Genomic DNA, 72,089 nt, shown 5'->3' on the forward strand with positions numbered 1-72,089 from the left:
GCCTGCCTAAAATAATAAGATACAAAATGGAAATACATAAATGCAATTGATAATTGTTCCGTTCATGTAAGTGCTTGGCCTCCAGAACGGATTGGTATTCTGGAAGGAAATAAACATAGTGTAGATATCTTGTGCACGAATAACCATGAAAACAGCAACAAAAAAAAACTCTTTTGTAATGCGTATATGTAAAAGGGTGAACTTGCTAGAAGTTGGGCTCTTTAACAAAATCGATCAAGTGCATGACCTTGAGCCGGTGATGACCGCTTTTTACAACTAGGTGCGTAACCAAGGGTGCATCAGAGTAATCCACAAAACGGAAACGAATATACGGTTAAGAAGCAAAAAATTGTGTTGAGTATGCGGATCAAGTACAGTTGTGTCAAATACTCTTTTTACGTTATTATTAAACCGAGAAAAAAAGTATATATATAAGCTATTGACATAACATGTCTTTTTTATAACGCTAGTGTTAAGTTCCAGGGTTTTGTATGGGCCACTAATAATAATTGGTTTAACGTTAACATAGCTACGATAGTCATATCGTCAGTTCAATGTTATGATTACTTAACAGTTCTTTTATACGTTGTGTTTAAAATTAGGTATGTGGAATCAACGCGGCTAAGATAGTATCCTTACAGTAACGTACTGTACCATATCTTCACGGTTATTGATTCTTCAATGTCAGAAATTTAAAAAAAAATGATGAGAACTTTAATAAGTACTTGACCATAGTAATTGTATCAAGCTACTAAACATATCTTCGACCGAAAACTTTTAGAATTAGTTCATATGGTATATATGTATAGCCAGTATAGTTAATTAACCAGAAAAAGAAATTATAAAACTCGCCTGGGTTGCTTTTTGAATTCGTTGTATTTGCCAGTGTAAGTTGTACGAGTTTGAATAAAATCCTCAGCCATCGTTTCGGAATACCTAGCTTATGTGTCCAGTATTTAAAAAAAATATTTAACATAACACTTATATATCAAAGGTAAAAGTTCTGGGGAGTTGTATGTGAGGCGGAATGAAGAAAACAAAATATTTTTAAGTAGATGCAGGGTCTGATTAGCTACGTGGTTAGATTTATCCTGCAGTCGAAACTGTCAACATCCTTGACTGACTAATCGGATGTGCCCAGCGAACCGTTTTAGTCATTTGTAAAGATTTATCATCTTTATATTTTGATTCCGTAATGGATTTGTCAGTTAAACGATCTAACAACACGTATGGTGGTTCATGATCTAGATAAGCCGGCTTTAGCCTATCAATACTTACTGTGTCGATGTTTCCATGTTTTTCTATCACGAAATATTTAGATTTTCTTGAGACGACTTTGAAAGGACCTTCAAATGGAGGGCTGAGTGGTGCTTTTATTTTGTCACATCTTATCCATACGTGCGTGCAATTGCTTAGGTCTTTAGGTATATATACGGCGCGCGATTGTTCACGAGTATTAATCGGCTTAAGTTTAGACATGTGATCTCGTAGTTGATCTACATAATTTTCTATATTAAGTTTTTGACTGTTAGTATTAGGGTTAATAAATTCACCTGGTAGTCTCAGAGTTGTTCCGAAAACCAGTTCCGCAGCTGAACACTGTGCGTCAGTTTTGACAGATGTTCGTATTCCCAACATAACTAACGGTAGGAATTCTGTCCACTGATTGGGGTTTGAGTGAGATATAAGAGCGGTTTTTAGCTGACGGTGAAAACGTTCTACCATCCCATTAGCCTGAGGATGATATGCAGTGCAGCGTATCCTATTGGAGCCTAGAAGTTTAGCCAAGTTATTAAATAGTTCGGATTCGAATTGCGCTCCTCTATCCGTCGTTATTGTTATAGGTGTACCAAAAATGGTTACCCAGTTCTGCATGAAAACTTTGGCTACTGTTTCCGCTGTGATGTCCGCTATCGGGATGGCTATAGGGAATCTGGTAAATCGATCTATGCATGTAAAAAGATAATTAAAACCGTTTGAACGTGGTAAAGGACCCACCAAGTCGATATGCACATGGGCAAAACGTGCATCTGGTTGCGAGAAAACACCTATGGGTGAATTTGTGTGACGATTTATCTTTGATTGTTGACATGCTGAACACTCTCTAACCCATTTGTGTACATTCTTCTGTAAATTCGGCCATATATATCTGGCATTGATTAGTTTTGTTGAAGCTTTTGCGCCAGGATGAGACAAAGAATGAAAGTTATTATATATCAACTTTCGCATACTTTTGGGAACGAAAGGTCGCGGCATTGCCTTGGTCGTGTCACAGTAGATTAGAATACCATCGACAGGTGATGGGAACTGTTTTAAATTAAGACTTGAATTGTTTGTTTTAAGCAGGTTTTGTAATTCTAAATCCTGCTCCTGTTCGTTTCTCAACGTCTCGAAGTTTACTGTAGACTGCTGTAGCACGTTTATTTCTAGCCTAGATAAAGCATCTGCCGCCTGATTGTCCTGACCTTCGACATGTCGGATATCGCTTGTGAACTGTGATATATAGTCAAGGTGTCGGACTTCTCGAGGTGAGTATTTATCAGCTCTCGCTTTTAGTGCATTCGTTAGTGGTTTGTGATCCGTAAAGACCATAAATTCCCTGCCTTCTAACATGTGTCGGAAGTGTTTAATGGTTAGGTAGATTGCAAGAAGTTCTCGCCCGAAGGTAGAATACCTTGTCTCTGCTGGAGCGAGTCTTTTTGAGAAGAAAGCAATTGGTTTCCAGGCGTTTTTAACCAGTTGGTTAAGGGTACCGCCTACTGCTTTATCAGAAGCATCCACCATCAAAGCAAGTGGGGAAAGAGAATTCGGATACATCAACGTAGTTGCTTGAGCTAGTTTATCTTTAAGCTGTTTAATAGCTTCGACAGCGTCAGAAGACAGTTTGAATTCTTTTGGTTTTCCTTTTAGTGAATCTGTCAAAGGTTGCATTAATTGTGCACAACCTGGTATGAATCTGCGATAAAAGTTAATTAGACCTAGAAAACTTCTCAGTTGTGTTAGAGAACTAGGTATGGGATATTGTTTAATGGTGTCTACTTCTTTTTTGATCGGTTTAATCCCTTCTGGGCTTATTGTGTGACCGAGAAATTCTAAAGTTTGAACACCGAAAACACACTTACTTTGATGTATGTTTATTTCATGTTCATCCAGTCTTTTTAACACTGTTTTTACATGCTGTTCGTGTGATTGCAAATCGGGGCTGGCAATTAACAAGTCGTCTATATACCCCTGCGCAAATGGCATATCTCGAAGTAGATTGTCTATGAATCTTTGAAATGTCTGTGCCGCATTTCTCAGGCCGAATGGCATGCGTACAAACTCGAATAAGCCAAAGGGTGTTGTAATAGCTGTCTTGGGGATATCTTCATCAGCCACTGGGATATTGTGATATGCCCTGACTAAGTCAATTTTAGTGAATATGTTCATACCGTGTAAACCGTTTGTGAAATCTTGGATATGCGGTATTGGGTACCTATCTGGTACGGTTTGACGGTTGAGGGCTCTGTAATCCCCGCACGGTCGCCAGTCACCTTCATTTTTCTTTGGGACCATATGCAAAGGGGATGCCCATTGACTATCAGAGGGACGGATAATACCCAGTTGTAGCATATAATCAAACTCGGCCCTAGCGATTTTGAGCTTATCTGGTGCTAGTCTCCTGGGTTTTGCAAAAACCGGTGCACCTTCGGTTTTGATAGTGTGACTTACTTTTAGTTTGTCTTTAGAAGGCTGTGGGTTTGGTTTAGTTAAGTTTGGAAATTCCGCGAGTATATCTTGGAATTTCGCTGTTGTTACTGGAGGAGTTTGAATCAAGTTAAGAGAGCTGATGTGACTTTCTTTGCCTTTTGTGTAATACGAAGTTTCTTTTAGTGTTAATCGCCGTTTCTTGGTGTCAACTAGAAATTCGTATCTCTCTAGAAAGTCCATCCCCAGTATTGCCAGATCTAAGTCGGCTACCGTGAAAACCCAAGGGAATTGCCTCCTGAACCCCAAATCTAGGGTTAAGTTTTTCTGCCCAAATGTCGCAATTTTAGTTTTATTTGCAGCTTGAAGTGTAATTGATGATGTTTCTCGACTAATCTCAGTTTTATTTTGAGGGATGATGCTAAGAGCAGCGCCAGTATCCACCAAGAAATTCAAGCCAGAGTTTCTGTCTCTAACATAAAACAAGCGACTGTTTAGGCGCCCCTCCTCAGTCGTCGCGACCTGGGGAGGGGTTACTCGTTTCCCGCTGTCTTAGAATTATGCTTAGGCCAGGCGCATGGTTGCATGCACTTGGTTGAGTTGACACCAAACTTCCAGTGGTACCAACAAAACTGCCCGGGTTGTCTGGACATTTGTGACCTGTTTTGTGACTTGGATCGTGGTCGTTGTGGTGACCTGCTCCTGTTTCTATGACCCATTTGCATTCTGGTGACAGCCTCAGTGAGACTCTTAACACTCGCAATGAGTCCTTCTATGACGGGGTCTTTTGCTGATTCTACTTTTTGTGTGTGATTTATTGTGCCTGGTCCAGTTGGAGGACCTCTCTCCATTATTCTATCGGCTATACGCGCTAAATGAGATAATGAGGTTTCAGGATCTTGTGCATCCAAACAGTGTTGGACGTAGCATGGGAGAGCTTGTATCCATCCTTGTTTTAGGACTGCTTCACCCACCGTGTTATCACCCATTAACACTTGGAGGTGACGCAAAAACTGTGACGGCGACCGATCACCTAGTGTTTCACCTTGAAAAAGTCTTTGGATTCTTTGACTATCTGATAATGATAAACGGTTTATTATCTCTCGTCTTAAGATGGTGTATGGTTGTGGTAATGGTGGATCTAAAATCAAGTCACGGACTTCTTTGGCAACTGAAGGAGGAAGGATAGAACACAAGTCTCTATAGCGAATCCCTTCAGATTTGATATTGTGTCTTGTGAAATAATGCTCTAGTTGAGCAAACCACAACTCAGGATCACTACGATCAAATTCTGGAAGTCGGGATTTCGTAGTTATAACAGTGTCTATCACCACTGGTGACAAATCCTCCAGATTATGGGTTTCTATTGAGTCTGACATGAGGTATGTGACAAATATAGCAATAAAGTTAGCACGAAAAATGGTTACTACAACACGAATAACTTAAGATAATACGGAATAAACTAGTTATATACTCAACTTAGTTTACGGATAATCCGGTCTACTTTTACGATTAAGTAAAAAAAAAAAAAAGATTAATAACAGAAATGAGGTTAAATTGTGTTCAAAAAGGGCTCACCACTTTCGTGCCTATAGGTAACCCTCGTGCTATTGATAGAAGAAACCAGAGAAGTAGTGAATAGGTCTTTATTTCGATCTTCGCGCAGTCACAGTGGAGCGTGGGATTATCTGTTCAGACAAACAAAGGCTCTCAACATTCCATATAAGATAGTAGGGAATATAACGCTTACAAAAGGTAAGGAAGTGAATGAATACTTGAACAATACTGTTTTAGCATATGCTTGGTTGTTTGGGGTCAACTCTTAACCAACCAACCTGAGCTGTTACAACCTCACTTGCTATGTTGGGGGAAAAACGTTTACTATGAGAGTCTAACATAGTCTATGTAGTGGCAGTGTTGATTTTCAACACACCACTAGTTCCGACAAATGATCCATTTACACTAATGTTTTTGAAGGTTCTCCTCTATCTCACTGCAAGCCGTTCAATTGAATATCCGTCTTCTGACCGTTGACAGTTTTTCGTCAAACATATCAGAAGACTGATGATCTTGAGCAGCATATAACCAGTATTCATATTTCGTATACCATATGATCACTTGAGACCTGTCATTCCGAGTCTGTTGCCGGTAGTTTCTGTTAGATGTGTGCACGCTTCGTGAAGTCACTCTCTAGATTTGTTACACTGCATCACATACGTTATGGTTTGATGGCATCCAGGTCCCCTATATTTGTTCTTCGTGATTATGCTGAAATACGACTTGTCGGTTGAGCTTAAATTAAGGCTATTACCATGGAAAAAATGTAATACATTCAGAAAGGATATCAAGGATAAAAAGATAACTAGTGTAAACGCTTTAAATAGGACGAAAGTAGATTAATAACTTGAAATATCGTAAACGCTATTTAGCTAGCTGGAGCGAAGCGTCAGTCAGCTGTTAATCTGGGCGAAATTGTAAGAGAGAAAAAGCTACCAGATGTTAGACTCAAGATAGATTCTTTGAGGCGAAGATGGCGCTTTTATGACTTTAAGACAACAAAAGTTTGAGAAATACAAAAACACGGTGAGATAACATTTCCTGTCCTTTGAAGTATGGAAAATTGCCGTTGTAGTAAGCTATGTTTTGCCGCCTTCTAAAGTTTGCTGAGTAGCTATTACGCATGAAAGGCGCGAATTCTTATTTTATTTGTTCCTGGTAAGAATATAAACCAAGTCTAATAGGTCCAGTACTAATAAATATCAATCAGTTGGCCGGAATATGGTGTCCTCAGACAAGTTCAAGCTTTAATTACAGTTAAATACGTCATGTTCACTTTTTCAGGCCATTTTTGATACTTTCATTGTTGATTCCCGCTACTTTTCGCAAGTAGACTTAGGTATGAAAATATTGAGCAATACAATCCTGGTTAAATACTCCAAATAGAATTGGGTTAGATATGTGCAGAATATATGATGTTTGATTGATAAACTGTTGCTAAGTTTACTGGCTTTTGAATTGTTACCTCCGTTACTACGACGATATACAATTCACTCAGATCTCTTATTCATAAAAGGTTTGTCGGCAAAAGCATCCATGCACCTCAAAGGCGTTAGCAACAAAAGATAAGAGAGTTCGTTTAGTACAAGTTTTTAGTAGATTATATAAATGAAGAGTTGAGGATTTAGGGGAAATTAGTAGTTAAACATGAGGCTTCTATCAGGTAGACAACTGAAGCTTTCGATGTGGTTGATGATGAGTAGTAGGTTTATATAATCATGATCCGCCTAAATCCAACGCAATTAATCCACATCAAAAATAATTCCAAGGCAAACCAAATGTATTTGCCCAACAACAGCAACGAATTAAATAAACAGCCCAAAAACAATGTTATATTTAGACAAATAAAAATATGTAGTACTATATAGAACGACTTAAATTACATCTGAAAACTGTATTTGGAAATTCGAGGCACACAGAAGCAATCACGACTTATTATCTACATATTGTAGACCATCAACGTTGATGATCTATGTCGAATGATTGGAGGCCTACTCGAGTTAGACGGGAACGGTGTAACGAACAATCTAACCTCGAAGTCACACACCGCGACCAGCACCTTATGTGGATCGCCCCATCGACGTATCAAGGGACCATGGGTGCTCTGAAGACTGTATAACACAAGGGATGTCATAACAGGAATACATTGGTTAAAGTAGATACAAGCGAAGTAGAACCACTGCCGCATGGGCCAGTCCATGGCGCATAATTAACTGATGCACGTTGATTGTCCTTGACCTTGACGAGGGGTCGATGATCTGATAGATATAGTGACCCAACTGTCGGATGATTTGGCTAGGGTCCAGTGACATTTCACTGACCCTACAATACCATAAACTGTGATTGTATAGACAACTTCATCAGAAACCCTGGATACTAAATCTAGAATGTCCTGAAGGGTCCAAAAAATGTACCACATTGATTTACTGACGATTCATCTGCTTGTTAATTCTATATATTTAATTCCTATTGGAGGACATCAGTGATCTGTGGCCACTAGACAAAAAAGCAACAGCTTTTTTTGTTTCGTTCACACTACAATTTATTGAATAGTTTTCGGCTCATCGCAGCTAAATTGTTTACTTTTTGCTTAAAATCGTAACGAATAAATACACACAAAATTATAAGTCACCAGCCTATTATTCCTCAAGAAAACGGATTTCCCGCACTGTTGATGAGATTTGGAAATCTGACGCATGGATGGAAAGACATTTATTAACAAGAACTGTAATCACTTTAGAAGAACACTGACAGAATTAAGGTGTGAATAAAATGTCAGTATCGTAAGTTATAAATATGGTTATTCTTACTGAAAGTCTGTAAAGTGGAAAGTACACCAGGAAATCAGTGGTTTGTTGGAAATGTCACTTACTTTAAATACCGTGACTAATCATAAAAACTTTTTCACGTACGTACACTTTGTCTCAATGCAACAGATTCAGGTTGAAAAATTATTGTATAGCAAACACTGTCAGAAAATCATTAATACATTATACATAAATGAGAAGCGTTTACATAATATTTACTTGTCAGTGTGAACTGTAAATACCATACAATGAATTCTAAAAGGGTAAATTACAAACCCTTGTAATGAGCTTGTACATCTATATGTTTGTTACTAACGTGTTACATCATTAAAGTAGACATATCGTAGTGTTCACAAAATTTGTACTGCAAACCTATAGAAAAGAAATATGCTTTTATTTACAAATAATACCCATATTTCGCTCCGGTGCTTTTGGTTTCTAATCACACGATCTTTGAGGTTGAGTGCATAATTACTGTGAAGATTTGCTCTCAACACGTAACACAAAGAGCTCAACGTTGGTGAACGTGGGAACGATTGGTCGGCATAGCATGGCTTGGTCATGCGGGAGTGGCCACACGACCTTAAGCTTATGTTATCAACTATATTACTCTCTCCCCACCTTAAATATGTTCTTCACAAATGCTAGGAGTCATATTACCGATTCCCGCTGTAGGACGAGTCAGTGTGAACAGTGATGCGACTTGTAGATTAAGTAGTCACGTCATGACAAATCTACGATTTCGGGATCAGGGTTCATCATAGTCGCACCCAAGGTAAATGTACTAATACCGAAATAGTTCATAATTCTATGTGCTCACTCTAATTACGAATAAGTAAAGCGATATATAAGGCGTTTGCTATTACTTGTGACTTCGTTTGCAGAAATGTCATACGAAACCAAATCGTACATTTTAAGTTCAATGCTTATCTTGTTTGAGTTTCAGCTATGTGGGAATCGATGATAACCGGTGAATTTTAGCGAGTTACTTGTTACACATTACCTCCTAGCCCTCTTATTTAATCCAACCGAGTTCATCTGACCTCGCGAAAGACGCAAACACCATTTAAATTTAAGGATAAAATGTATGGAACGTGTGTGACTTAAGCTTTTGGAAATGTGATGAGTCCCTATCATGGTCAGGTAGCTGCTGAGGATATCCTCATTTTTACGAATTTGTCGCCGTATTCAAGATACTGTTTCAATGTTTTTTTCGATCAAGTTATTATGTGTCAGATAATTATCGAAAATTGTGCAGACAGTAGGATTGTATTGGTGTTAAAACAAGTATGTATAGTCTTACGAAGGTGAGATTCCTCTTTTTTAGTGCGAGACGACAAAGAGTTTATGTGCTATATGTAGAAGAGCAAGCTCCGCATAAACTGAACTTACGAGATGTCTGAAATTGAATTTTGCAAAAACTTCTACTCAACTCCATAACCGTAATCTCCATCCTCAAAACCAAAAGTTTCCCACTTTCAAGATCATAACTGCCCAACCGATAACCGGGGTGATGCCACTGACCTTCGGGTAAAACAATATTTTCAAACATTTCAACCATCTCATATTAAGTACATCGGAGAGAGCTTCACCTGCAACTCATTAGGACTCTCAGAAGTTAATCTGAGCGCTGAATTGACGTTTCGGAAACTGAAGCATCTAAACAGAGACACATTTCCTAGTTCGAGTATTGTTTATACTGCTGTACTGAGAGGAGCGGCTTCAGTCTTAGCAAGATCTCTCACATTCTCTAAGCACAGGGACGGTGCCAGAAAGTTGAAGGCCGATAAACATTACAAGAATTTTCCCAGAGAGTCAAGTCCGCGAAAGTCTAGGCTACTGACCGGTACCACTTCCCTCAATACTCTCAAAATTTTAAGAGTCTATGATACGTGCAGGTATATGTGACCACTTACTATCCATAAACTCCAACTCGCTTTTATGATTACATTTACATAGGTTCCTACCTTGATACATCGATAATCCACTGCTACTAGATAAGGAGCTCCTTAAGTGACAGCTTCTTCTATTCCGTCCAGATTCATTTGACTTATTCGAACAACATGATTGGACATTGAGTGCTGCAGCGAATCTTTAACGTGTACGTTATGTGATTAAGTCCTTACATAGTACATTAACCTTAAAAATAGTACCGATTGCGGTTAATTGAGTCGAATCTGCTAGTACAACATATCCTCTCTGCACCCATATATTACCGTCTGTCTGCAACTTTGTAAGCATGAAATATATTCTTCCTAATTTTATTCGTATTCGCCTTATATTGTTAATTTATTGCTAACGACAATTAGTTACCTTGTGTGTGAATTTCGTCGACATATTCTATTACGTCAGCGTGATCAGGTCAACTTGGGGCTAAAAAGAGGAAATACATGCAAGTCGAACACAAAAACATTAGTAAAATTAACAAGGTAACGAATAATAGTGGGACATATAAAGAATATTCTTTATGATTAGTTCATGATTTTCCATGAGTATGAACATCTCCATGTAGGCGTATAAAAGCTAGTTCCTGTTAAAATCCCCAGAACGCCATGGTACGGCCAATGATGGGAAGAGTCAGCTCTTCCTCTATAAAAGCTTTCAAATGGCCACGCGTATACAGCTTCCTCCAAGGAAGTTCTCACTGCCCTCTCGTGGCGGGGTGTTTTTTTCACGAAATTGAGAGGACGAAATGCGAATGTCCGGTGCTCTAACCGGGTTAGCGGATGCGGAGGGTCCACCTAGGGGAGTTGGAAAACCCTGATTACAAACCAATGGTGCACATATGCTCAAGCATCCTGAAAGAACAAATGGCGAATGAACCTGTTGTTGGTCACCGGCTACCATGGGACTGCATCTCCTCACGATGCTCCACTGCCTTGTGGACTAAAACTTTTAGGTAGAAGACTCCAGATGTGGCTCCGTAAGAAAACCACCTGCTTCGGTCTAAGCACCCGAACAGTATCACAGCTCACACACAAATCAAGTGACTTGTGTAGCGCATGTGTATTCGGTGCCCCTTCATACCAATATTTATGTGTTCAAATAACTACAGTTAGACCCAATCTTATAGTCTTAGAAATGATTGCGAAACTTCGTTAAATTACGACAAATCGGCCTCGTGTTCTACCAAAGTAATGAGAGGAAATTGTCAGATTTTTATCAGTCAGCCCTGTCACATATGTAATTGTGTATGAGCTAGAACTTAGTACATCAATATACGACTTCCCGTTTCACGAAATGCCAATTAGCTTCAGTGTTGATGTTACAAATCCCCTTTATCTCTGTTTTTCCTCTTCTGAAATCACACAAACGGTCATCCATAAGTCAATAACTAAAAACAACATTTAGCTATTACAAACCATACAAATGGACGCAAATTCCTTTGATGTAAGCTAGATGCAATATCAATTGTCTCAATAAACTTCGTAATCGTTTCAAATTCTGGTGCGAAACTCTGCGTCATGAGCAAATATTTAGAATAACAGGTGGTCATTATCTCGCAGTTCTACATAACCGTCAGTGTCACATACTATATTGACATGACTAAGAATCGATCAAAATGGCGTAAGTGTATACACTGTCTTCCCTTAAACTATGAGATTAACATTGCTTCATATCTTTCTTCCTGTACCATATCCCTATATACTATCATTCTTTTATATATTACCATAATTAAATTACCTACTATGAATTCGGTGTTCATCTTGTTGTGCTAATGAGGTATGGCAACTTGGACCGATGCATATATGTGCCTAGTCCTACGTTGTAGCTGACTGACTGACAGTCCTGTTCATCATATGCCAACCAACATCCTATTTTCCATGCATTCATTTTCAGATAATATTAAACTGACGAAAATGTAACCACTAATTTCACCGCCAACTCACAACGCTGAGAAACTAAAAGTGTAGAAAACAATGCAGATTCGAATAATAAGATAAGGACGATCGCAACTTTAAGCATAGTACAAGTAACCCAAGCTTTAAAATTCAAATCGTGTGCATTTAAGTACTTAGAACAGTACTATAAGTTCATGACCAGTAACTGTCCCCTTTTATTCTGTCTATATCCATTGAGTCTTATCCTGTTCATGAGGTCATTCATAGGAACAGTTAGTGACAAATCCCCCTGCAGTCAAAAGTATTCGGCATACGAGACACAACAAGTACGAAGCAGGCAATCGTAAGTAATGATGACCATCATAAACAACTCACAAACACACGCTTACATAAGATTGCCATAGAAACAATTATCATCATTTACTTGCCCACCAGTACCACAAGGAAAAGGTAAAATTAGGTTCTGTTTGGGACAAGTCAACCCAAAAGATCTTTGAGACGAGATTAACAAAAGGAGTGGTAAGCTTCAACTTAAAGACTTAACAAATCTAAGGTCCTTGCATCATACTTCATTTAAGCTGCTAAGTACGTCATTATTGTTTATATCGTGAAATGTACTTCTGTATTTATATCAGCCCTTCTACTAATTGGAATGTCCAGGGATTTCTTATCACAGTATTTAGTAGCTAGGCAAATACAATCCAAATGATCTCAAACAACTAGATCAGAATGCGTTTCCTAATGCTATTTGTCTGTTGGAACTTAAGTAGGTCTAACTGTAGATATTTGTCTCAGACCACCGATATATCAATATTCATTTTAGTGACGAATTCAAATTGAATGTATGGTTCTGAGAAGATTTTGTCTTGTGGGTTGTACAGACCCATGTAGTGAAGCTGTTCGAGTAAAGGATGCATCAGGACATTGGAAAACGTTTTACGTGCGCTATAAGTTAGATACCGGGTATGTTTATAAGGTTTTCTAATAATGGAAGTTTTTAGTGGATTTAGCCGAATAGATCTTATTTTTGACAAAGGGTCTAAAAGATCATTCGCTTTAAAACGTATCCTATGTCATTCAAAGGATGATGAAAGTAAGGCTTTAAAGGAAGCTAATTTCCAATCGAATCTCCCTGATCATCCCAACTTGCTTCCCTGTATCGCGAGTGGCCTACAACATGTCTCTAGACGTGAACAAGGAGCTATTTCAGAAGTTCTTTTGGTGTTATCTTATAGCAAGGTATGTCTTAATATATGTCAGATGAAATATTACAGCGAGGTACATTGCAACGTGAAATTGACCATAGATCTGCACGTAATGATATGTTCCCCTTGTACCTCATAAAGACCATGATGATTGGTATTTGCGATGGCCTTATTGCTCTTCTTTCTCTTGATATTCCAATGTCTCATCGGTAAAACAATTATAATTTGAGAAATATTTCTCTATAGAGATATAAAGCCTGGGAATGTTCTTTTGTTTGAAGAAATGAGACCAGTTTTAATGGATTTTGGCTCTGTTACTCCATCCATTCTTCCTATTGAGAACATTAGAGACGCAGAAAAATGGAAGGTAACATTTTGTTGCTAGATCTTGTCCTTCAAGGAGTTTGCTGAGGAAAACTGTTCACTAACTTATCGGGCTCCAGAGTTGTTTAATCCAATAACTCACGAAAACATAACCGAGAAAGCTGATGTTTGGGCAAGCACTTTCTTACGGTTTTTATGCATGAATACTTATTTCAGTCCCTAGGATGTTTGTTGTATGCTTTGATTTTCTTCAAATCCCCAATGGATTTCGTTCATGCTCGGGGTGACAGCGTTGCTCTTGCTGCTTGTTCAGCTAATATACATTTCCCAATAGACTCGTGTTCAAAGTAAGTGTTTTTTAAAGACATATTTTATAGTTATCAAATTAATATCGTAATTTTGCGATGGCTAATCACCTTTTGATCTGATTTTAGGATTCAAAATTATAAGAGTAAAGATATAAAAAAAATCATACTTATGCCCATAATTTTCCATCTTAGGAAGTCTCCTGCGAATTACCTCCCGTCATCTAACATCAAAATGGTTTACATGCGATGTCAAGTTGCTTAATCTAATGCCCACGCTAAAAGCTGATCGATGGAGTTCAATCAGCACTAGAAAACAGACTAACATAATATTTGTCTCTACTCAGTGATCACTCAATAGGAATTAAGACCTCTAGTTTAATCCTAGGTCATCAGCAATCTCTTTGTTCTTAGACCAGGTTTCTCAAGGTAACTCAATGCAATTTTAACGTTGTTACTATTGTGTAGCATTCCATAAAACATTTTTTTCCTCTCCTTCATTTAATTTTTCAGTGTTCCACCAGAATTGATAAAGTTAATGGAAGCAATGCTGTCCGCTAATCCTCAAGATCGTCCTTCACTTACTCAAATTGTGGAGTCCTTCAAAAACGTACCTGAAGAAATCATGTATTGTAATAATCAAAGTGCAATAACTTATTCGTTGTAATTTCGACTCAGCTTGACTAAATCCCACATGAAATCTATCCGTAAAACATTTACTCTTTTACTCTTCTTTTATACTATTTACAAAATACTGAGAAGTCTTTCTAAACTTTTTACCTTCACTTTTATTCTCTGTACTTTTTAATATTCCACATAATATTGCATAGAATTGCAGGACGGTTTTGGTTTTTCGTTCGAAAATGAAATATAACTAAATATTTCACAAATACATTCTGTATTTTACGTGCTATCGATGCAGTTATTTGCCAATATGAAATCTTTATTCAAGGCAGAGAAGTCGATTACACTGAAAATAGTTTTCAACAGAATCGAAGTTGTTAGTTTATTCTGAAAACATCAGAGGAACCCGTTTGAGTAACATATGATCTAAATATTAGTATCTATTTGGTGCCTAAATAGTACTCAAGAACAGAGAACCTGAGGCAACCGTAAAGGCTTTAAACCCCAACCCCGATGTACTGACTTGATTTTTACCCTTCTAAATGGTTTACAACGGAGCGGTTGCTTAGTATTTAGAGAGTTCGAATTTTAGCCACTACATTGCAGGCTTAAATCATACTTCACCTACTTTGGGGCGACCGATTGGGATCACTAGCCTTCAGTGGTAACGTGATTCAAAGAAAATAAGTTAATAAAACAAAGCACTTCTCTCGAAGTCAAAACCTAAAAGCTTCTTGATGAAATACCAATGGTTACTTTAAAAAGAAATCAATCTTTCATGCAGTTAGTTCCCTTTATGAATTTAAATAAAGACAGAACAAATATTGATGCAGAATAATATGAATTCATTATATTTCGTGGTTTCTCATCAGCTGCTTACAACCAAATATGCATTAGAGTTTTAGCATTGGGGTAATAAATAGAATGGAACGACTGACATAAGTGAATGTAAAGGATTGGAATAACAAAAGTCATCGATGATAACTATATATATATATATATATATGGGCAAGGAAAGGTCAGAGGTTATTAGGTATTAGAATAAAGGGTGGCGTAATAGTTGAGTGGAGTTCAGAGACAGATAAAATCAAAAATGTGATTATTTTAGAGGTAGTTGAAAACAATTAGGGTTACGTAATAATTGAATAATTTTTAGAGGTAGTTGAAAACAACTAGGGTAGGTTACGTAATAATTGAATAAAATTTGGATAGTTCATATAATTAGGAGAGACAAATGAGCGGAAATGTGTGAGAGAAAGGGTGGTTTAAGAATTGGGTAAGGGGAGGGGAATATAATAAAAACTGAATATTAACCAAAATTGAACTAATAACAACAAAACTGAAACAAACAAAAAAAAGGATTACCAGGGTAGTAATAAGTTTATCACTGTCTCTTTTTGAATACATAGATCCGGTTTGAGTTTTTTTATCGCGATCGCTTCAGCAAACCGGAGAGCAGTTGTACTTCTTTGTTTACTAATGATTTTAAAGGCATGAGAAATGTCAATGCTGTGCCCGGTGTCGAGTAAATGCCGAGCTATCGCACTGTTGAGAGCCTTGCAGCCTCAGTTTCTTGGGAACATGCTCAGAAATGCGGACATGCACTCTTCTCTCGGTTCTTCCAATGTATGTGCTTCGGCACGTACATGTAAATTGGTAAAATCGACAAGTCCTCTTTTCTCAGTAGCTCCAACTGTGAAGAACATTTACTCGATGACTATTTGTCGATCCAAATCTTACGCACATTTCATCTGACGTATGGACTTCAAGTAGTATTTTTTAAGACTGGGGATTATTATTTGCTTCCAGGATACACGCACTTTTGAAAATAACGCCCTTTTCATTCAAATGTTTAATAATCGATGCCTTTCCAGGAAACTCATGTGGGCAGTTGTGTTTGATAAAGACCCTGACAAAAAATGAAGTCTTCTCAACACTTATAGTAATATTATTCCAGACACGCGTTTCATTCCCTCGAAATCCAAAATGTTGCTAAAGACTGGTCTGCAAAAACGCGTAGACTAACCGTAGGGCGTAGTTCAGCACATTGACCAACTCATTTGCCTTTGAAGTCTCATAAGCTTTGAGGAATGTTTGGGGGTCTCAAAGAGCTTGCTCGATCTTTGCTGACTCTTGAGGTGGGTGAGATGCCCATTTGTTGATGAAGGAGTAAGCAAACTCTGCTCAGTTTATTTTTTTACTCTATAGATTTGCAAGCATTAGATCAAAACTATCTCCAACAGATTGCTGCACTATGGTAGAAAAACCGAATGGACAGTGCTGTGGCTAGATGTAGAGCGATAAGCAATGTTAACAAACAGGTTCTTGTGATTGAGATTTTATCGACCAAGGTGGATAAAACATGTATTATGCATTCTCGAGCACAGATGGATTCACTTCCCCAAAGTCTTAGACCTCAATATCATTTGTGCTGTTTAATTTCTCCATTTCACCCATTCTCTTCAAACCATGTGCTTTAATGGTCAGCACTTCTCACTATCATTGATACTATTATTATTTTGACATTTGTGAAATTGATCTCACCGCTCCGATATAGTGTGATAACTTGATGTAACGTATATTTGTGTCATGCCCAATGTCAATGTTCGTTTAAAAGCTTTCTGAAACATTTTATTTGGAATCTATTTATTTATTTAAACACAAACATTGGTACAAGGAGGCTCCAAATATATGTGCGTCACACTTCGTCATTCGATTTGTGTGAGAGCTGGAATACTGCCCGGGTGCCCAAACCGAAGCAGGATACTGTATAGTGTAGTCGAGGTGTTAAGATTTATAGGTTAACTAAGCTTATTGCAACTCAATTCGTAGGATTAATAAATGTTCATCCTCTCAAAAACAGTTTGATGAATCCTGAGATTAATGACCATCAATTCTTATCTTCCCTTAGTTCTTATTAGTTCATCTTAGTTGTAATATCACAAATAAAACCAATGTAAACTAAAATGCAAGTTTGAATCCGCGTAAATTGCTACAGCGAAGAACCGATCAGTGAACAAAGTCGAGACGATAAATACCACATTATGAATAGTATAAGAAGCGAGGTGAAGTTTAATCTCGGACTGTTCAGTTAAATAGATTGTGTCTGCGAAATTCCGTTGCAACCGCTTCATAAAAGGTATTTTGTCTTCAATAACAGAATTCTGGGGCATTTCGAACTTACCTGCTCGATGGATTGTTATGTAGTGACTAGGTCTTAGACTCCGCAATCTATTGAATGATGTGGCGGAAAGGGCTACCTACTACTAAATAATAATTTCATTACACACAGGAAAAACAGCCACTTACTACTGTTTCATTGCAAGCAGCAATATGAATCACTATTTCATAAGACGGCCAACCATTGGTAGGTATGTTATAGTAGATGTTTTAGAATACAGTTTATGTGATTTGACAAATTCCAACATCTGTCTACGTGAATATTTCGTTACGATTAAACTAAAAATGGCACGATTACTTGGATAAATAAAGTAACTAGGGTATTTAACTCATGAACTGTTCATTGTCTAATTTTGTCCACCGTTTATGGCCCAAACATTACATCTACAATTGTTAAAATGCTTTAGAATATGTACGCTACCAGCTGTCATTAAACAACTTAAGAGGTATAAATGTCTAGATTTCTCATATATATATGTATATATATATATATATGTATAATGACTTCTGACAAATTTTTTTACGAAAGAAAACATTTTTGAAATGTTCATTGTACAAAAATATACTGATTGAATATAACAAAAATAAAAATTTAGCACTAATATAAAAAATAATCATATTATAAACAGGAAACGAAAAAAAAATAATATAGTTAAGTATGAAACAGAAAAAAGAAAAAACTCAAACTGACAAAAAAATACATGCATCCTCATTGGTCGTTTTTCAACAATATGCTCAGGTTCATGAATACTGCTGCTACTAAATACTACTACTAATAATAGTAAACAGAATTCAATTTGCATAGATCAATTGTATACTTTCAAGGTATATGTATATGTTAATAATAATAAATGGTTATATGAAAGACAGTTTTAATTTTACACAGAAAATTAGTTACGTATTTCGAAAAAAAATGTGTTTTTTTAGAAAAATAATTACTAAACTATAAGGGAAAATTATATTGTCTTCTATTTATATCGTTTAATTAATCTTAAATGTATATAAGCTACACATAAGGCTAAAATTGCAATCACAAATATACCTAATTCATTTAACCAAATTGCCCATTTTGATCGATATTCAATTCCTTGTGATTCTAAATATTGTACACCGCTAATGCTGCACAATCAAGTAAGTAAAAATACATTTAAAAAAAGTGAGAATAGGAATAAGAATTCTAATTAAACAAAAACATACCTATACTCTACTTTGTTCTCATTTGGTGTGGATACAGTTCTGAACTTTGGTCATAATTGGTGAAAATACTTGCTGTAATGAATGTGGTCGGAATCGGGTTTGGTTCATTCCTCCCAACGATGACGAGAACGAGAAGGATGAAGTACAACGATGACAGTTCCCAAGACACAGACAATTCTAGTGCTGAAAATACTATTCCTTCAGTTTCTAAGGTGAATTCACCTATTTCTTTAAATCTTGCCTTTGATAATGTTCTACTTAACCCCAAAGACAGCTGTTCTGTAAGAGACAACTATGTAGAGACTAGGTATAGCATGGAAGACGAAGTAGTTTCTAGGGAAAAGGAAGTAGAAAAGATTGAGTTGGAGATTAGAGAACTTCAACTACGCAAACGATTGTTAGAGTTAACTCCGAACTCTTTAAGCCAAGTGAGAAAAGCGAGAGAGACTAACGAGTTATTGGGGTCTCGATCTGGGGACGTATCCCCAGCAGCCTCGTTAAGGCGCCAGTATACCAATGCACATTTGAGCGAAGAGGTGCAACTCAAAGCACAAGTGGATAGTATCAAGTCACTATTTATGACAGCCAGTTTACCGAAGATAGAGGTCATGAAATTTGATGGAAGTCCTTTGAAATTTTGGACGTTCATAAAAGGATTCAAGGCTAACATAGCCGACAGAGTAGATGATGATACTCAGAGATTAATGTACCTGATACGTTATTGTGAAGGCACAGCTAAGGATGCTATAGAACACTGCGTTTTATTACCAGAAGAAGAAGGTTATACTAAAGCAATTAACATTCTACACAAACAGTTCGGCAGACCACATGACATCGTAGAAGCGTTCTTAACAGAATTGTTAAATGGAACACCACTAAATGAAGACGATGTAACGGGACTACAGAAACTAACGAGACTCATGACCAACTGTAAGATAGCTTTGTCACAGATGGGAAGAAATACCGATCTGAATTGTTCGACCAATATAAAACGAATAGTGAAACGACTACCACGAGGTATACAGTTTAAATGGGCGGAAGCCGCAGACGATATTTTAAGAAGGGGGCTAGAACCCAATTTTGATGATTTGTTGCAATTCTTAGAAAAGAAAGTGTCAATCGCCACGAACACTTACGGACAGTTAGCAAGTGAGAGCTACAAAGCTCAAACGACATCGAACAACCGGTCTGCTTCTATTAGAGCTAAGATCCATACATCGTCGAGTAAAGGAAAAGTTCATTGTGTAATTTGGTCTGATACCCACGAAGTCGTATCTTGCCCACAACTGCTAGCAGTAAATCACAACGAAAGGTTAGAATTACTGAAGATTGAGTTGGAGTCAATCTTTTCTACTTCCTTTTCCCTAGAAACTACTTCGTCTTCCATGCTATACCTAGTCTCTACATAGTTGTCTCTTACAGAACAGCTGTCTTTGGGGTTAAGTAGAACATTATCAAAGGCAAGATTTAAAGAAATAGGTGAATTCACCTTAGAAACTGAAGGAATAGTATTTTCAGCACTAGAATTGTCTGTGTCTTGGGAACTGTCATCGTTGTACTTCATCCTTCTCGTTCTCGTCATCGTTGGGAGGAATGAACCAAACCCGATTCCGACCACATTCATTACAGCAAGTATTTTCACCAATTATGACCAAAGTTCAGAACTGTATCCACACCTAATGAGACGAAAGTTGAGAACTGACTGTTTTGATAGTTTCCAGTTCGATTTGAGAAACACTACATTTCAGGTGAATAGGTCGATGGATCTCGAAACAGTTTACACCTTTTATATTGAGGTGATCAGTGTGTATAATTAAATTTTTGTACTGTACAATCTACAGTTGATTTCCTATCTTTGAGGAAATACCTGTAAGTATAAAACCTGGATCGATATTTTACTAAAAGCCGTCCCTTATAAACAACCATTATTCAGGATAACTATCATAAAGAAACTAGCTAACGTTAAAATATCATCGCTAACCATTTAGTCTGTTTCGTCTAGTGATTATGATAATATACTTGAGACTATTTTGAAAATAGGTTAGCGACTCGTTCTTACAAGTAGTGATCTCGCCAACCACCTATGAAGAAATTCTCATGGACCACTTCTACTTGAGCTTTATGGGGATAATAATGTCAGGAAAGACCATGAAAGCTTCAGGATCAAATCATTCAGTTTACAGAATGGAATTGCGCCAAGATTGTAAACCTTCTTTACAAACTCGTGTTTTGATAGTCTGAGATCAACAGTTTAAAGTAATGAAGTGTAGTACATATATAAAAATGTATACTCGAATGTATTTAGTAATTTACGTTTACTTACGGAAGCAAGTACACAAAGAAAGATCGAAAGAGGGGAGTCTACGGGGTTTTCCGAACAAATTCCCTATAAGTTGTTTCTAAAAGGAAGTATAGGTTTCACAGGTGCGATCACTAAACATAGTGGACACGACGTGGATATCGCGAAGGCGTTTAAAATAATAACAAGCAGCAAACACCACCTTACTCCGCTTTGCAGAGACCCACTGGATTCGATTGAAAAATGTATTAGCTTATGTATTAGAAATATAATTATATTACATTGAAATGATTTGAGAAAATAAGAGAAAAGTAATTACCAGATAGACTCTAAATTTTGAATTTCTCCAATCCCAGTGTGAAAATACTCAGTGTTTTTCCATTCATTTATTAATAATGATGTTGTATTTGAATAAGGTGGATCACTTACATTAATGCGATTAAAATCTACAGATGATAATTTTGAATAAGGCAAAGTCGACTCAGGACAAAATGTCATATCAAATAGTTCATTTATTGTTAATATGTTTATAGCATAACGTAGTATCGAAATATAACGAACTAATTGAAGCCATTTCCATAAAGTTGATATATTTACTAAATAACCACTCGTTATCTAGAAAATAAATGAACAAAACGTATTTTGTTAGGAAAAATAAATGAAATCGTTGGGTGATAAGAGACAATATTAGGATAGTTTAGTATTATTCTGAGTAAGAACAGTAACCGTGCATAAAAATGATGGGAAATAAAGTAAACTATACGAGTAATAATTAGATTTCAGAGACAGATACAACTCGATTAACATAAGGTATATTCATTAAATTAAAAAAGGAAAATACTGTGAAGTTGAGCTCATTGGAAAGACAAATGGAGCTGTAACTCAATAGTTCATATTTTCAACTAGTTGATTTATTGTATACAGCAACCATAAATAATAATTATATTCAGTACTATACACTTAATTACAGTATTAATTCCTCTGCACCGATTGTTTAATATTGTGGAAAATTTCTATTTAACTTGTAATTATTCAAAAATATCTTTTATAATTAAATTCACTTAGTATTGCTTGTTTGAATCTTCCCATTGACGTTTAGGACTACAATTGATCAGTCTCTTATTGGCACATTTACATAATGTGCGCACTGCCTCGATATAGCTTTAATTCACAAGCATTGTAAGCAAACATGGATAGTGGCTAGCATCAATGGGAAGATTCAAACAAATAATACTAAGTAAACTTAAACTTCACCCCATTGCACAAGCAAGTGGCTATCAGGACTCAGTAGCTGAGTGGATAACACGATGGCGTTTGAAGCGAAAGGTACTGGGTTCGAGTCCCGGAGTGAGCATCAACTCGGAGATGCAGGTACATCCAGCTGACGAGTCCGAAATAGGACGAAATGCGCGTCCTGTATTCAAGTGCTAGCCACTATCCATCTTTGCTTACAATATCTTTTATAATTGTTTTTAATAGTCAATAGATGACCACCCAACAATAATTAGGGAACTTCTTTGTTCAGATTAGCTGTTACAACTATTTTATTGCATATATCACAAATTAGGTGTATAGAATTCACTATATTCGTCTTTCCTTTTTCATAAGATAAACAAGACGGAAAATATCTAAATAAATCCAATGTTTCTGTTTGAGTTTCTCACTATTGACCATTGCAAACATTTGCCAATTTTTTTACAACAACACTTCAGTACATACACTTTACATTCACATCTATTCATTTCAAATATATTTAAAACAAAAAAACGTTATCAGCAATATTTGTACAGTTGAGAAATAAGTCATTTAAACATTTCGTGTTAGCGGGAAATAAACCGGATTAAGGTACGTTATGTGCATGATCGTGACGGCGCACGCTGATTGGCTAATTCCAAACCAATCAGCTCTGGCAGATTATTGGAGAAGCATCTAGAAGCTTCTTATGCATATACTATAAATATATGAACGTTTTTCTAACAATTGATTGCTGTTCACCTACCCTTAGTTATTTTGAATACAATTTCGTTCTTGTTCAACGTGTTCTGATTTTTGGAGTCTTGTTGAGTGTCATTGTATAAGAATACTAAGCAATAGGAGTAGTTGGGTCGTTTATTAGCAAAACAATTATAACATTTTGACAGACTATTAAATTCTATTGTTCTCAAGATAATCTGTACTCACACTTTGGAAATGTTTTCAAAAAGTTAGCATTCATCCATAAGGAATATAAGAATATTATTATTGATGATGAATTAACAATCTAATTGAAATGTTCTTTTTTTTCAAAACAACAACAAAGAAAACTAATCGACTTTTATAACACAAACAACATCAGTTATTCTACAAAAATTTATATCCAACAAACATACCATCATTAAAACAAAAAGCATAGATAATAATATTGATCCAATTCGTCGATCATTTACCATTGCACTGACAGCAAATGTAATTGCTGATGCAGAAAATGTTAATAATCCAATAGTGAATTGCCATAATAAAAATGGATATAATTCATGACGAAGACCAGTTAAATAATATGTTATAGATAAACATAAAAAAGCTGGTATCACTTTAATTGGTAAAACATCTGATAAAATTTTCGAAAGAAAATATGCTGAAATACGATAAAATCCAGTTGATGTTTCATGTCTAATTATTGAAAAGAAAATAAATAAATAAACAAACAATATTCAATGAAATAATTATTCTCATAGTTGAAAGCGTGAGTCAATTGAAGCTAGACCACTGGGGAAAACCTGAAAGCACTGGACGGCCGTGTCGTCCTACTGTGGGACTCCTCAGCAGTGCGCATCCATGATCTTGCCTCGCGAATAGCTCAGTGGTAACGTCTCTGACTGTGAAGCTGAGTGACACGGGATCGAATCCGCCAGGGAACACCAGTTCCCTCAAGATTACAGGTACACCTTGCTGACGAGTGCCAAGTAGCACGAAACCCGGGTCCAGGATTTCCTTAGCCCCCAAATGCCCTGGTACGGCCGAGAGTGGGGAGAGTCCACTCTCCCTCTCAAAAAGCTCTCACATGGCCACGCGTTTATAGCCCCCGCCAGGGAAGTCCTACTCACTGCCTTCTCGTGACATTACTGTTGTTTACGAAAGCGAGAGGACGAAAAGCGAATGTCCGGCGCTTTAACCGGGGAGTTGGAAAACCCTGATTCCAAACCAATGGTGCACATGGGCTCCAGTATCCTGATGGAACGAATGGCGAATGAACCTGTTGTTGGTCACCACCTACAATGGGACTGCATCTCCACACGATGCTCCACTGCCTTGTGGGTTAGACCTCTAGGTCAAAGGCTCGGGGTGTGGCCCCCTAAGAAAACAACCCTGTGACATCTTCGTCTGGTCTTGCTGGCGTTGGTGTCGCACTAAGCGCTAGAGCTGAGGCAGCACTAATCGATTGGATCCCCATTAACAGTCGGTTATGTGCTGTTAGATTAGAAAGTTCCATCAAAGTGAGAAGAAACCGGCGTGAGAAACTGTGTCTTTTCGTCATCTCCGCCTATGCCCCGACAGATTGCAGCCCGGATGCAATCAAGGATGAGTTTTACCACCAGTTAACAGTTCTTCTCCAGAAAGCGCGTTCGACAGATATTGTAGTATTAGCCGGAGACTTGAATGCTCAGGTCGGGCGTCTAGGCACAGAAGAGAGTCGTTCAGGGGGCCGATGGGGACTTGTTGGTCGCAGGACAGATAACGGGGACCGTTTGCTGCAACTGTGCACAGACCACAACCTGTTTCTGGTTAGCACTAACTTCCGGCACAGTCATCGCCGGTGTGCCACCTGGCGTCCTCCCTCTGCATCTGAAGCCTGGACTCAGATTGATCACATCGCGATCAGCTACCGCTGGCGTGGTTGTGTACAAGACTGCCGCTCCTTTTGGAATACCTATCTGGAGTCTGATCATGCCCTGGTCTGCGCCAATCTTAACTTACTTTTCAGTGGCCGAAGAATTGACCACCACCAACGGATTGATGTTAGTAAACTGGCTGCAACTTCTGTTGCAAGTAAGTATCGAGCCGAGCTAGCTAGCATCCTGCCGAAAAGTATAGATGAGCATTGGTTGCAACTTCGTGACGCCATGAAAATGGCGAGTAAAGCCGCTTGCGGCTTCACGAAACGTCCCGCTTATAAGCACTGGGTTTCTTCTGGCTCCTTACAACTGATGGAAGCCCGTCGGTCTACTCCGGGTGACCGTGAGTTTGATCACAAACGAAGGCTGTTACGTAGTGAAATCGGGCAAAGCTTGCGTAAGGACCGAGAAGCCTGGTGGTCGGAGCGTGCTAATGAGATGGAAGCAGCAGCTGCATCTGGTAACTGCCGGAAGCTCTTCCAACTCATCCGAGCCACTGGCAGCAAGAAGTCTGGTGTGAGTGAAACAATCTGCGAGGATGATGGGATGCCAATCACTAACATCTCTCGACGTCTTGGACGATGGGTGGAATTTTTTGGAGGGCAGTTCAACTGACCTGCTGCTCCGGCAACATCGACCGGTTTGTCTTGTCCCCCATGGCCGGTGACGACTGATCCACCAAACGAGGCGAAGTCCGAAAGGAACTCCAACTCTTAAAACGTTACAAATCACCGGGCCCAGATGACTTACCTCCGGCTCTTTTTAAAGATGGTGGTGACTTTCTGGCTAAGGAACTGACGGTGTTGTTTGCAAAGGTTTGGGAGCAAGAAAGTGTTCCAACATCATGTAATGAGTCAATAGTCTTCCTTATCTTTAAAAAGGGTTCACGTTGTTCCTGTAACAACTATGGGGGAATAAGTCTACTTCCGATTGCGTCCAAACTATTGGCTTCTATCATTCTTCGTAGGTTGTTTAAAACCCGAGAACGATTGACTCGCGAGGAGCAGGCTGGTTTTCGTTCTGGTCGAGGATGTATTGATCACATCTTCACCCTTCGCCAAATGTTAGAACACCGTCATAATTATCGTAGGCCACCAATCGTAGTGTTTCTTGATATCAGGGCTGCCTTCGATTCGTTGGACAGGACTGTTCTCTGGGATTGTCTATTGAAGAAGGGTGTGCCTGAAAACTTTATTAACATCTTAAAGGCCCTGTACACGAACACCTCAGGCAGAGTGAGGGCATACAACCACCTTTCTCCTTTGTTCCATTCGAGCAGTGGGATTAGGCAGGGTTGCCCGATCTCACCATTCCTCTTCAACTTTGCCATCGACGACATCCTGGAAACAGCTCTGATGGATGTAAGTAATGGCGGTGTGGATATGTTGCCTGGAGAACGACTTCTCGACCTCGAGTATGCAGATGATATTGTCTTACTGTGCGATAATGCCCAAGGCATGCAATCCACACTTAATCAGTTGGCAATCAGTGTCCGCAGGTACGGCATGTGCTTTGCACCCTCCAAGTGCAAAGTACTCCTACAAGACTGACAGGATTCTCACCCTGTACTCACCCTAGATGGTGAGCAGATTGAAGTAGTTGAGAAGTTCGTGTATCTAGGTAGCTATATAAGTGCTGGTGGTGGCGTGAGTGATGAGATAGATGCACGTATAATGAAAGCCAGAGCAACTTATGCCAATCTGGGCCATCTTTGGCGCCTTCGTGATGTTAGTCTGGCTGTAAAAGGTCGGATCTACAACGCGTCAGTGAGAGCAGTTTTGCTCTATGCTTGTGAAACCTGGCCTCTCCGAGTTGAGGATGTTAGACGACTCTCTGTGTTCGATCATCGTTGTCTCCGAAGGATTGCTGACATCCAGTGGCAACACCATGTTAATAATGCAGAGGTTCGGCATCATGTGTTCGGGCACAGAGACGATAATCCAATTGGTGTCACCATCTTGAAACACCGACTTCGGTGACTTGGATATGTTTTACGAATGTCGTCCCAGAGACTTCCACGTCGTGCATTATTTGCCGACTCTGGGACTGGTTGGAAAAAGCGGAGAGGAGGTCAGTATATGACATGGTGTCGTGGTATGAAAGAAAGCTGCAAAGGGCTAGCTTCTGTTGGTCCTTCACGACTCCCTGGCTGGGGTCCGAGAGATGGTGCAACACAGTGGCTAGAGACGTTATCAGATATGGCTCAGAATAGAAGCCAATGGCAGTCCTGCTGTAACCTTCTTCTACTTTCTTCATAAAGAGTGGTTCTAACTTTTTTAACTGAAAGAGTCTTCTGGTTGTACATTCAGTTCCCCCCATCACTAATCTTCTCCTTTTCTTTTTTTTCCTTCTTTCATATATACGCATCTTCTTCCTTCTCCCATTCTCATTATTTTGTGTGGCGCATATGTATCCGGTGCCCTTTGTACCAATATATATGTGATTAAATAAATAAATAATACGCGAGATTCGAACCCAGGACCTACCAGTCTCGCGCCATATGCTCACTAATGACTAGCTTTGAGAGGTAATTGTCAGAGTTCTAGTGAGAAACTATGATTAGTGGAGTCCAATCGGTGTTGAGTGGAGGCAGTTATCCATCTAAAACAATGGATGAAGGGTTGCGTAAGATCACGGGTCGATTGAAGTTAGACATTAACACCGTTGAATACCGACATAGTGTTCTATAGGTTAAGAGTTCGCGCACAGGACCGAAGGTCCCGGGTTCGAGTCTCGCGTGCGAGGTCGCAGATGTGCACAGCTGGGGAGTCCGACACTGGGACGAAATGCCCGTTCAACGATTTCGGCTTTTCAGTGGTGGTCTAATATTAATCATTTCATGACCTCAATGAAATCTAAATACCTAAGTATGAAGGAGAAATTATCTATCAGGTTTTGATTGTCCAATATGTGTGCTTTATCAAAGTGTTTCGGAATACTTCGCATATATTTTGTGAGTGAATGCTTTATAATTATGAAAATCCCACTAATAATTTTATTTTAAGCCTTAAATTCAATTTCATTTGCTTTTTTCACGTGACATATTAGGATGTGTTAAACTGACGTATTCATAACTAACAGATGTTGATAGCTTCAGATGTTTGAAAGGAAAACCTCAGTAAATTTACACTCTTATATGCAGTATTCGCATAGTGAACGAGCATAAAAACGCTAGATACTGCACACTTATTGTACATTAAAAAATGGATGAATAACTTTGCAAGAAGGTAGTCATGTACTATATAGGATATTTAGTTTAAACTTCGACGAATAGTTTCATAACAGTTGGATATTAAGTTTGTGGAAAATATCAGAGTAGGAAATAATGTTCGTAAAAATCTCGGACCAAACTTATGAGAGAAACGTTGGAGTTATTTTTAGTTTCGGTTGCTAAGATTTCGTTTCTTAATGAAGTGGTGTGCTGTTATGAGATACCAGTAGTATGGATTCCATTTTCAGAAGGATCATACTATAAAGAATTTAATCCGCCCACACAGTGTTGTTTCGAACTATTAACTTCCCAATATCCCATCCTAACAAATCGTGCTTAAATCCAGTCAAAAAAAGTAATTTCTAAATAACGAGGAGCAAAGAAGTATCTGTCAAAAGATAAATGAATGAGTCAAAATCACTACTCTAAGTCTAAACAGTAACAGTTAAAACTTATCAACATACTTGAAAAAATACTTTACAGTTGATCACAATCTTTCAAAGCTTTGATGCAATTTATAAACAATGTATGACAAATGAAATTGTTGCCGACAAAGATACTTTAAAGTAAATGGGAAGCCTTATGGTTGCTGTGAACAACAACACAGGTTGGGGCGACCAACCTGTTGTTCAATAAAAAATTACAGAACCTCTTGATAAAATATGAGAACTGTACATTGAATACTCCATTTCCAAAATTCCATCATTTGTCCTTCACATTCTGTATGATTCTTAAAGTCACAATTCTTTTCTATTTCCGTTTCTGTTTTATCCAAGTCGACCCTCATAGTCTTCTGTTGTCATGCATTCCACTTCTGACTTGTGTTGCATACTACTTATGTCTGTCGACATAAGCAGCATACACCACGTAGTTACGAACGATTTTAATTGAATACTTTCATATGCTCAGACAATCAACCAACTAGCTTTCTAATGGTCATTTTAAAATAACTAACAATAAGATGAAATTGTAATATATTAGCATACGAGCTGTGTTCAAAAATAAATGAATCCATATTGAGTTGGGATGAAATCAATTGAAATCATCCAGTGTATGAGATAATAATGACAGTTAATATTGAACTCATCAAGATAAACTTACACAAAAATCAAACGATCTTTTAAGAACACTTCCAATAATGTTCCGCTAATAAATAATAAATGTAAACAAGTAAGAAAAAATAAGCCCATACGATTTTGAATTCCAGATCCGCGCCATTTGTTCATGTTTAAATAGATAATGCCCAGAAATAAGGCTATTACAAATTGTACAGCAAAATGTGCTAGTATTGTTCTGCCTGATCTGTGGAGCAACGGTAGTAGAGCAAAACCAAAATAGAATGAAAATAAATTGGAATTTTAATGATAAAACAAACGGAAAACCGTCAATCTTGAGTAATTTTAAAATTGATCTCTAAAGTTTATCATTTATAAACATACATATGTTCAATTAAGAATCTTACGATGAAAAGCAATGGGACAAAATTGTAATGAATTCCTACAGTTGATTGTTTCATATCAATGTCAACGACGTAATTAACTACAGGCGCTAATCCATTTAGTTGTGGACTTGTTTTTGTGTACAATATTTATAAAGTCAAAAATAGTTTTAAAAACAGTCCTAAATACTCTATCATATTCGTACGGTATTCTTAGGGCTTTATGTGTGCGTAGTCATCACCGAATTACTAATAGCAAAATGTCTACGACAGTTTACCTTAACCAAATGAAAAAGAAACTGTGTCTTATTAATTTGCGTTTTCCTTATAACTTGAAAAAGCAGGAGTAAGCATTTTATGTGTATTTCAATCCATATGATACCAATTCTTCTCAACGATTTTACAATCAACTCCTTCAGATCAGCCGTAAGTGTACTTTAAAGATCATATAAAACGTTAGCATAACACTTCTAAATTTGTGCAAAAAACTAAACGTCTTGATCTCGAACCTTGATATAAGTTACTTTGACCCAAAATAACGTCAATGAGAATTCGAAATGAATACTCTCTTTTACTATCGCCTACCCTATTCAAAAAAATTCGACACGATGACATACATAGACTTAACTACTGTAGTTATAAATGTAGTAACAACAGATCTCTATATTGTATCGGAGCGTGTGTGGTTGAGCCATCCACAGAGGGAACAGTCGTATTATTTAGTTCGATTATTGATTGATCCGCCTAGATTACCTGTATTAGACCAAATGGCTTTTCCTAGACTTATAACTCAATAACAGTGAGATAATGATCGAGGTCAATATGTATACAGTTCAGTCCACAGACTAATTACTTTACCACAAATCGATAGGGACAAGAATTTACAAAACAGGCATAACAACGCCATCAGTGAAAGAAACAGAATAATAAGTCTATAATTCATTAACGATAAGTTAAGGAAGGTTAAAAAAAATAAAGAACAATAGTTTATACACTAAACAAAAGCTGACAAACAAGAGAATGTAGGAATACAATGATCTAGGTGCCTAATAGTTATACAGTAAAAATATGTACAACAATTCTTCATGAAATGGTACAAAAAGTTACGATTTTCACAATATACGCATCATTAAAGCTGATAAGTAGTAAGTTCATGTTGATAGAAAAGGCTAATATAAACAGCAAAGTTGTACAATTTAATTTTAATCAGTATTTATAGTTTCTGTTACAAAGAGGTCAATCTTATTTACAAATAACACACAACTATTTCGCTGAATTCATTATTCTCAGCAGAATACTAAAGTTAAAATAAATGAGAAAGATTTTAAATCAATGGTTTAATACGAAAGAAAAGTAGATGACTTTATTATAAGCTAAGTAAGGAACATAAAAAGCTTTGAAATAAAATAAGAATTTATTAATTGTATTCGTCACAGATTGACATCAGTGGATGTATCATTGAAAAAGAAGATAGAATAGATAGCAATTTTTTCTTAGTATGAGACACTTTAAGAGAAAGTACCAACAAGTCTGTTGGAGATAGAACCCAGGACCTTCAGGACTGGATATGAGTGTTTAATATTTAGATCACTGAGTTGGCATCAAATGGTTTACATTTTGGACTTCGAACTACTTTTCTTTTATGAGTAATTCACAACCATAAATTCAACAAAAGAATTAAGTTAGCAGGTTGACAATTTCGTTTATTGGTTTATGCTAATTCTGTTAAGATTTGGTGCCTGAACTATTAAACAGTGATTTAATAATTAACTTCAGTCTAGCGTTAATATTTTTGAAGTTACCTTAGGATCTCCATGAAAATAACCTAGGACTAATTTATAATTACACCACATGACGTTTTAAGCTGCTGACATTTGCATGATCATGAAGTCTAATCAGTTTATTTTAGATTGCTTTTCATAAATCATAAGTGTTAGTGAATCTTTGATTAAATGAAATCTGGCAAATCTAAATTCCATCACATAGATTTGAATGACCTGGTACAATAACAAGCCATAGTGTAAAGTATGCACGATGTATACTTCAAACGTTACAAGTGATCTGTTTATACATACTCATTAAATGAATTACCTTTATTATTCAACAAGTTCTGTCCAACTGCACTTAATATGAAAGAAAATATTCATCTCTTAATTTGTACCATTTTTAAATACATATGTTATTAGTTTCCCAACTATATAATAGATTAGTCGTTTTGATAAACAAGAGTATACTTATTTTAATTGGTACACTGAAAATTAAACTTAGAAAAACGCGCATAGGAACCGTGTGGAAACATAATTATTAGTAGAATTTTTTGGTAGTTTTCCTTTCGAAAAAAAGTACATTGATGAGATTATTCCAAAAAAAGGAAAAGTTGTGACTGAATATGGTGCATACCTTTTCATAGTTAAATATGATCGCCAATTAAGTGTAAATAACTGATAACAGAATGTAGTTGAGCATTGTTGATATTTGGATGACTGTTTTTTGCATTTACAGGAACAACAGTTAACCAATTTCTGACCATTTACAGTTTTATCATAATAATAGTAATTATTATTATTCATTGGGGCAGAATATAAATTATCCTGTTGAAAATTTCTTTTTTGTCCAGATTTTTTCAATGTATTTTCATTTATTAAACAATCAACATTTGGATAGTGGATACTATCGCCATGATCATCATCAAAATTACTATCAGTAGTAGTACTAAGAGAACGACTCAACGCCCATAATTTATCAAATTTTTCAATTTCCTTATTTATTGTTGATAAATAGTTACCTGGTTGTATAAATTCGCAGTCAAACCTAAGGCAACGAGGAAAAGTATAGAAAGGAACAAGTTATTTAGATAGAAAAAAAGAAAAGAATTCTCGAACACACAAACAAAAAAAGACAGACTGAGCCAACTCGACCTCCGATTTTTCTAAGCAATACAAAATAGTCGGACTACAGATGTAGTTAATTTTCTGTTGGAGTGTGGTGAATCTGTTGCATGTACCTGATATAGAAACATTCATCAATAAAAAACGTTATTTGAAGAGAATTATTATTGTTATTAACACATTAGTTTTTTTGAGTGACAGATAGAAGGAATATTTACAAGAGCTCCACAAATACAACTTTTATGATGTTCCACGTATAAAGTCAAAATAATGCATTATAACTCTACATAGAACTGAGCCGAACGACTAGGATTTTTTTTATGATCCAATCAGTAATGTATGAAAAGTCTATTCTATCTATGTTGGCCTGAATTGGATTGGAATGAGAATACATGGTTGAGGAGCCAATGTAATGAAGTGAAGCAAAATAAAAACCTACTTAACAGTGAAATCTTGTAGTTAGATTACTGAACTCGGCTTCCACTAACAATGATTTCACAATAACACAAGTCATTCAACAGTATTCTTTATGCACTATTAAGACTGTACTTACATGAGATATCATATTACCTTATTGGTTTCAAGAAATTGACATTCAATCGGTTGATCCCAGGTTTGAATCCCGCCTCACCTGTCTATCGATGGATAATCCATTAATATTGCCTAGACTTTAAGTGATGAAGAAAGTGTAATTCAAAGCCGAATTCATACATTTGGAAGAGGCAAAAGTTATATGTAAATATACAAATGATCATTGTATTAAAAATAAACAAAATATTATTACTGTTTGCCTTGTTTGTTGAATTTCGTCTGTTTATGCTGAATGTGTCTGGTGATTGTTGTTTTCCTTGTCGTCGTTGAATTGTATTTTTGATCTTGTTTTTTCTGTTTCAGTCGACGTAATCTATTTTGATGAAAATTCTCACTACATTCTGCTAGAAATACTTTGCATCTAAAACGAGAAAATCAATATACAGAAATCCATGAAAACAAAGAACAAAGCTGATATGTTTGCGACTTTGTTCGGTTGAATACTATTCGATTTTATTTGGTGTACTAACGTATACTGTAATAGTGAAGCAGTCAAAATAGTTCCCATTCGGTAGTTTTTATATTAAGTGTGGAACTAACTGTATCATTGAATAGGTAAGTATACATTATAGTCTACAGTTAGTATTATGAAACGTTATGGTAAGCCCATAGTTGATAAACGAGCTTTAAGCGATGCTTAATTGACCTTGAGAATGTACACCTACCTAATAGAGTTAAATGAGGGTTATAAATTAATTCGAGGAGTTAGGATTTACAGTTGGATGTTAGGATTAGGAGGTAGATTTAGGCTTTTCATCACGAACTGATACCAGACATAATGCCAAAATGCTACTTAACCATTAGGATAAATGAATTTCGCGCTGAAATCTGAGATCTACTATCTTAAATCTGATTGGTTCGTCCATAAAATATAGTTTCGCCAAAGGACAATTATATTACTACAACTAAATTAATTTCCTTGTACAGATGTTTGAGGATTGTATATATTGACAATAACTTTAAGATTGATTACATTTTCTAATTGTAATTGATCAAATTTAAATATAAAGATAACATACTACATTCAATGAATAATGTTCTGCAGTGGATAATAAAAACCGAATACGTTATTCTCTTGCTTATTTAGTAACCTATACTTTATACGTAGTATGCCTTGGCGTGCTATACTCATTGCCGTATAGTCAGGGTTGTAAAATTAGTTCATAAAATCATTTGTTGTCTTTCAGGACCTATTTATTTATTTATTTATATATTAAAACACATACATATTGGTACATAAGGGCACCAGATACATATGCGCCACACAAAACAATGAAAATAGGAAGAGAAAGGATGAAAAGATAAGGCGGACTGAAATGTACAACCAGAAGACTCTTTCAGTTAAAAAAGTTAGAACCACTCTTTATGAAGAAAGTAGAAGAAGGTTACAGCAGGACTGCCATTGGCTTCTATTCTGAGCCATATCTGATAACGTCTCTAGCCACTGTGTTGCACCATCTCTCGGACCCCAGCCAGGGAGTCGTGAAGGACCAACAGAAGCTAGCCCTTTGCAGCTTTCTTTCATACCACGACACCATGTCATATACTGACCTCCTCTCCGCTTTTTCCAACCAGTCCCAGAGTCGGCAAATAATGCACGACGTGGAAGTCTCTGGGACGACATTCGTAAAACATATCCAAGTCACCGAAGTCGGTGTTTCAAGATGGTGACACCAATTGGATTATCGTCTCTGTGCCCGAACACATGATGCCGAACCTCTGCATTATTAACATGGTGTTGCCACTGGATGTCAGCAATCCTTCGGAGACAACGATGATCGAACACAGAGAGTCGTCTAACATCCTTAATTCGGAGAGGCCTATGTAGATAGATCCGAGTTTTTTTCCCAGTTCCAGAAGACAAGATAACTGTGATCTTTGACGTAATTCATCTAGGAAATAGCCGTAATTTTGCAAGTATGCCCACTGATTATCTTTCTTAATATTGCTTATTTGTCTGTTGTTTATTTGATTATATTTTTTTTACTTAGCTTTAAATGAATCTTGGTAGAATTTTTATTCCTTCATATTAGGCGTGTAAATTACTTAATATACAGTCGTAGGTCATACTGAAAGCTATTTCAAAAATAACTAACTAACAACTGATTAGTGTGCCATAAATATATCAACAAATGAGCTTCGCAAGAATTCCTATATTGATTTCTTTTACACCATTTCAGAAATACTTTTCACGTGTTATTATCACTTGAAAATATATTTCACAATCATTTTAGTGTTACATTAAAATGTACTAATTATTCTCCAACGTAAAGAAAACGACACAACATTGCATAGTTTTTAAAGTAGCCTTCAAACACAACATTCTTTTAATTAAAGAAAGTTTTAATTAAAAGCATGGTGAATATGAAGGTCACTTTGTGATGATTGGTTAATCTGTTTATCTACTTTTTGACTAAAAAATGCATATGTTACTTAGATTGTATTGTTAAAATTGTAAAAGTCAGTATTTATCAAAGTACAAAACAAGATTTGCCAAAGTAATTTATGTTCAAACAAGGATGTACTACAAATCTCTTAGTTCATTTAGCTGTATGATATGATTTTAAGGGAAATAATTGTACAATAAAGGATGTATTGATGTGTATAAACATTGTCTGAAAAGACTGACTCTTTTTTAGGTAGTTTGTTTCAGTAATGCAGATCTCGATGCGTGAAATTATTGTAGTTGGGACTAAGATAAGAACACAATGAGCAGTCAAATTAAACAACAGAACTAATCCATGACGTTAACAATTATCAGTACGTACGTTGTGTGAGAATATATGCACTTCAACGTTGTTGTAGAACATAATTTCATGAGTATTTATTCGGTGTAACATAGCGATACGTTATTATTAACAAAATAATATTTTTATTGTACGTTTGTATACTAAGTTAATTATTCAAAACTTCGACTAAGATTAAATGAATAAGACTACTTCTAAATTATTCTTCCCTGCCCGATAATAATATTGAAAGGTCCAGTTTGTACAGAAGCTTTCTTGGTATAGACCCAAAGATATTTAAGCTTTTTATTAAATAAAATGGGACGTTTATACACAAAGTGTCAACACAAAATAAGCACGACAAAATGTAGGTAATTAGCCTATAGGTCACTCATTTCCCAGTCAACTAAAATCTGATTGTTAGGCCTACGTCTTGAGCATCGTATCACTTGAATACAATTTTCTGTTCACAGTTACACAAAAATAATATGAATTATTCAGTCAGAGTGAATGATAAAGAGAGTTCAAATATGGACGTTTTAAAATTGATACAAACCAGTGATGAATTCCTTTCGTTTTTAATGTATGTATTTCATTACAATTCTGTTACAAATGCTTTGTGACAATCTTTTATCATTTCTTCCCAACAAATTCTGGCATATACAAACCTTTTAATGGCGATGAGTTAAGGTACTGTCAGTCAGTTAATCAGCATCTGCATTTTGTTCGATGTATTGAATGTTCTTTTCCACAGACAACCGAATGGACTAGAAAAGGACATTCAACTGCTTATTTTACCATAATTTATCACATGATTAAGAGATAGTTTATCATTAATAGTTTACAAAGAAACTTAGGCTGTGACAATAATTAATTATTATATAAAATATTTTTAATGTTCCAGTGAGTAGAAAAATTAAGTTTTTCGACGTTTCATGATTCAGTACAAGCCACTTCTTCAGAGAATAAAGCAATGGTAGCGTGAGGAAAACAGTTGAAATAGGTCAAGATGACAATAAGAGATCTTTAATTCAAACGCACATTTCTTCCTAAATATACTAATATACTTACTGCCTCCATAGTGTAGACTTTAGCCAGCACGCAATAAGTTTACGACAAACCGTTTCACGGACAGTTTTACAAACATCTTTCTCACTTGTACCTACAATCATTTAAAGAATACAATAAGCACAATACATTGTAATGTCAGCTTGAATGATTAGTCTTACAGTTTTTTTTGCTTGAAAAGCACAAATCGTATCAGTATGAGAAAATAAAATCCTTAGATAATTAAAACGACTTAGCGGAATAATATGTTTACGTTAAATAACTCAATAGCTTTTCATTCCAAATTGTTACTGAAGGTAAATAGTGAAACTAGGCATGAATATCAGCTATTTTCAAGCCAATATTTTGAGTTTTAAAAGTGTACTTAACGTGTTCAACAGTTTGAAATTTTCATTTATAACAATTAACAGATTGAGTTTTAATAGAACACAGCAACTCATTATGTTTTCTATGCATTTAAAGTTTATTAATTTTTCATTGAAACAGTAAACAACTCTGAAAAGGTTAATTGTAAGTGAGATTCCTGAAATTCAATCTATCTCAATGAATGTAAAGCAATTACAGACGTTGAAATAAATCTAAGAGATCGGGATAATTTAAGTGAGAAAATAAGATATTCAATAGGTTATCACATTTCAGACACTTGGTACGACTCTCTAAACCGGATAGGTAGACTACATCGGTATCAAGTAAATTCTAGTATAAACCATAAAACTTGAATCACAAAAGCTTGGGTGAACTATCTCTTTAGCAGGAGTAAAATAGAAGTTATTAGTTGAACAACCTCTCCGATCGTAAACTAACTGTGTTTGAAAAGCAAACAGTATGGTCAATTTATTTCGCTAACCAGGAGAATTTCCTATAACAATTATACTCTCGTTGACCCTGAAACTTGATACCATCGAAAAGACTAAATGAGGAAGCTGAATAGAATATATCAATTGACAGATGCAAAGGATTATTATGCAAAGTAAACATCAAAATAAATTACTGTAGGCTAAATAAAATAGACCAAAAAAACGATTTATGTCGGGATTTAAGATTCCAATTAGCCCGAAAAGTTTACCACTGACAAATTCAAGGAAAAAATGTTCACATTTAGGTTTAACGAGTGGTGTCTGAAAGAGAATTTAAAAATAACGCTTAACTACTAGATGCTATTGAACTGTTGATAAATGACATATGATCATACTTAATACTACAACATCAAAACCAATCAACAGCTATAAGTAATATACAACCAATGATATCGTCCTGAATACTATTAAGTTTATTTCATCATTTACCATGGCGTTCGACTGTTAGCCACAATCTAACCTTGTCAAAAACTTGTAATTAAAAGTACTACCGAGATAATCATATGAAACACACAACGCTTTAGAATGAACAAATAGATAAGGATCAGGTTATACAATAATTTAATCAATACGACTAGTTTATTACTAAAGAAAGGTAGCATTTAGTGATAATTCATTTGTATTTTAGTAAATACATGATCGATAAATCAAATCATTGTCCTCTACTTCATGTTCACATTACCTGCAATATTCTTTTGTTGTACAACTGTTTCATCAATATCAAATTCTCCATGCAAAATATCCATGAAGAAATCTGCTGGATTATTATGACCTTCGATGAAATAACCTTTAAATAAAAGGTAGATAAGCTCTGATTAGATAAAATTTAGTGATCCAATATATAACGAGCTTTTCGGTTGGAACATATTTTTCAGTTCAACATTTTGTACGGAAATTAGTAATACTACTACTACTGTTACTTAGTTACTTAGATCGATGTAGGTCGTGCGAGATTTGAAAAGAAAAAAATAAGTAGTTGAAAATTGGATCCAAGATCTACTCTAAGTCTATGTTCAGTATATTGGAAAAAATATACATACATACATGAGAAATTCAGGGCCTCAAGTTATAAATATATATTTCACAAAATAGTATGACATAATTATGATTTAAGGGAAAACGGAGAAACAATTGAGTAAATAATATTAGGGGGACATTCTGTTGTTTACAATGAGACAACTAGTGATTTTGCATCCTTTAAATTGTAAAAATAGCATGCCGACCGAGACAATGTTTCGAACTTCATAGAAGAGATTACAATATATCTGTACAAAAACCAACGATTATTCTTCACTTAACTGTAACCATTCATTAACAATCAGTCTGTGGTTTATTTAGACATTTTTGAAACAACTAAAAAATCCTCAATACCTGAACCTTTACGATAAAACACGTGAAAATTAGTCTAATAATAGATACTTACTATGAGGCATGTTGTAAGTCAGGAAAAGATTTAATAGGAATTTCAAAGTAAAACGTCAATAAAACAGTTAAACGGTGGTTAAAAAAGATTTATTAGACTATGCAAGACAATAAATAAGGCTGTAGTTCACTTCTGAATTGTTTACGTGAGAAAACACAACAGGATATAAATGAACTCATAAAACATCGATTAGAATAGCGGTGAAGAAGGAATATCTCAGCAATGTAATAAAGTTGAATTACTAGTCTGAAGTTTCTGGACTCGATTTTATGTGCGGCCGCATGACTTAAAATTTCCAAATCCTAAGATAAGTACTTATTGCTCTTCAGTTTTTAATGGTTTTCTATCTCTTTCGTGATGAAAATCCTCATTAAAATGAACAAAAGTTTCTACAAAAAACATCCAAGAAAACCTTATTTTCCTACGATAATGACTAGTTGTTGGAATTAAACCATTCAACCTTCAAACTTTGCCCCAGTGAATTTAGTTGGAGCAGCCAGGTAGTCCTACTCGCTTTCGCATATAAAACGTGTAGCTCATGACTGAATAGAAAATTTTATGCTCAGTTACTGAATTACATAATTATTTATGACAGGGGAGTTGACATATAAACAAAACACGTTCGACACGAGACTAATTAAAAGATGGAAAGACTGTGTTTAATTATGTGAACAATCAAATGGAATGATACATCTACACATTGGTTTCTTGAAAACCATATTCCAGTGATTGCTGAAAAAATAATCCGTAAAAGAATGAAGCTAACCATGACAATCTATGTTTGCACCGCAATAGACATTTACATTTGTATCCAACACTGGTGCACACTTTAAAATGAGAATAAGTAAAATCACCGCTAAGGCTAAATAAAAGTACTTAATAAATCAAACATAAGAAATGTTTTTCCCCTTATTCTTACTACTGACCACAATTTTCAAAATAAACAATTGGTGTTTGACCACCAGGTCCATGGTAAATCATTTGTCCATTGGAAATTATAGTAAGTCGATCAAATAGACGATAAATTGAATATTTTGGCTGATGGATTGAAAAAACAATTGTCCGACCAGAGTCTGCTAATCTGAAAAACAAATTTTAAAAAACGATATTTTATAGTGTTTAAATGTTAGAATTTAAGACAAAACTTCACATTATCAAGGGATTTTTCATAAGTAAAATGTCTAAAAATGAAAACTAACTTATTCACCAGATACTTGGGCATGAGCCACATTTTAAGTGTGACAGCTGACGATACTACTCCGTTTCTCGGACATGAATAGATGGAGTTGAGTTCGAACATGGGACGAACTTTGAACACTAAGACACTCACTCCGGAAATATCTAAGGTTAGCAGAGCGAAAGTGGCATATGAATTTCATGATAACATAAGCAAACCTATGTACAGTGATGAATGAGTTTCTCAACAAATGATATTAAGAATTTGTATTTCTGATTGATAGTACACTAACAAACTAGAAAACATTGTAAGATAAGATTGATATGCAAATTAAATAGACGGGTTTTTCACAAAAAGCTAAATAAGTTTAATTTATCTTAGGAAACTCGTACAAACGTCGTCAATTCCATCTACGTTTTAAGACTAACCAAACAATCTCCCCTAATAAGCAGAGATAGATGGTGGCTAGCAGAGAAATCCAGGACGTACGTTTCGTCCTATTTGGGACTCGTCAGCTGGATGTACCTATATCCCAGAGTTGGTGTTTGCTCCGAGACTCACTAATTTTTAGTGGGAGTAACTTTGAAAAAATTATTTGATTCACAAGAGAGAAAACAATAAAAACACCTCAACCTATTTCATTTGAATAAAATGAAATTTTAAATTCCATTTACTGGTTTAAAACAGCGATTCTGCAATACTTGGACTGTTAAGTATTGCTTATTCGACGCAGTTACTTATATGGTATATTGTTCTTTGGACACTTCACTTAACTGGTCCCCGGAATTAAAACACGATTTAAACAGGAACATTGTAATCCAAAACAAAACAACAAACTAAATAAGTTGAAATGACAGTAAGGAAAATTTTTAGCATATTTATAAATTTTATACAGGAAGATCCTATAGTCTTGTCGATTTATCCAATTACGCTGACTGGCTACAAGTGGGCCATGTAGCGTACTCTAACATAATCCTGCATAGAACATGCTATAATCCAATCTATGTCACGCTAACACAGAGTTAATCAATACTTAAAGGTGAATTGTGTCAATGAAAAGTGTCTGTTTCTACTATGAGTAGTGAACAAGATAGCGAGTGGGGATAGTCAAATGTATTTGAGCACAAAATTACAGAATATCTCACTTAAGTCTGACAACCATACAGTAAACAGTTGATTTGCAAACTACCAAATAATTGCCTCAATCTTGACTGTTCCTTTTGTAAAGATCAGTCCATCGTCTCTGATTTCATTGTTCATGCATTTTCATACCGATTGCGTTTCGTTTCCGTTGTTTCGTTATCCATCTTCTGCTGAAATACATTCTATGCCTGACCATCACCATATACTACTTATGTGCATATACGTAACCCACACCACACTATGGATCCAATTATAGAAAAATGAATGTAAACTGTTGTAAACTTTTCCTGTCCTTAAGAAATTGTAATATGGAATGATTTATCGTGCTTTTAAAGCAAATTTATTTAACATGCATACATTGGATATAAAAACAAACTGGATATATTTTTTTAAAGTCACTATCACAAAATATTTTATCATCCAGTAATGTGCTGCTTTAAGCTGATAACTACTATCAAATGTAATACTAAACAAAACACTCGTTCAAGAACACACGATTAAAATGCAATAAAATATTCATAAAAATTTCAACACCTCAATAACGATAAACAAGTCTAAATAAATATCAGTTTATTTTCGAGGAATAGTTTATAATTTGAAGTAGTCGACTTTCAACCAAACAATGGAGGGTTCATGTTTCGTTCTAGGCACTTTGGTTCAGGCAACCAAGTAATATCACCAGCTTTCACATAGACAAAGAGTAATCGTTTAGTGGTTAAGGCATTTCGCTTCCAACCAGTACGTCTCAGTTTCGAACTCTGATGCCCCACTGACCTTAGTTTGGGCAGCTTTATAGTACAAATAGCCCTTAACATTTGGTAAGTGACTGAATCACATTGCATCAAATCCATAGAAAAAGCGTGGTATGAAGCCAATTACACAAACATATACTTGATCTTTGAGCAGCATAATAAAGAAGTAGTTATAATGAGTTCAAATATAATATTTATAAACAATACGTACACATAACACTTAGTACATAAATTTCGAGTTTGCGCTAAATGCTAAGTTTTATCTAATGATACAAGCTTTGTCACTTTAATTTATACAAATGTGAAATATAGTTGGATAATCATTACTGGAAAAGCTATTTTATTTTCTTATGATCAACGCAGGAAAAACTGATAGTCTTAAGGTTCTTTACAAAACAATTTTGGGAAGGTCAGTCATCCTGTTGAAATAATTCCATAGACCAGTATGTTTGCGATTTTTTTCATAGATGACCTTCTCACGGCCTACATATAGTAGATATTATCTTCAAAAAAAATAGAGATAAAAATAGTCGTACAGTCATTAAGCAAGAAGGTTTGTCAAAGGGGCTTTGACTTGGGATATCAGAAAACCCAGTACTATGATTTCTCTGATTACGACCCAGCTACTCTTATTGCTCAATAATCTTGGACACTACTTCACTCGACAAGTCCTCAAATCAGAAAACGATTGGGCAGGAACGTAATTACATTCCAAATAACAAGGTTGGGAGGAATTAGGAATCACAATAAGAGAAATGTCGAGGATAATTATGATTTTCACATAAGAAGATTCTAGAGTCTGCTTCAAGTATCTACTTGCGCTGATTATTTAAGAAATAGCCAATCAGTGTGCCCCAACACAATCCTGTGCGGAACACGATTTGATCTAATCTATATCTCACTAACACAAAGGTTCCACGTGATTCGTTGTGTTTATAAGTTTCAAGCTTTTGAATAAACAACCACATGTGAAGTTATTTCATTCACTGAAAACCATAAGTAAGAGTCTCTTGACATTAGTCCATTATATTTTGCATCAAATTTTTAATCCGAAGTAGGCCTAGTTTGAAAATAGAAGTTTACTCACGCGAACTACAGAAATTTTCTCAGTGACAATATTTTTAAAACAAAAAACTATATTTGCCTACCGTCTAAGTGTTTGAATTACTGTTCCAGCAGTGTATGAATCTAAACCTGTTGTAGGTTCATCCAGATAGAGAACTAAAGGATCATTCACTAATTCAATACCAATACATGTACGTTTACGTTCACCCCCAGAAACACCACAGGTCGATTGAGTTCCAATCTGAATTTTTGTAACGGTAAGATTTTTAATACTGTTAGTAAGCAAAATAAATACTTTTCGTCATATGGATAAAGCTATTCTGAAAATAAACTTCGAGTATATACATATGTACAAATAAAAAGTAATTTTTCTTCTAGATATTTTAATGGGGATACTAATACAGACATTCTAGATGGCCTTACGATAGATAGCTAAGACTAACATTTCGTAAGTCTGAGTTGTTGACTAATTTTTTATCACGAGCACATTCCTTTTTTCTGTTTAACGCTAACCAGAACACACATTGAGAAAATCACCCAAATGCGTCACAAGGCAAGCCCCCACATGGAATCCTGAAGGTCAAAGGAGAAGAGGAAGACCAAAGAACACATTACGCCAAGAAATGGAGACATACATGAAAAGAATGAACAAACGTTGAATAGAACTTGAAAAGAAGGCCCAGGACAGAGTGGGTTGGAGAATGCTGGTCGGCGGCCTATGCTCCATTGAGGGTGACAGGAGTAAGTACGTAAGTAAGTAACATTCTTCAGCATTAAAAATTACTAATGCCCTAGGTACTGACTCTTGCTCATCTTATCACTATGATATCAGCAATCCAAAGGATTCCAGAATCCATCAAAATGCAAACACCACCACGATTAAATATTTGATGATTAGCACATGTGACCTAGATTTGTTATTTATAATTGTATTCAATAGACACGCACATAAGAGACAGAAGTAAACAGGATCAAAGGTATATTTAGCTGTTAATATATCTTCTACTCAAGTTCACGTATTTTTTGTCTCCATTAATAAATAATATTGTTATGTACCCCTTAAGTGGTGTATATGCACTCATTAACCCAAATTTAAGCAACATACAGTCAATTCCATCTTATTGCAGCATGGGAATACCCCAACAACTTGAAGGCTGTGAGCAAATTTTCTATGATAGAGATTGTAAATTTATGGCCGTATGAAGGTGACGTCAGGATTTCTTGACCTTCGGCTTTAGTAGAGGATGTAATGCTGATATTTTATTTTATATACTTTCCTTTGGTAATAGGAAGAGCGGTAATAATAAGAAACAGCAGTATTACTAGAAATATAGTAAATATTCTTTGACAACTCGATACTTTGGTATTCACAGTTCATGGAGAAATGCCTTTTTATTCGACTAATTGAGAGGTATAGTCAAGAGATAAATTAATATGAAAGACGTATTGAAATTTAAAAGTTGAATGAAAGGAAGAAAATAAAATAACTAAAAAAAACTTGTTCTTGATATTTAGCAGATTTATTTGGATGATCGGGTTTGCTTAGTATATATATATATATATTTATTCTCTGGACAGTGCTTGAATAACATACACCAAGTAAAGAACAATGGGAGATATCGTTCAACCACTTCCTATTGTCTTCGGTGGGTAACCGACTAACACCCGACGCGGTTGAATCCCACTGATGACTGTTTCTCACAATGATTCCGAGAATGAATGCTCACCAATGAGCACATGATAACTATTGTGGTGTGTGCTACTGATGTCGACAGATATAAGTAGTATGTATCATCAATCGAAAGTGAAATACCTGTCCGCAGAATGTCAAGAAGACCGAAGAAAAGAGAACAGAGAATGATTGCCGTGGAAAAGAAGGGACAGTGAAGTCTGAGACGATCAATTGAAATTTGCAAAAAGAACAGTCAAGTTTGAGACAATTGATTGACATTTTGCAAATTAAGTATTTACCGTATGGTTCTCAGGTTTTACTAAGATGTTCTGTAATTTTGTATTCAAATACATTCATTTGTTTTCATTTGTTCTTGTTCACTACACTATTAGTATAGACGGTTTTATCAAAATATCTTAATGTTATTGGAATTATGTATATAACTAAATTAAACGGTTATTGGAAAGCAGGAGGCACTGGACATCTGTAAACATCCACGACTCCACCAGGGACTGAACTAAGGACCTCCAGACCTCCTGCCGAGCACTTAACCATTGGACCACTGAGTTAATCTCTGATGATTTGGATTTGTTTAACTCAAATCAATTTGCGAAATGCAAGCCATTGAATACCATTTCAGTGGTCTAGATGTTAGAGGCTTAGTGAGAGACCTGAAGATCCTGAGTATGATCCCTGACTGAGTCATAAATCCGCACTTCTGAGTCGTATACTAGAATGAAACAGCTATCCAATGCCTCTTGGTATTGGGTGGTTATCTAATTTAAGTCTATTCGTAATATCAACAAAGCCCAACGATCTCCACAAACACCCCATAAAGAATAACTGAATTTGCAAATGTCATTTCCTACAATTAAAGAATACATCATATATATTCAGAGAACTTACTATCCGATCAGCGACAGAGGTAAGACCAAGTTCTTCAATGACACTGGACACTTTTTCGTCTCTTTCACGTGCGGCAGTACAACGAGGTAATCGTAGTGTAGCAGAAAAAGTAATATTCTCTCGAATTGTAAGTGTTTCCATGACTATATTTTCCTGAGGCAAAATAAAACAGTGTATCAATAAACCATGAACACACACGTATAACTCGAAATTTCGACAGAGATTTTTATAGCTGAAAGCACATGTCTAGACTCAGATTACGCTCTAGTTCAGGCACATATGTGTTTAAGTCTTACTGTGTGTAAACAAGCTACAGCAAGAAAATCCTTCACAGTTCAAGTTATGATGATGTTAAGAATATATTTCAGGAACAACTAGAGAAGTTATTCAATAATAAAAGCGATAACCAGCTCGAGGTAGCTTGAGATGATATTCAAAACGTTGCTGAAACAGCAATGATATCTGCTAGCAACTTAAACCGAAGAAGAACCAAAGGATTTCAGTGACGCCTACTGAACTGACAGATTCTCAGAAACTTATAGAGTTTAGCTCCGGACACGATGAGGACTGGAGGCAGCTTAGACGTAGGCTGATAAAAACCTACACAGTGATCGTGAGCAGTGGTGGGTAGCGAAATCAGAAGAGAAGGAAAAGGCATCAGAAATAAGTAACAGCACACAGCTGTTCAGACTTATCGAGAAAACTGGCATTAAAAATCTAACTGTTAGTGAGACTATCTCCAAAACAGATAGGACTATTATTCGCTCTCAATCCAGGAGATTGGATCGGTAGGAAAACACTTTAGGAACAGTTCAACTAGTCTTCAGCCACATTTCAGTTACCCATTATCTCCAAGAAACCAGAATGACACACTAAAGCAAGTCCTTCAACTCTTAGCGAGGTTGAATGGGTTATAGGCAATCAAAAGCGAGAGGGTCTGATGGACTAATCCCTGAGACTTTTAAGGATGATGGTCCAGTTTTGGCATCTAGATTAAACGAGATCTTAGCTAAAATATGGAAACTGGACGTAATCCTATTTGACTGGTCTCGATCGCTAATCGTCCCAGTTTATAAGAAAGGATAAAAATCCTCATGTGACAATCACATAGGAATCAGTTTAACTAATACGGCTTCTAACACATTATTTTCAAGAATAATTCTATACTTAACTTGAGCTTGTGAAGAGCGAACCCGAGAAAACCAGGCTGGTTTCAGACCTGAACGTGGATACATATACTAAATATACACCTCTCAGCAGATTCTGGAACATCGACACACTTTTCGATGTCTGACCATATTTCTATTCCTTGACTTTAAGGCGGCATTCGACTCTTTTGATTGTGAGGTTATGTGGCAGTGTCTGTCACTGAAAGGCGTAGGAAACAAGTACATTAACTTTGTACATTAACTCTACTGGAACACCATCGGTCGAGTCGAAGCTTATGGAAAACTGTAATTATAATTGCCTACTTCAAGTAGTATTGGTCTGGGTTGTCCGATTTCTCCATTTTTACTTAATTTTGTCATAGACATGCTTTCAGAGATGACACTTTCATCGTCTGACTTTTCAGGGATTGATCTATCAGTAAGTTAACTTGTTGACTTAGAATACCCAGATGATGTAGTTCTGCTCAGTGAAGACGCTGACAAAATGCAGTCTTCTGATCACCTTAAGCAACAATGCAGGCATGTTAGGGATGTGATTCTCTCTTCACAAATGTGAAATGCTGTTTCAGAAATGGCTTGCGTCAGCACCTTAATTAACGATAGGGTATGAAGTAGTTGAGCATGTCCACCAATTCACGAGTCTCATTAATCCTGACGGTCTGATTCAGAAGGCTCAGTTGGCCCTTGCCAACTTGCGTCACTTGTGATGTAGTTGAAATATCTGTCTGTCAACCGGAGGACGAAAATGGAGGATATTCGTAATTTACTAGCATTCGGTCATGCGTATCTTCCAAGCATTTCTTGTGTACTTTTGGGTTAACGGGTTAGCTATACATGGTTTAGGAATAATGTACTAAGTAAGAATGACAAATCTATTGATAACGTAGTAAACATTCACCAATAGAGGCGGTCAGGACATGTGTGACATATACTCAACCACCGCCTATCTCGACGGGAGATGTTTTCTGGTGTAGGGGTAGACTGGAAGAAAAGATAGGGGTGAAGGAACCAAAACACAGCATCAGTCCATGAAGTCATTGGCAGTTTGACTGAGCCGTGCTAATAGGTTTAGACTGTCTGGATGAGGTCCTGTTGATTATCGTAATCAATTGCTAGAGACTTGCAATAACATAACTCGAAGTCGTTCTTAATGGCACAGGTGCGTTCATTTTTTGTCTTCGACCAAATTCTGATCTCTTTAATTAATCATAACATTTTCGTTTTTATTTTATTATTTTTATTTTGTTGAATCGTATCTTCGATGCCTAATCTTTTCAATCGCCACTCATATTGTTACTACTTCTAATATTCTGAGATTTAGCCTGGCAATTTCATATTTCTGTACTAATGGGATATAGCAACTTGAACCGATATACGTACGTAACAGGTTCTGCGTTGCGACTGGCCGACTGACTGACTGAATGAATGGTATAATTGTGTAAAATTGAAGCAGTCATTTCAAATCATGTTTGGCCATGAGATGTTTTCGAAAAACGAACGCTTTAGTAAAGAGATTTTAGCAGTGATTTACTTGTTTGGAAAGCCTCTCAATATATAATCCTGAAATAAGCTCGGTCAATAAACTCACGACCATACCTAAAACCTGTCTAATTTCTCCAGTGATCAATGTTTTCAAACTCTAATTAAGCATCAGATGATTATAGAGACTATGTTTTAAAAAACAATATTAGGTTGAGTTTTCGGTGGTGATCACAAGAACATAGTACAAAAAATCGATTGTTTTATAAGATATGATGGAAAGGTTACTTTTACGGATAAATGAATATGATGTAAATAATTTAACGCTTAATATCTTCCGACAGGAGCAGTGACTTTGTGATTAAGGCAATCAACTTTCTGTCATTAGGTTTTAGATTCAAACACTGCCCCCACCTACTACCACATATAGAGTGCCGGTCATACCCAAGTATCTGGTAAATGAGTTGGTTAAATTGAATAAAGTTTCAGTTTTAATGTTTAGTTATTTTTAAAAAAAACATTGATGATGCTATTTTACTGAGTTTAAAGGTTGACAATGACTGAAGAAATAGAGGTATGAAAAATTATGTAGCAAACTTTGTGAGTGGAAAGTTAAACAGAAAAAAATTTAGAAGGTTCCTAGAAATTATACACATAGTCCAGTTTGTAAAACTAATTACTAAAACGCCTTTTTTTATTACAGAGTACTTAATACACTCCATTTTTTACCTGAACAACATATCCACAAAGTCGTCGTCGAACACTGTTTGGTAAAAATTCGCCATTCAACAAAACATATCCAGTAAGTTGTGAAGGATTTTTACGTCCAGCCAACACATCTAAGAGGCTTGATAATAGATAGAAAATTTTGACATTTCAGCAAGGTTCATGAAACCTAATGCTAATTATAATAGGAAGAGTAGAATCACCTCCAAGTAGTGTATAACTCAAAAATAACTTGCAAAGACCCTAACATTTAAAGTCCAGAAATTCGGGCGTTCAAATGTCTCCTTTTATAACGGGTTGTCACCGGTTAAAGAATCAACCAAAAATATGTAATCCTTTAAAGCTGCTTAGTTTCTCTTTTAGACTTCAAAATCCATGAGTGTTTAGTAAGGCCCTCGAACAGACTATTTATCATCGATCTATTGGGTCAGAACTCATTGTCAGGTGAGTACGAAACTAATATGTTGACAGCTGCCTTAGGCTTAAGTAAGAAATCATTTCTGGTGTGGTCAGCTACGATGTAAATAATTAAAATGAGGATTAGTAGATACACACGAAGAGTCTGTATAAAAATCTTGGTAAACGAAATCAAACTTAATAACTTAATAGCTAAGACAGTTTAACAAAGAACTTTCAGGTGATGACATTTTTTCAAAGTGAGTGATTTTACACTAAATAAACTGCAACATAAACGGGATAGGTCAATCTAACAAACCTGAGTGAGATTTTCGTGGTTCAGCAATGTTATAAAAATTATTATATAAGTTGCTTGGTATGGTTCTCATTGATAGGCAGGTCTTACTTATCAAATAGCTCGGATTTTAGTTGCTGAAAATCTTAAACAGATTTAGGCTAAATATATTTGGCATCCATCTAACTTTGCTTATGAAAAAGACTGTTAGGTATCACCATATTTGTTTGCCTTGAATCACATGATTGCAGTCCATTACTCCAACATAAGAGTGAAATTTAGAAAAGAGCTTCGATCTAGTTAAATGAAAACCATAAAATGAGAAGTCTCTGACTGTTGAAGTGAGCCTGTAGGAGATTATCAACGCTTTGACTAGGCTCTATGACAGAAATTAAAGACCACAGTCAATATGACTCAAAATATTTCTGTAGCACACTCATTTCACACTCACTTCTTGCTTATTCATGACGAAAAAGGAACTGTACAACAAACCGATGCTTAATGAAGAGGTCCTTCACTATGAAGCTCTGTGGCAAACTAAGATGAGCCACTGGCGTTTAAAGTTGTACAGTAATTTTTTCGGTTGATGCATAATAAAGTTCATAGTTAAAACAACAAATTCAAAATATTTAACGAGTAAATGCATCTTAAAAACCCCGTACATATTTATGGGTTCTTAATACAAGGCTATATCTATTCCAAAGTTAATGTAGAACTACTTGAGAACTCAAATAAGTATATGTGACATGGTTTGAAATCATTTTTCTTTCAAATACTATGAATACATATGAAATAAGTAAATTCACGTATGCGATATCACTGGACTTTAAGGTTTCCATGAGACTCACGTAGACTTTCCACATCCTGTTGGTCCAATTATTGCGTTCATTCCTGGTGGCATAAACCCACTAAATAAAAATTAAAACAACAATTTTTTTAAAAAAAAGCTGGTAAAGAAACCCGAAACTTTGGACTAAACCAGTTTTATTTATTTGAACACATAAACATTGGTACAAGGGGGCACCAAATACATATGCGCAACACAACAACAATGAGGCCAGTAGCAGTTATCAATGGTTTGTGTGAGAGCTGTAATACTGCCCGGGTGCCCAGACCGAAGCAGGTGGTTTTCTTAGGGAGCCACACCCTGAACCTTTGACCTAAAGGTCTAATCCACAAGGCAGTGGAACGACGTCAGGAGATGCAGTCCAATGGTAGCCGGTGACCAACAATAAGTTCATGCATCTTTTGTTCCCTCAGGATACTGGAGCCCATGTTCACCATTGGTTTGCAATCAAGGTTTTCCAACTCCCCTAGGTGAACTCTCCGTGTCCGCCAACCTGGTTAAATCACTGGAAATTCGCTTTTCGTCTTCTCGATTTCTCAAAAAAATCCCGCCATGAGAAGGCAGTGAGTAGGACTTCCTTGGAAGTGGCTGTATACGCGAGGCCATTTGAGAGCATTTATAGAGGGAGATCTGACTCTCCCCATCCTCGGACGTACCAGGGTATTTGGGGGCAAAGAATACATCAATCATATATATTAGCCGTAAACGAGTTATTAATGTCTGTTAAATCAAAAAGAGAAGCACAATACCACTGGTAACACAAGAAAAATAGAGAAGCCATAGTATAGTCAGGGTCAAAGATAATATTTGAGTACCATCTGATTTCAGTCACCGCATTAAGCAAATTTAGGTGGAGAATTGACGGATATAATCCAAGCACAATTATTTCACATCCCAATGTAGTCAGACTGATTTTCGTTGCTCTACTCAGCCTATTATAAGATCATTTGATGAATATCTATATAAAAAAATAACCACACATACATACATTGCGTTTAGGAATTCAGTTAGTACCTTGTAACAAGCAGACCTACTGAAAGGATTCCTAGCAAAGGACGATTGAGAACAACTTGTAGGAAGCTCAATTCCTTAATCTTTGAAAACCAGCCCTAAACAATTGCCATAATTAAGCTTTATGACTATCAATGATTCTATGGTAGCATATAATCTCTAGGTTTTTTTCGCGAATATTAACTTTGTACAGTTAAGACATTCAAAGTTATCTACAAAAGTCACCGATAGGAAAAGTTCAATCGTAATAAGATCAAGCAAACCAGTTATTAGAGTAACTGTGGACAAATATCCAGTTGACAGCTAATAAAGTTATTATCCGTAATCTGCTCGGTGAACGTTCATATAAGCTAGAACGCAGAATAATTTTCGAAGTTAACTCTGATATTGGGTACTAAACCACTTAAAAATAACGTAACACTTACCTAAGGTCTGAAAGGACTTTTATGGAACTTGGGGAACTACATGAGAGGATCTGAGTTTTTACATTGCATGATACATGATGAAAGGATAGTGTTGTGGGAATGGTCTTTATTTGGTTCGGAGACAAGGGGACTGATTCGAAGTTTTTAACTTGTGATTTCATAATTCCAGTGCATAGATGGCGAAAAATGCTTTGCTTTGTCTTCGACACTCCATATCCAGGTTGTAATAATCCATCTACAATGCAAAAGTATCCCTTAAAGCTTTCAATACATTAGTATATTTAATATCACGTACAATCAACCCGTTAGTTAAAATCAACGTAGTCATCTAGACTGCATAGTTGTAGATAGACTAACATGGCTCAAACCAGAAATCAATGACTTCAAGGAATCACAGAATGTCATGATTTTTGCCACTACTGTACATCTTGGAAGTTAATTACTATCCAGTCAACATTTTGAGTTAACTATGTCTAAACGACAGAAGGATACAAAGCGGACTGCTGCGATTCCAGTACCAGGGGACAAGACTTGTAAAGCTAGCAACTGATGCCCCTATAATAACATAAAGCGGTGTTTTGCTTGTAAAAACGACCAGTTCATCGACAAGGTGCCCACGTAAAAAGCCCTAAAATCGAAACGATGACAAAAACACGTAAACAATCACTGTAATTACGGTGACAACCTAAGCAAACAATTAAGGGGAAACGAGCACAATAGTTTCCTCTATCGCCTATTGTGAAGAAATAATTTGGGACTTTCCCTTTTCGCTTTGCATTTGAAATATCAATCAATTGTCTATTTTCGCCACTATACACACCGAATTAATTGTTATCATAAGGTTGTGGAATATTCCCTCAAAGACAAAGCCTACTGAGAGCAAATATGGGATATTATGATTTAAGGCAAAAAGGTAATTAGTTTGAAAGCAACAGAACAGTGTTTATTCGATGTCACTTAGATAAGAATTTATTTAGCTGCAGTTTAATTACATCAAATCAAGTTGTGGGTTTTCTATGCAAACTGTCAAAATCATTCAAGTTTTAAACAAGCAATGAACGACGGGGGTATTTTAGATATTTTTTTCCTGATATATTACCGTTGTAACCGCGCACACAAGCCTACCTCACTGTATACAACTTGTAGTGCAAAACGACCTTGTATTAAATTGCGCTCCTTTGGACAAAAAGTAGAAGCTCCAAATAGTTCGTAAAAGGCTCTTGGTTACTGAGAAACGTGATGCATTTTAATAAAAATATTGACTACTATTAAATGGTTCAAATGAAAAAATATCTCGCGATTTCGGCCAACCCCAAGTAGGTATTAGGCTTTCTTCGTTGGACTCAGTAGAAAGTGCCATCAATGTGAATTTTATGAACCAAACACTTCTAACGTGGAACCATCTATTTTCGTTACTTCTCTTTCATATGCCGCACTTTCATGGTACCACTGTAGTAGCAGAAGAACACAATGTCATGCGAAGGAACAGATTCCCAATTCTAACCACTACATAATCGTATTTTTACGACTAGATTGATACTAAACCCAGGCAACTAATAACAGAGGAATAAAAGAAATGACAGTGTAAACAAAGGAGAAAAGTCGATTCCCCCCATTAACTCGTGTTTCTGGGATAAATTTACAGACAAATATATGTAAAGTATCCCGTTTGACTGTGCATAATACTGTACTTGTATTTTCATAAATCTCCCAAAAACTACCGCCTTGCTCGATAACAAAACGTGAAACATTCTCATATATATGTCTAATTATGTAGAAACAGTAAATCCATTGAAATCTATGTGTGAAAACTTCGTTGATTGTTTAACAAGTGTCCCAACATGATTGATGGCAAACACAAATACCTTACGACATACAAGTGAGTAGCGTGCTCTCTGCGTTTACATTCAGTATCACTAGTTACTTCGTTTGACCTATGAGATGAACTTGGTAAAAGTCGATGAAAGTGTTCGTAGAAGAAGAGCAATAGTGAACCTATCAATGGTTCTTGGTTGTCACAGATCTATATATAACCAGAGGTGGAATAGAATGTGGAAGACTTTTGTGAAAAAACATAACATGTTCTCGTTTAGCCAACTTGCCAATAAAAAAACGACTTTAGCGGTGATTCATGTTGCATCAATAACAGTCGACACGGAGATAAATTGTGATAAGAATCTGTCAGCTGTGAAAGCATCCGGTGGAGACAACAATGAAAGGCCTCTGGATGATGGTATGTGAGCGAATTGAATTCGTTATTCTGTTTTTTGTAGGATGTAATGGAGTTTATTTGTGTTCACAGAAGTTCATAGACCGAAAAGGACATATAAACAACGCATTGATGCATTTGATGACGAATAGCTGCCAGAACATCAGAGGTGCTGGTCAAATTCTGAATGCTTTTCGTGATCTTGTATCGCATTTACCAGGTAGCATCACAGGTGCCCTACGAATGTGCACAAGTGTTTAACCTAAGTTCAACAACAGTGGTGTTCACTACTATCTCGGAATGAAAAACAATCTGCTAAAATATGATGAACTTTGTGTACATGTGATTTTGATACGTTGAACTCGCATATTAGTGGAGACGGACTTTCGGCCACAAGGATCTCCAGTCAACAACTATGATGTATATTAGGACACATCGTTGCCCTAGGTTAAACGCCATGTTCATGATAGGTATCAATGGAGGGAATACTAAGCTAGTAGAATTTCACAGATGATGAATTTACATTGCGAAGAGATGATAGTTTTCGTCAGCAGATTCAATCACTTCACCATCAAGGCCACTCCAATTTCGAATCACTTGTCAATAATATCTTAGATCAACAACACAAATGATCTATGTTAAATGATTGGGGGTCTACTCGACTTGGACGAGAATGGTGTGACCAACACCTAACTTCGAAGCCATACCTCGTGATCAGCACTTGGCGTTGTTTACCCTTTGTCGTTTCAAGGTACTATGGCTGCTTTGAAGACCGTATAACACAAAGTACGTTATTACTGAAATGTATTGGTGGAAGTAGGTAGAAGGGAGAAGTTGCGAACGCCACTTCATGGTTCAGTCCTTAGAGTGTGGTTAATTGATGCTCATTGTTTGTCATTGAACTTGACGAGGATCGGAAAAATGTTCAACACTCAGTGACTCGACTGCCGAATTACTAATCCATGGCCCACTGACATTTCACCGGCCTTACAATATGATTTCATCCGTCCCTTTGAATCCACTACACATGGTATACATAAGTATGGCAGGGATAGAACATCGTATGCATTTGAACGTATGGTAGTGATTTAATAACAGTGCAAAAACGTAGCAGCCAAACGGTGGGTTGCAGAGTGCATCACATTATAATTATCAATCTTTCATTTGCCTGTATCAGTCTGCTAACTTAACGGGATCCTTCCACAATCTTGTGGTAGATTTGTTTTGTTAGGACATCAAACTGTGTTAGGAGAGGCAACGTTACAAGGCCGTTGAAACGTCTCTCTATTCTCGCTAAATTATTCGTCATTCCAAGCCCTTTCTTATTTCGGAACGCTTTAACGAACCTCGGATTGGCCACCGAACTTCTTCAAGTTCAGGGACAACTAGTGCTTTCAGACTGACACATGCGGCAGCTTTACGCTCCTTGTACAGTTCTATTCTCCTTACAGTCAAGTAGAAATTTTATGTAGTGAGATTATGTTTGTGTTATGGAAACAGGATATCCTAGCAACCGAGTCAGAGTTCAATTATACAACCGCTTAACTTTTATGTATGCTAACATCAACAAGGCAGTCACGTAGTCAGCATTTATATCGGGTGGGGTGGAGACGCTTGACCGAACAAACGCTTTGGATTGCACGAGCTACGGTTATGCATTGATAGAATGAAAAATCACCTTAGAAAATCGTCATCCAATTCCACAGGAAACTAAGCAGCAGGTGGAAAGTAATTTTATTATCAACTAGTCCTCAGAAATTATTACCTTCCTGGATATATGGTGATGTATTTGACAAGCTTCTTGAAAGAAGATAAGTGTATTGGTTTAAGGGAGACAGTCTTTTCCTGAATCACAAAACTAATAAATAACATGTGACTGGTCAGGAGAAAATATATCACAGTAAACTCCCTGAGGTAAACTATTGCATTTTGGATTCAAATATGGGCTCCAGGAATTTATACTGACCTGTTGCCTACCACAAATTAATCAAAACGCTAATGTACGGAAACATACGGCACCATACCAAATAATACGGATTACGCAGAATACCTACACAAACGACTTCACTTGACCATACAGTCGCTGATTTGTTCAGTAAAGTCCAGAAAATTGACTGTGACACATATTGAACAGATAAATCACCAATAAAAATAAAAAATAATCACTTTCAAAGAAGAGTTGTATCCCTGACAGTACAATAACGTTATTTTTCAGCTAACGACCACATATATTTATTCCTCGAATGTAGACAACACCAGGTATGAAGATATCATGAGATAGGTTACACCATATTCAGCCACAAAAGCATGAATTAGACTACTAACCGGATCACACCACAGAGAATCAAGTCGATCATATTCGCGTCATTAAAATATTTGGAGAGATAATGGAAGACGTAAGGATCAGGCAACGACTTCACATACTTTCCAAACACCACCTAGTTGTGGCCAAGGTGAATCTGAAGTCTAAGAAACGCTGGGCGAATGGAGAAACAGCGTGACAAAGGTTAAACACAACCTTCCCTCGAGATATTAACAACTCAGTGAATTCGAAATAGCTCTCAAAAACAAGTTCCAATGCTTACAGCATCTCTTTAAAGAAGAGGAAACTACTATGTAAGATAACATGTAAGGGATCAAACAAGAGCTGACTTCAACGTGACAGGAAGCGCTGGATCGCAAGGAGCATCCCCGGAAAGAATAGATCGCTATGGAAACCCTGGACAAGATTCAGGAAAGAAAGGACGAAAAGACACCAATTAACAACAGCCTAGCAAGATTAGAGGAAGTCAAGGTAGAGACCTAACACACAGAAGCAAACAAAAGTGTGATGGGGGTCATTGGAGCAGACAAGCAGAAGTACGTGGAACATCCAGCAACGACGGCAGAAATAACTGCAGGACGAGAAAATATGGGATAACTATATAACACAATGAAGGAACCTGCAGGGAAATATAACAAATCAGAGAGACTAGTCAAAGACAAAGAAGGCAAGTCAACCATCGTGATTCAAGAACATAGGAAGAAATGGGTAAAACACCTCGAGGGACTCTTGAGTAGCCCTGATAGCCGCTTGCTTGTGCAATGTGTTGAAGCTTAAATTCACTCGGTATTGTTTGTTTGAATCTTCCATTAATGTTCAGGGCTCGGTACCTGAGTGGATAACGCGATGACGTTTGAAGTGAATGGTACTGGGTTCGAGTCCCAAAGCGAACAACAGCTCTGGGATGCAGGTACATCCAGCTGATGAGTCCCAAATAGGACGAAACGCGCTTCCTGGATTCCACTGCTAGTCACCATCCATCTTTGCTTATAATCAGCAATATGTTTGACGTTTCCAAAGAACACACTTAGGTTGAAGATAGAACAATATGTTTAATGAGAATAAAAGAGATATGTTACATAAAAATGATCACAACTATAAGACTGAGCCATTCCATTCGATTAAATCTCGAAATTTTTCTGCCTTCACGGTTATTTAGTGGAAAGTTCAATAGAGTAGGGATTTTCTTCCAACTAAACGGCTTTTAGTGGGTCAGTGCTGATATTTTCTTGAGTTCTGTTCTTATCTCTACCGTGGTATTCCGGTTAGGAATAAAGAACTTCACAGGTACCTTCGTGTGTAGTTTCGAGGTGCCGGCGTAATGAGTTGGGACGTAAAAAGACGCGCGTACCAGGTTTTAAGGCTGATTGAATGAAAACACCAGTTCATCGCAGTTGAGTGGAAGCAGGTCTAACATAATGAATCACGTTTGTAAGCCGGTTTGTGTAGTGCTTCCAGCTGACATTCTTCGGAGATGAGGCATCTGATTATCCTCCAGGACGTCAGTGTGTCAAGTTGTAAACCAGTCCGGGTGCAGTAAACCCGATGTCAGCTTTCATAGCATTGATAATTTCAAGTAACACGAGCGTAAGTGCATCGGTCCACAGTGATGCGTTTGAAGTTGAAAAAGAGACTGTCAAATGTCTGCGAAATCGTCCTACCTAATCGTCAACTTGTGAACTGCAGGCAATTGTTCGGAATCCTTTGATGCTTAAGAGTGTAATGGGATAATGGAAAAGTCCATATTCAAACTTTGGTCTAGTTATCGAGACTCTTTGGGAGAGTAACTGACGAAAAATTAAGAGTAAGCGGTTTACATTCAATGAACATAGTGAATACTCAGCTTTCCGTAGTGTTGAAAGTGGCATACAGAACAGTATATAAGTAGAAGCTCCTTTCTGGAAGTGTTATGCCTCAATTCAGTGTTTTGTAACCGCCTCAAGAATCTCAAAGTTTGTCAGTTATTGTTTATCCATTGTTGCAAGACTCCTTCGATTGTTAAGTTGGATGTGTTTATGGCGATATTGATTGGTGCTTTGGCTTCGGGTTTTGCCGGCATGGCTGAGTTACTGATACTGTCCTTCACTTTGGGAAATACTTCCTTCGCATCATCATTCATCTCCATGATTTTCACACTACCAAGAATTTGGACTGTTAATTACTTCTTTGGTCTCGGTGAAAAATTACTGGTCCGTTAAATTTGCGCAGTTGCTTGGATTTGGTAGGTTCGATGTAATCCAGAATGACCGCTACTTCACTTTATTGATCTGAATAGAACGAAAGTCGATGGTATGTTGGAGAAAGTTGTGGGAGTCGGTCTCGATTTTACATTTCTGAATGTCCACAGTAATGTCATGTTTTCGTCGTCGTTGGATCACAAGGTTAAAATTCTAGTGACGGGATTCTCTGTATGGACTTGCTATCATACGGCTACCGACATACGCGTGCACGCAGTTGAGATCTCTAAGTACGTCATCGACGAATCTAAAAACATCTTCGCAACATTTCTTAAACTGAGAGGGATGAGAATTCAACTGAATTCAACCTATCATACTCATTTTATCTTCACTATGTATATACACCTCATACATATTGATTATCTTTTGCACTTAAATGAAACTTTCATAGCATCACCCAAAACTATGACTGTGCTCGCACAAACACTTATTCTAACGTCACATCTTACCGCAATAATAAGTTATTTACTTATTAATTTATTCTGTTTTATTTCATTTTTATTACTCGTTTTGCTATACATACATAGTTGTTTATTCTTGTTCTGCGTTAAGATATTTACGTATTCCGCATCTCCTCTATTTCTATTTCCTTAGTTTCTTCCTTTCCTCCTTCAAAACTTATTCAAAGTTCTTGCCAATTACGCAGAACCTGATTTATTATTACTATTATTATTATTATTACTATTCTATGATTAATACTTTATTTTCCTTTTCCTTCCTTTCTCAAACATGGCATATGTAATGCTAACATTATTGAAAATTGTGTATTATTGCATTTTTGAAGAAACCCGAAATGGTTTCTTCACAGCACTTATGTACCCATAAGGTGTTTGTGAATAATAATAAAATAATAATAATAATAATCTGTAAAGCCCAAAAGAAGTGATGACAGAGGTTTTAGGGATGTCGTCTTTAGTCAGAGAAATCCGGTTATACGCTTTAACTAGACCAAGTTTCCATAAAACAGTCGTATCTTTCAAGGTAGCTGTTCTATCCTGGATGTGTGGTGAGGGGTAACAGTCGGCAATGATTTTTACCCACAATCACTGGTTGGAGATCAATCACTGCTATCTATTTTTATGATCATACCCAAAGAGGATGCCAATAGGCTGCTAGGTGACACATACTCCTCAGCTCTATCATACATCCAGATTCATTTTTGGCCAATCTTCTTGTTTCAGAGGCTAGTCGAAAAGGTTTTGAAAATACTGATGGGTTTGTAGTTGTGATGTGATATGTATTATCTCTGGTTACGCACACTAGCTTCAGTCGTGTTTTGCATTGTGTAGGGTGCTCATCTTTTCTGTCGAAAGTATGGATGGATGAAATGTTTAGCGATAACCGAGCATGACGTACACCCATAAAATTAAGTCTCACAGATAGATAATCCAGTATCAGAATGAGGGTTTGAGGAGATTGTAGTAATTTGATAGTTGAATTCATGGGTTCATTTAAGCTAGACCACCATTGAATCGATTCCTACTACTGGTAGAACTGGACAATTCGTCAAAAACAAAGCCTACTCATGATCCTATAAAACCAATAAAAATAAAAATGGACTGAAATAGCTTTGACAAAAAGAGGGGGATAGCCATTTGTATATCAGGAAACTTTTCGATGCCATATTTTAAAACTACACATGATCCTATATTTTCAGCTTCGCTTAGAACCACCTTCATTTATACAGTTCTTTATTCACCCAAACCTTATTTACGATTATTTTCTTCAACCTATTAGAAAGCTCTTGCTTGAAATGTATCCATAAAGTGCTCCACCCCTCATATTGACAAAACGAATCTTACCAATATTATTTACATTCATTTATGAAGTGTTACTCCTCATAATTTTATGATCTCTGTAACTTAGAATTATATCAAACTCACTGGGTAACCCACCGCAATAAAGACTGTATGTTCCGTAACATCTTGATCTTGCCTGTAAACTTTCATACCTTATGTAACGGACTGTTATTTGGGAACAAATTATTCAACTATTAGATAATTTAGTATTTCAGTCTACTAACCTCCATTTTTCCGGGTTGGTGAAAAAGATTGAGGTTTTGACAGGTCACTACCAATGATCGGCACAGAAACATGTGCAACAACAAAAACCCGGTGAATGGGTTTGCATCAACCGATAATTAGATGGTTATCTCTCTAACCATATGTGGCGAGTGGTTTTCCACCTGCTGCCTGTAAGTTGAAGAGCAGTTTTTATATGCGGTCGTTAGTATTTTCAGGAAGAACGTTTACTTCTGCGCCAGTGCTGGTGAGATGACTCACCCATAATAGACGGCTGTGCCCACTGCTACGGCCCGGATAACAAGTGCCGACGGGGAAGTTTCCCGAAATATTTGTCGTTACGGAAGGTTTAAAGTTAAGGGAACTACGGTGCCTACTGGAGTTTCTAGAAGACTCACCATACTTGCTGTGGTACGGACGCCAATCGAATTTATTCGTTTTTCGTGGTCTAAAGACCGATCTTTTTCAAGGTAGGATTCTAAATGGAGTCCTGGAGCACCTGTGACTATGATGAATATTAAGAAAACGAGTGGGAATCTGATAGAGATCGTGGCGTCGTTCTGTGTAGTTTGAAGATTTGCTTCGACAGACCAAACCACCGTGCTGGGGTTTCTGGTGATCTGAATCCGATAGGCAGATGCAGCTAGCTCGTCTGTGGCGTTATTTTGGAATGGAACTAGAATAGCTTGCACCTGTTGAAGAAGACTAGGTAGAAAGGCGAGCTTCCGCATACACAGCAATATTTATGTTGCTGAGCCGCGTTGCAACTTCATATTGCTGAAGAGTTGGTAAAGCATTTTTTAATCAATTAGGTATCGCTGTTTAAAGACGGTCTTCTACAAAGTTTCATAAGGTTCAGAAAAATCACCAACGAATGTACATGTTCAAATCGCGTGGTAATACCATCATTACTTTGGGGAACTTTGCACGTGGGTCCTTCTGTTTGGCAGGACCAAGCTTCGACTTTGTAAGGCCACCACACCATGAATTGTTAGATGGGAAGTGTGAGATGCTTATTTCGTAATAGTTTAGGCATGTTCTCCGACATGATAGGAAAAAATTCAAATAATCGAATAAGGCTTGGGACACAAAATCAATGTCTTGTAGAGTGAATATATGTATATATATTGTTACAACAAGCAATGACTCAAGGTTTATCGTTTGGAGTAGCAGGGCACGTTCAGTACACCACTAAACTCGCCACTGATTATTAGGGTTTGGAGAAGTTTTTGTACGAAACAACTTTATGACCGAAAGATCTTAAACTTTAAGATGACACAAGCATTCTAAGTTTAGCGACACCTTAACCACTAACATCTTGATGATGCAACGGATATTCTAGTTTTACAACTGGATACCAGTAGCACCTTCTATGTTCGATCGTTCCCAGTCAGATAGAAATCAGAAGTCAGACGAGAAGAGGCAGGAAAGATATATTTGATTCGTTACCAATATATCGAGGACCTTTTCTATAAGCTGGCTAATGAAACGTAGGAGCTGTGTCCCACGCTGTGTTGAAACGTGATCTGGTGCGGATGCATGACCGAAAGCCTTCAGCTAAACAAGTCCACTTAAACAACGTGGTCAGCATCCAATGTCGAACACTTAATGAGCTATTGATTTTGGGGAATTATTTACAGCTACAGATCACTCCCCTCCTAGTGAGGTAGTGATGCCCCTGAGACGTGACCAGCCAGAAGTTTAAACCCAACGAGTTTGTCGTTGGTAAACACTCTTCTGATAGCTTGCCTCGTTTAGCAGCGTCTGGTCGTCTTTCCTTAAACTATGGGACCAAAATGTACAACGTAGCAATAAAGAAATATAGTACAATGAAAATTTCGGTTCCTTGCGAAACTTCGTTGTTCTTTTCCAGCCATCCTGGAAAAGAGGAAAAATAAAACGTGTGAGTGCATGTCGAAAATACACTCGTACTTGCGTAAGGACACAAGATGAGCGGAAAAAAAATAAACTGATACACTTACAAACAGCGTAAAAGCGATCGGAAAAAAAGGTTTTCTTTTGGTTTTTTTCAATATATAAATATATATATATACGCTCAAAAAAATGTTTTGTTTTTTTTTGTTTTTTTTTATATAAATAAAAAAATGAGCATATTAAAAAAAAATTTATAATAAACTTTGAAAGGGTAATTCAAGATAAAGCTTATGTCCTACGTGCAATATTCGTTAAGATGTTCTGGAAATCTTACTCGTCTTCCAGAACGCGTTGTTTTAGGTTTTTCTATTGACGTTGACGAAGTATCAAGTTGTGTGTCGGTTGTCGTGTAGGGTACTACGAGTGTAGTAGCTGTGTCGTTTGCTTGTACCGAAGGAAAATCGACGTAGCTAGGGTTTCCTTCTAGGTACGCAGCTTTGAGTCGATCGATACTGATGCTATCTTTCGTACCGTTCTTATCGACTATATAGTACTTAGGTTCGCGTTGAAGAACTTTGAAGGGTCCTTCGTATGCTGATTCGAGGGGTCGTCGATGTGAGTCTCGACGAACGAAGACGTGTGTACTATGTCGTAATTCGGGTTGAACGAAAACATCAGTTGATTGAGGTCGAGTGTGAGCAGGTTTAACTGAACGCATAGCGTTTGTAAGCCTACTCGTGTAAGAGTTTAGATCCATGTTCAATGAAGAAGCTGAAGGATCCACGAATTCTCCTGGGAGTCGGAGTGTCGTTCCGTAAACGAGTTGAGATGCCGTGTATCCAATGTCAGCTTTCACTGCATTTCGGATACCTAGCAAGACGAGTGGAAGAGCGTCTGTCCACTGTGAAACGTTTGAAGCTGATAATGAAGCTTTTAGTTGTCGATGAAAACGTTCTACCAACCCGTTTGCTTGTGGGTGGTAGGCGGTCGTTCGGAAGCGCGTGATTCCTAATAGTGAGGTCAGACAACGGAAAAGTCCAGATTCGAACTGGCGTCCGCGGTCTGTAGTGATTGTGGAAGGGCAGCCGAAATTTGCTACCCATCGTTCGACGAAAGCACGGGCCACGGTTTCAGCAGTAATGTCCTTAATCGGTACTGCTTCTGGCCATCGCGTGAAACGGTCTACGCATGTTAGGAGATATGAGTATCCGTTCGAGTCGGGTAAGGGTCCTACTAAATCTATATGGACGTGGTCGAAACGAGCGTCAGGGGTTTTGAAAGAGCCTAAGGGACATTTGTTATGTCTTATGACCTTAGATTTCTGACAGCTAACACAGGAGCGTGCCCACTCCCTCACGTCTTTATTCATGCCAGGCCAACAAAACCGTTCGGCTATAAGTTCGATTGTTGCACGAGCACCTGGATGAGAAAGATTGTGCAACGTATTGAAGACGTTGCGGCGATGATGTTTTGGTACAATTGGACGATCCCTACCTGTAGATGTGTCACAGAGTAAGGTTTCCTTACCTGTTCCCATCTGCCTAATACTTAGTTTAAGAGTTGTCGAGGATAACTCATGCTGAAGATCAATGTCTTCTTTTTGAAGCTGAGCGAGTTTAAGAAGGTCGATTCCTTGGAAACTGTTCAAGGAGCTAATTCGAGACAAGGCGTCTGCGACTACATTGTTTGCTCCAGAAATATGTTGTATGTCTGAAGTAAACTGCGAAATGTAGTCGAGTTGTCGAGACTCTCGCGGTGAGTACTTGTCTGAAGATGAATTTAAAGAGAAGGTAAGAGGTTTGTGATCGGTGAAAAGCGTGAATTCTCTTCCTTCGATGGAATGTTGGAAATGCCGTACAGCACAATACATAGCTAGGAGTTCCCTACCGAACGTGCTGCACCTAGATTCCGCGTCTAGCAACCGTCTCGAGAAAAATCCTAAAGGTTGCCACGAGTTGTTAACCCATTGTTGTAAGACTGCTCCGATTGCTGATTCGGATGCGTCTACTGCGATACTAATGGGTGCTTGAGTGTCCTGATGAGCAAGCAAGGTTGCTTTAGCGATGTGTTCCTTAACTGTGGAAAATACTTTACGGGCTATGTCGTCTAAACTAAATGATTTCGCATTTCCACGAAGTTGATCGGTTAACGGTTTCATTAGGGATGCGCATTTAGGTATGAACCGTCTATAGAAACTTACGAGTCCGTTAAAAGTTCGTAAGTGCTTGATCGTGGTCGGTTCTGGGTAATCCAGAATGGCCGCCACTTTGCTCGGCTGCCTTGGGCATCAATAGTGTGTCCTAAGAAGTCTAAGGAGTTAGTTGCGATTTGGCATTTCTGAATGTTGACAGTAATGCCATGCCTTTGGAGTCGATCGAAAACAATGTCCAGATGCTTGAGATGTGATTCTCTGTCCGGACTTGCTATTAGACAGTCATCAACATACGCATGTACGAAGTTGAGACCTCGGAAGACGTCGTCTATAAACCTTTGGAAGGTTTGAGCCGCATTTCTTAAACCAAAAGGCATTCGTAGAAATTCGTAAAGACCGAAGGGAGTGATGATGGCGGTTTTAGGAATGTCGTCAGGTGCCATCGGTATTTGGTTATAAGCTTTAACCAAGTCGATTTTCGAAAAGACAGTTGTACCTTTCAAGGTAGCTGTCAAATCGTGAATATGAGGCAGCGGGTAACGATCAGGAATGGTATTAGCATTCAGACGCCGATAATCACCAGTTGGCCGCCAATCATTGCTGTCCTTTTTAGGGACCATGTGCAATGGGGATGCCCATGGACTATTCGATGGTCGAATTATCCCTAGGTCCATCATGTGGTCGAATTCGTTTTTAGCTAACCTAAGCTTCTCGGGAGCGAGTCTTCGAGCTTTCGAAAATACAGGTGGTCCTGTAGTCGAAATGTGATGTGTAACATTGCTGGTTACACAAGGTAATTTCGATTGCGATTGGTATATCCCGGGGTATTTGTCGAGTACTGATTAGTACAAGGGGTCTATGGCGTGCTTAATCGTGACTGGGGATAACCTGCAACCAGAACAAGGAGTTACGCAAACGGATAACTTAGTGTTTCCGTCTATTAACCTTCGTGAGCGTGTGTCGATGAGTAGATTGTGGTGTTGTAACAGGTCTATACCAATGATTGGCATAGAGACGTCTGCAACAACGAAAATCCAGTGTATGGGTTTGCGTAAACCCACGTTAAGGTAGACGTACCTTTTACCGTAAGTAGCGATCGGCTTTCCGTTTGCCGCCTGTAAACTTAAAACAGACTCGCGAAGTCTGTCGTCGAGATTTGCTGGAAGAACGCTAACTTCTGCGCCAGTGTCGACGAGGTAGCGAACTTTCGTAGTCACATCCGTGACATATAAGAGACGGCTGTGTTCGCCGGCTACGGTTGCCGTTAACGCGTGCCGGCTGGGAAGTTTCCCGAAATCTTATTCGTGTCAGTCGATTTTGAAGTCGGATAATTGCAAGGTTTCCTGCAATTTCTGGAAAACTTACCGTACTGGTTATGATGCCAGCACCAGTCGGGGTTGTCTGTCTCTCGTGGTCGAGAGCCAGATCGCTTACGTGAGGCGCTTCTACGCGGGGTTTTTGACCGACTACGGTCATTGCGAACTCTAAGATATCGTGTAAGCGTGTGACATAGTTCGGCCATGTCAGTCGAGGTCGATTGGGGTTTTTCTTTGATAGTAAAAACCTCGGCCTTAGAAAATTTGGTGATTTCCAAGATTCGATCGGCAGATGCAGCTAGTTCATCTATGGCATTGTTTTGAAATGAAACAAGCACTGCCTGCACCTGTTGAGGGAGTTTAGACAAGAAAAGTTGTCTAAATAGGCCATCATCGAAAGTTCGTTGGCCAATGACTTCTCTCATTCTAAGCAACATGTCCGTCGCAGAACCATGTTGTAAGTCGATATTGTTAAGGAGTTGGTCTAACCGTTGTCGATCAGTTAGGTCTCCTCGTTTTAAAATCGATAGCTTAAGCGATTCGTAAGGTTCGGAAACATCACTAGTAAACATACTAGGTGTTACGTACCTGTTAAACTCGCGCGGTAACGCCTTAACTACCGCGAGGAAACGTGTGCGCGAGTCCGTGATTCCGTGCATGCAAAAATCGGCTTCTGCATAGCAGAACCAGGACTCGATATTGTCGGGCCAAAATGGCGTTAACTGAATCGAAATAGGGGGAATAGACTTAAACTTAAGAACCTTAGGAGAGTGTTCCGTCATAGTAATATAGATATCGAAAAATGTCTAAGTAAAATATATCCGAGAAAAAAAATTCGCGAAAAAAGTATATCACAATATATAAAATTCAAATAAAGAATAACAATGAATAATAATATTCCAAAATGGAACAGACTCACAGTATATTGACTTGGTGTACCAGATCACGTCGGGTTCACCAATGATGATGCAACGGATATTCTAGTTTTACAACTGGATACCAGTAGCACCTTCTATGTTCGATCGTTCCCAGTCAGATAGAAATCAGAAGTCAGACGAGAAGAGGCAGGAAAGATATATTTGACTCGTTACCAATATATCGAGGACCTTTTCTATAAGCTGGCTAATGAAACGTAGGAGCTGTGTCCCACGCTGTGTTGAAACGTGATCTGGTGCGGATGCATGACCGAAAGCCTTCAGCTAAACAAGTCCACTTAAACAACGTGGTCAGCATCCAATGTCGAACACTTAATGAGCTATTGATTTTGGGGAATTATTTACAGCTACAATCTGTTATGATCAAAGCGTGCCAAACCAGTGAAATCAGATGGCAAAGGCGAAGAGTTCTGATAATATATTTGATAGGTTAAGGGTATGTTGAGAAGTGACTGATTTAGACTGGCTAGTGGTTGTAAGAGAAGTGAAGCACGGCGTACTCACTGGTGATCTGGTGCGGATGCGCGACCAAGATTCTTCAGCTAGGTGAGGCTGTTTAAACCAATGTTGTCAGTATCAAATGTCGAATACTTACAGAGTTATCGATTCTGAGGATTTATTTAACTCTACAAACCTATCAAACTAGAACTCAAGAATGAAGAAGTGAGAGGATATTCTGGAAGATAGTAGATTCGTCAGGAAGTATATGAACTAAGCTGACTAGTAGTTGTGGTGGATGAGAAGCACGAGCTACCAATTGGTGATCTGGTACGGATGATTGGCCTAGAGCTTTTAGCCATTGTGTGTCCAATTAAACTAATGAGGTTAGCGTTAATATTAAAGACTTATACGGTTGTTCATTTTGCAGATTTATTCACTACTATAGGTGGATTGGTGTAACTGTTACTTTTCTGACGCTTCCGCTAATAACTAATTAGTTTAGAGCTTCAGCTTCTTGAGGAAATGTAACAAGTAGCAGAATTCTTCACAACGAAGAACGCTGTTCAACAACACAAATGCAGAAACCATGTAATAAACTGTTTGTTGATTCTTCTTATAAAAATGAGAGCTATGATGTGTCGGTGATAAAATGATGCTAAAGTTCTTTGAGCGCAAACTTATTCTACTTTTCCAATGAAACCTTATGGACTAGATCAAGTGAGCAGATCTAATGCATTTATTACCAAAGATTGAACCTCGTTGATTTTCCGCGCGGACGGTTTGTAGACTCTGTTACTGTGATATCGTGTAGACTTTATTTGATGGCTCTCTTCACTCCTACGAACCAAAAACGGTTGACTAACATATCTGTAGTTCGCCTTAAGAAAGGCGGTAATCGTTACGAGTTGGCATGTTACCCAAACAAAGTGCAAGCATGGAGAGATAAGCTGTACGTTTCAAACTATCAAATTACGCTACAGTGAAACTAATTTAGATGAGGTTTTACAGGCTCATTGTGTCTTCACGAATGTATCAAAAGGTCAGTTCGCTAACAAAAAGGAAATGTATGTACACTTCCGCACAGAAGATGAAAAACAAATAATACAGACAGTAGACTGTCGTTATAATATCCCAAGCTTTTAGATACTAGAACATGGAGAATTACAACTCACGGAAAAGGAACGCCTTGTAGGACAACAGGCCTTGTTTAGAGATGTGGCTAAAATGGTGTCTGAAAGATGCGTGAACCCTGAAAACAATCGAGCATACACTGTCACAATGATAGAGAAGATGATGAAAGATTGTCACATTTCCCTGAAAGCTAATAAAAGTGCTAAACAGCATGTAAGTCAAGTAGCAATTCGAGTCGCTCCAGGCTTTAGAGGTTATTAAACAATTGCGGTCGGCTCCCGGATTTAAAATTGCTCCTTCAATGATGGAAGTGAATATTACCATACAGAAAGACTCATGTAAACCTGTTATTGAGAGACTTTTACAACTATGCAATGATATCGTACAACAAAGTGAATCTTCCGACGGACTTTACGATCTGGTTAGTTCGGATTTGTCATCTTCGATAAACTTTATCGACTAATCTAATGTCATCCGTCCTTTTTATGACATTGGACTTCTACTTTTAAATATCTATAAACTTTTTTACACTGTTTGTGAGTAGTCAAATTCTGGAGCTCGCTGATGGCCGATGTTATCCAAACAACTTAGGAGTCATTCAAGAGGAGACTTGACATATTCTTAAAGGCTCAGGACAGTATTCCACTATGATTTATCAGTATTTCTCTTTTAGTCATCGGATTTATCTAGGTTCCCATCTGAAAGGATCGACGATCCACTGCTATTAAATAAGGAGACCTGCTAAGGGAAAAATTCAATCCTATCTCCAACCATTTTGAAAGTAACACTACTAGTTTGGTATAGAAGCGTTATGTTACTTAAACTGGAGAGTAAATAAAACCCATGCAGTTTATCTGGTACCGTCATGATGGTTAACCGGTCGCTTCATATCGACATGTAACTTTACTGTTTCAGTTACAAAATTGATATTTCGTCCCTTCTGCTTCGAAATCAGCATTAGCTATATGTATACGTTGACAACAAATGGTAGCTAGCTCAATACACCTGAAGTTAGGTTCTACGATGTAGAGCTAGTATATCGTTAAACTAAATTGCAGTTTGCGATCAAATTCAGTCTGATATATTTTGAACTATATAGTCATCCTCCTAAGCCAACAAAACCATCGATACAATTTGCAAGGTCCTTCAGTATCGGAAACGGGAAAGTGAAAGTCCCGCTTGGGTTTGACGGTAATTTGACACACTTTATCCACAAATATACCTCTTCCTCCCTTTGGAACACTTTTTTTACCATTTGCCTTGACATCATACTTCACCTCATCCCCAACTGGTACCGTAAACTAAACTGTTTTTCAACGTATATTCTGTTGACTATGACTCTAGAATCCCACCCTATATATTTATCTCATGTCGTTAAAGCTGACGTACTATATTTGAGAGTGGTTATCCGCTTGACTTCGCTCAACCTAGAGGAATGTGTAGGGTTTGTGACTGACGAATCGATACATACAGGAGGTTTACATGTATTTACCAACTTCCTATACGTATGACTCGTGCAATACGTCTTCTTGCTTGTCGAAAATACAGTATACTATGTAGTTGTCTCTCATATAATCTTATAACTGCATAATAACCTGTTTCATTGAGTCTGTACTAGCCGGGGGTGTATGATGTATCAAGTGCAGTGCTAAAATGTACTGTACCTACTGAGTGAGTAGTGCTAAGGCTTTCTTTGTAATAGGTAAACTTAATCTTTTGGTTAGTCATACTGTAGGGTTTTTTAAACTGAGTTTTTTTTGGACATTTCACATATGTCTATCTATTATGTGTCCCAACGTGCAAAAATGTTAATGTAGTGGTAAAATGGAACAAAAAACCTAAGATAGTCAGGTCGAGTTAACTTTACTACATCAAATCATTGGGTGTCGAACTGCACTGTGTTGTAAGGTTTAATCGCGTGGTTGGAGTTTGCGAGACAATCCTAATCTGTGCTTCAGAACTGCAGACACGATTTCGGAGTGCATTCAGTTTTTACCCCTCTATAAGTTTTGATATTAGTTAACACTTTTTATTTGCCAGCTTAACCCACTTTTGAGTTAATTTACATCTTTAGTTTTCGCTAACATTGATATTAGTATTCTGTCGATCCTATGGTGTACTGGTGAAAAGTCTGGCAACTTGAAATAATACATATTTTTTCCAGGTCCTGGACTGTTTATGATTTAGAATACATCACCTATTTCCGCAAATGTTTTTTGAGTCGTAAAGGCTAAATCAACTCGGATTTTCATATTGTTAGCATGTCAGTATATTTAGTGTTTTCTTTTTTCGTCGTATTCAAGAAAATGTTCATATTTTACTTTTAAGACTGCTGTTGTTGAACCTGAGAAATATGGCTCTATTGAAACGCTTCTCCACAACGAAATAAAGGGTCACTATTCCATAGAAATTGTCGATGGTACGAAGTGTAGTCACAAAGGACGCACAAAGTTAGACTCTGCTTTAACAGTAAAAACAGAAGTTGGGGAGAAAACAGTTGTGAAAAACGTTCCAGCTGAAAATGTTTCATCGCAATCGAATGTAAGCCAGATTACTCAGTCATCTGAAGCTTCAGTTTCTGCCGGGAAAAAAGACAAAAATAAGTCCAAGAAAAAGAATAAAAAGGGTTCCAAACGTAATGACGATTGGTCTGATGATTAATTTAGCCGATTGTTGTAGTGTTAACTTGGTCTTCAACCAGTCAGATTTATAATGATTTGCTTTCTTCTCTACCCTCAACGTGTATCATAAATTAATAAAGTCAAATTTTTATACTCTGACTTTCCAGTTTGAACGTCCAACTTCAGCGCCTTTCTGGTTACTATCAGTCTAAAAGACCTCATTATTACTAAGATACAGTAGGCTTTGTTAGATCTAACTTGGCATCGACTATCTAAATGTTAGAGCTTATGTTTTTCTGTCACTTCACGCGACCGAATTCACCGATATCCGTCGGCTTACAGGCTTGCCGAAAGACATTTGAATTGAGAGTTTTCGTACTTTAGTGGATTGATTGAGTAGCTTTGCATTCGTTTGTCTCTGTAATCCTATAAGGCATGTTTGTGGGGGCTTTTAACCACTTAAATATTCAGGCTTTGCTATTAAAAAAATATCTAAACCAGTTATTCATAAGCATGCAAACGAAGTTAATCTGTCTTCTTGCCATCCTTAATAACACAGTTAACGTCAGTACTGCCAGGCTTGGCTCATTGTTGGTGATAATAGTTCTTTAGTACATAAGGAAAGTCAGTTTTAGAATGATCACGCATTGAACAAATATGCGTT

At 37.1% G+C, this 72,089-nt stretch overlaps 4 protein-coding genes and 1 non-coding gene across 5 annotated transcripts; 3 read left to right on the plus strand and 2 right to left on the minus strand.

Moving 5' to 3' along the window:
• Positions 1–4,220: 4,220 nt before the first annotated feature.
• Positions 4,221–5,066, minus strand: Smp_198040 (hypothetical protein; the record flags this gene model as incomplete). Its single annotated transcript, XM_018796973.1, has 1 exon — positions 4,221–5,066. The coding sequence occupies one exon, from the start codon at positions 5,064–5,066 to the stop codon at positions 4,221–4,223; it is 846 nt and encodes a 281-aa protein (XP_018652061.1).
• A 7,671-nt stretch (positions 5,067–12,737) lies between these two features.
• Smp_126460 (serine/threonine kinase) lies at positions 12,738–14,394 on the plus strand (the record flags this gene model as incomplete). Its single annotated transcript, XM_018796974.1, has 7 exons — positions 12,738–12,856; positions 12,895–13,132; positions 13,168–13,307; positions 13,345–13,465; positions 13,499–13,588; positions 13,639–13,769; positions 14,241–14,394. The coding sequence occupies 7 exons, from the start codon at positions 12,738–12,740 to the stop codon at positions 14,392–14,394; spliced, it is 993 nt and encodes a 330-aa protein (XP_018652062.1).
• A 7,915-nt stretch (positions 14,395–22,309) lies between these two features.
• On the plus strand, positions 22,310–22,380 carry Smp_tRNA_00123_Pseudo_TTG.1.1. The gene has a single exon. It is a non-coding gene (tRNA).
• A 1,213-nt stretch (positions 22,381–23,593) lies between these two features.
• On the minus strand, positions 23,594–53,313 carry Smp_126450 (putative atp-binding cassette, sub-family g2 (white protein) (abcg2); the record flags this gene model as incomplete). The annotated part of the gene is made up of 13 exons (XM_018796975.1): positions 53,290–53,313; positions 52,165–52,399; positions 50,730–50,789; positions 49,194–49,311; positions 45,817–45,969; positions 43,322–43,479; positions 40,028–40,182; positions 38,361–38,465; positions 36,825–36,915; positions 33,221–33,388; positions 31,949–32,359; positions 29,303–29,412; positions 23,594–23,676 (listed from the first exon to the last, which is right to left on the minus strand). The coding sequence occupies exons 2-13, from the start codon at positions 52,323–52,325 to the stop codon at positions 23,594–23,596; spliced, it is 1,773 nt and encodes a 590-aa protein (XP_018652063.1). The 5' UTR covers positions 52,326–52,399; positions 53,290–53,313.
• Positions 53,314–68,452: 15,139 nt separating this feature from the next.
• Smp_007970 (hypothetical protein) lies at positions 68,453–71,465 on the plus strand (the record flags this gene model as incomplete). The annotated part of the gene is made up of 5 exons (XM_018796977.1): positions 68,453–68,622; positions 68,654–68,783; positions 68,817–69,017; positions 69,049–69,225; positions 71,133–71,465. The coding sequence occupies exons 1-5, from the start codon at positions 68,495–68,497 to the stop codon at positions 71,463–71,465; spliced, it is 969 nt and encodes a 322-aa protein (XP_018652064.1). The 5' UTR covers positions 68,453–68,494.
• Positions 71,466–72,089: the final 624 nt, after the last annotated feature.

Source organism: Schistosoma mansoni, chromosome 4, assembly GCF_000237925.1.
Source record: "Schistosoma mansoni strain Puerto Rico chromosome 4, complete genome".
NCBI classification, from domain to species: Eukaryota; Metazoa; Platyhelminthes; class Trematoda; order Strigeidida; family Schistosomatidae; genus Schistosoma; species Schistosoma mansoni.